Source organism: Branchiostoma belcheri, unplaced genomic scaffold, assembly GCF_001625305.1.
Source record: "Branchiostoma belcheri isolate BF01 breed outbred unplaced genomic scaffold, Haploidv18h27 scaffold48, whole genome shotgun sequence".
NCBI lineage: Eukaryota > Metazoa > Chordata > Leptocardii > Amphioxiformes > Branchiostomatidae > Branchiostoma > Branchiostoma belcheri.
In genome coordinates this window covers 1,552,124-1,620,411 of record NW_017804109.1, presented here as the reverse complement: position 1 = coordinate 1,620,411, position 68,288 = coordinate 1,552,124, and the positions used below count along the sequence as shown (strand labels likewise).

The 68,288-nt window shown below is 44.0% G+C and overlaps 2 protein-coding genes and 1 pseudogene across 2 annotated transcripts in view; 2 read left to right on the top strand and 1 right to left on the bottom strand.

The window, feature by feature from the left end:
- Window positions 1–20,196: 20,196 nt before the first annotated feature.
- Window positions 20,197–23,957, bottom strand: LOC109479410 (zinc finger protein SNAI2-like). The gene is made up of 2 exons (XM_019781376.1): window positions 23,739–23,957; window positions 20,197–22,083 (listed from the first exon to the last, which is right to left on the bottom strand). The coding sequence occupies exons 1-2, from the start codon at window positions 23,806–23,808 to the stop codon at window positions 21,383–21,385; spliced, it is 771 nt and encodes a 256-aa protein (XP_019636935.1). The 5' UTR covers window positions 23,809–23,957; the 3' UTR covers window positions 20,197–21,382.
- Window positions 23,958–24,806: 849 nt separating this feature from the next.
- Window positions 24,807–48,085, top strand: LOC109479326 (annotated as a pseudogene).
- Window positions 48,086–67,613: 19,528 nt separating this feature from the next.
- The window catches only part of LOC109479390 (ATP-dependent DNA helicase Q4-like), a 5,966-nt gene continuing 5,291 nt past the window's right edge, over window positions 67,614–68,288 (top strand). Inside the window, exon 1 of the mRNA XM_019781348.1 lies at window positions 67,614–67,881. Coding sequence (XP_019636907.1) covers window positions 67,699–67,881 — 183 coding nt within the window. The 5' untranslated portion in view covers window positions 67,614–67,698. The remainder of the gene's footprint in view (window positions 67,882–68,288) is intronic.

Genomic DNA, 68,288 nt, shown 5'->3' with positions numbered 1-68,288 from the left:
CATCTCATCTCATAAACACAAGGCTTGTATGATCTAATGCACTCCAGGCGGACAATTCTGTCATCTACATGCACTTCGGTGATAAGATCAAGGCCTAAGCACCACAATACATTAGCTACAATCTCTACATGTCCCTTCATATCAGTCTCTGCTGATATGATCTTATCCTGTTGAATATAAGGTATGCCTGGGGATAGCTGTGCACATTGACTGATCCTACTTTCCACACACAACTGATCTAAATCATCGGCAGAAGTTTAGCCTGCATGAGAGTGGCCACATTATTTCTCACAAAGTCGCCCTGGAATGGCTTAGGGGGATGTCCATTTAGATAGATTTGCGCTGTGCTGTATGAATTGTTCATGACACAGTGAGTCACCCTTGTTAGATCCCGTTCATACCAGACTTTTAAAAACCGGTTGAAACCGCTAAATAATTAGCGGAGGAAAACCCGGCTAAAACCCTTAGCGTTCATACCAGACTTTTCATAACCGGTTTTGTAAAAATCCTGTCCGGTGAATATCCAATTAATCGGGCATGACGCAGTTTGAATAGGGTCTGACCGTTCCTCCCGCTCTTCCGATTGCTGTCGCCTTCTTGTATTCTGTCTTCATGTTCATTACCTTTTACTGCGGCACTGATCTTTGAATAAACCAGGTTCCTCCAACATGTTTGTTTCGGTAGAGCACCCCCCCCCCCAGCTTTGTCAAATTCGGCGAGTCCAGCTCTCCACAAATACATAAATAAGTATCAGGAGCGTCTCGTCTGTCGACGAGGTTGCGTATGCTGATTCCATCGATCTCAAAATTAACAGAAACCGTGGGAAAACAGTGGAAACGAACTCAAATTGGTCAAAAGAACGCCATAAAAAAGCTTTAGGTCGTCCACGGCCAGGATGCTGACCTCGTGACCCCGGAATTATGACGCAAAAAGCGGTTCAATAAACCCTTAGCGTTCAGACCAGGTTTTTCGGTGGAAAAACCCCTCAAAAACCCTTAAAAAACCACCTCCCGAGGTGGTTTTTGAAAATCGGATTTAAACCCCTAAAAAACCGGTTAATTTGCGTTCACACCAGGTTAAATAAAAACCGGTTTTTGAAAAACCGGTTGAAACCGCTAAATATAAGTCTGGTATGAACAGGGTCTATATGTTGTGCTACAAGTGTCCATTCTTGTGCTAATACTGCTACACACCACTTGTCACGTCGTGTCCGCTGTCTCATCAGTCTCCGTGTGATTTGTAAGGACAGATCGGGTTACATCTTGTGTCAGGTAACGGGACGCCTTCCCCCAGGTGTCCCCATCACTCTTCATCTTTCTCCTCTCTCTTTTGTTCTCTCGTTCACACCCCTTTTCATCTGCAAATGCCTCATTCTGCCATTCCTTCACAGTGGTTTTCTGTGTTGAATGTAATTATATGTCATCAAATCTGCAGGGTTTCGCAGTGACAATGGCCGCACCAAGCAAACTAATTAATTGCCGTTCCTGTGACATGCAAAACGATACCGGAGCTATCTGTTATGGGACAACGGTATTGTTTGGGTCATCAATTACGTAAAGCTTCCAGTGGACTTCAGTAACAGTTAGGCAGACACTGGCTCATCCCTATGAAATATAACGGTGGTCAAATTTGGGCCCAAAAGTCGCAACATTCTTTCGAACCGAATCGTGTTCGATCTGACGTAATTCGAACCGAATTCGAACGTTCGATCTGGGGTCACCCGCGCGGTCATTTACAGTAAACCTGCGCATTAATAATTTAATGAGTTTAGAAAACAATCTATTCTTTATATACCAAGGTTCGATAAAACCTCTTTGATATACCAAACCTATTTGTTGTTACATATCATCATTCGGTAAAAAACAGTAAAAAAACTAAATTTGTGTGTTGATGATACGAATATTTGTGTTTTTTCATCATCATCGGCATTCATTCATTCATTCATTCATTCATTCATTCCATTCATATGATAACATTTGGTTTCTCAAGTGGTGGTCAAGTCTCCTCTTGTTAACCATTTGAAAAGCTGCAAAATGATGAACATTGTGGTCAAGTTAATTGCTAACAAGTGGAATCCGCACATAGGACCTTTTTATCGATGAAGTCAGAATGTAGCACATCGTTCTGAGATAGCAGGTCGGTCTATAGACTCTACATTATATCAATATTTTTATTTTCATTTTCTAGTGGCGCCAATGTATGAAAAACACACACGAAGAGACCCAGTAGTAAATTTCTGACTTTACTTTCACGCTGATACTAAAAGTAAACATCGTCAGATAAATCGAACCCAGACAAAACCACACATTCCTACACAAAACCTACCAACGCAAAAGTTGATTTACTCAAGAAGGTTAAATACAAGTTGATTTTAAACCTCCTTGAATTATTAGTAACTTCTTTGCATTGGCCATTCGCTACTTGGGCAATCCTATACGACTTTCACAACCGAACCGGTAAATAAAACGAAAAAAAACTCATTGCTTGAATGCACCTTCAAAGTATACTTCAGTGTTTCTCTCTGTCAGTTGGTATAGTTTAGAATCATCTGTAAAAGAGGAGTGTACTTCATGTTCTGTCGCATCCTGCAAGCAGGCTACATTGTTCAAACAGAGTAGCCTTTATCATGCTCAGTTCGGCAGCGACTTGGAAGAGTAGAAATTGGTCAAATAGACAGATAACATGCCAGCGGAGCCCCGTTATGCTAGCCTCTATCAGAAGATCCTGGCCATAGAAGCTCCAATTTGCGACCCACGGAGCCTATGTGGGTCGCAAATTGGTGCTTCTATGGCCAGGATCTTCTCTGGTATACTATCCCTTTATTTCGGCCAATTTCTACTATTTTTCCAGCGATCCGCGGTGCCTGGTAGAGGCTACCGTTATGCCCTTCTGTACACTGATTTGCAGTTTCACTGCCGGTTTCCCTGTGGAGAAAAGATAAAACATCTTTTGTTGTGCTGATGTCGGTTTTACGTCTCCAAACAGGTGAAAATGGGCACTGCGGTCATACCAACACCACAATGGGGCCGTTCTTTTTTATTGAGCTGGATTGTTGCCGCATTGTTTCCCTTCAATACCTCTGTGTGTAGCGGACAACAGAAAGATTTTATTTGATGACGGCAGGGCCTGGAATGCGTTAATTGCTATAATTGTGATGCTGAAGACGGGATTAACATGTTCCTGTCCTACCGTCTATTCAACCACTTGTTTCGTGCCGAGAAAAGCGCACAACAAAAGGACCGAATCAACTCCGCACGCCGTAATTAAAGAAAAATAGGAGAAAATTTTTCATGTAGAAGAAACTAAATGGTACTTGAATATGCCGTAGCGGACTAAAGCTAACTAAGGCTGGATACCAGGCTAAGATATGGCAGCTCTGAACATTTTATTTCCATTGAGGTAGGTTTGGCAAGCTCCCATTCGTTCTGCATTACTAGTATATTATTACGTAGACTAGTAGTGGACTGGTTTATTCATACATTTCACATATACTGTATGAGGTTGTGACTTTTTTATGAATACGGTAACGCAGACATTCCTTTTCAGAACAAGCAATGTATTTTCTTAGAGCAAATGTACAAAAGCGCGTAAAAGAGACAAAACCGGTGCGTGGGTCTCTGCGATTTGTCCTGCTCGCCTCTTCACGTTGGCCAATTAACGGTGCGACCATCACGGTACAAATCCCTCCATACGTTTGTCCCATTCTGTGTAAAACCTGACAGACTGATGACGTGTTGTGATGAGTAGGTTTTTGCCCCAAGCTGAGGTCTCCTGGGTACCGGAGAAACAGCCGAGCCGAGACAAGTCCCTAGTCTCCACCAGACTCATTTTGCAGGCTGACTAAATCGTAGACATCGAATAAAGGGGATATGAATTTATTATAATTGGCCAGAGGAGTTTCCCGGCCATCGAGGGTCCAATTGGCCTGCGACTAACAAGTCCCGACAAAAGGTTTCATAGTGGTCTTTTTGTGTCAGGAACTTCGTTATTAATTCGCCTATAATTATTCAGATCATGAGTATTAAATCGTCAAATGTTATACTGGACGATCCGTATTGTTGAGTAACGGGATTATTAAAGTCTAAGTTCTTCTTTCTTTGCCAAAAATCAAGATTTTGCGGCTACAGTGATACATCTACTAAAGGACATAATTATCTGTATAATGTCCTTGATGTACTACAAGTTGTATCCAGGCACATCGACCGGTACTGCAGCGACAGAGGGCGCTCGGCCCATCTCCGCAGGGGGGCAGCCATGTTGATATCCGTGATTTCCCAACGGCCCTCTCGGCAGATTTTCCTCTTGACGAAACAAATTGTTACCCTCGAGTTCCCCTCCCCTCGGAGGATTCCCGCCGCTCAGATCGCATTCCAGACGTTCTTACGTCTCGGCTCATGAAACCAAGGCTTCTTGAAGCAGGGTTGCATGGTAGCCTCTACCAGATCCTACCAGGCTTCGGAGGCGACTGGAAAAAGTAGAAATTGACAGCGGACAAACTCCCCTGGCATGTTATCTTTCTATTCATTTGGACAATTTCAGAGGGGTGTCCATTAGCCACCGTACAACTCTCCTCTGGCTAATGGATACTGTCTTGCCACCGAGAGGGATCTGCTTGGAGATTATTTCCAACCACTTCTGAAGCCTGGTAGAGGCTATAATGAAAAAAAAAAAAAACTATGTTGGTCGGGCAGAGGCCTGGTAGAGGCTATACCTATAGTATGTGTCTGGCCTCTAGGTTTATACACATGTACATTGAAACTTGAAATACACGTAATAGGACAAGGACACTCAACATGCTTAGTGAAGGCCGAGGCCGGGGAGCCCGGGGGATCTGGCTAGGGCAGAAAGGGCAGTGGTCAGGGCTTAGTGGTGCTAAATCGTCAGGTTTTGTGGCTGCCCTGTTTTCCCGACAAGGCTAGGACCAAGGAGCATCATCACTTGACTTTAGAACTAGCGAATCACAAGTTTGCTTTGTACGATATTAGCCCGGTTACCAGAACTATTTTAGCTCCCAAGTCTACAACCTCTCCGCAAATAGTTGGCGGGGGTAGCAACAGAAAACAAACGGGGCATATATAGAAAGGTAACTATCTTCCCCACCAACCGTGATTTGCTTGAAGAGTACTACTTGTGCACATGTGGGACGTGACTCTGAGAGAACGAAAGAGACTCGGCAGCTAAAACAGGTTTAGATTAGAGACACAAGGTTAACAAACACATCTGCCTACTAGGGGTTTCCATTACGTCTTTCTCGAACGTTCAGGAAAAGAAACTGGCGGGAACGATATACCGAATCGTGACAGTTTTTAGCCTCCATAGCATGCCAAAAACTGGGGGTTTTGGGGGGTCTTCAGGGTCTTTGGGAGCTTTTATGTGCTATTTTCTGATTGCATATAGACAACATAGCCGGCCTGGTTGAATTATCCCTGAACTGGGCTAATCAGAAAACAGCCGAAGACCACCAAACCCCCAGTTCTATAAGCCTGCTACGGAGGCTGACAGTTTTTCTGGCCCCACATCTGGCCGGAGATTACACACAGACGTTCGCAGGGCGGCCGTGAGCGCGAACTTGCCAAGAAAAATCCAGAAACGGAAAAGTGTTTAATCCCCAGATGCAGACAGATCAACTTGGGAGGCGAGAGCGGGTCGGTGTCCTACCTGTAACCTTTTCACGACTACCGACAACCTGTTATCTAAACCGCACGAAATTTAATATTTCTAACGAATAATTTATTATCTTCAGCCACAGGCACAAGAATATTGGTCGGACGGACGAGAAGTGTCTACTGCCTTGCCTTGCCACTGTATGGTCTGCTTAAAGATTAAAAAAGAGTGAAAATTGGCCAAATAATGACAGGAAAGTTGATTAAGTCCTTCTTTTTGAACCTCCTTGATCAAGTACAGTTTTCTCTGGCATGTTATCCGGCTATTTTTGCCGAATTATCTTGCTATCCATGACCCCCTTAGGAAGGCCTGGTGGAGGCTATAAGCCATGATTCCTTAGAAAGGCCTGGTGTAGGCTACTATTTTGCTGCATCTTACTATCCATAACCCTTTTAGGAAGGCCTGTTGGAGGCTAAACTGATGAGGTTCACTTTGAGTTCATGTCTAAACCTGGCAGGACTTGGCGGGGCAGTCTACCATGCGTGGCGAGTGCGTGCGTGCACTTGTTACCCGGGGAACACACGTGTGCGGGGAGACCTGTTCTGACATATCTGGTTGTCATTAGGAGACTAGCACGTTCGAACAGACGATCCAAGGGACTAGTCTCTACCACAGACTAACTACGCTGGCTATCCTGTGCTGTCTATCTATAGGAAGAATTTTTGCCAGGGGAGTTTGGCCGCCTTGTAGGTTTGACTGGCCGCGCAGTTCGGAGGGAAAGAAACTACCTCCCCGCGGCCGGACTCCATTGGCCAATTTTACTCTCTTTTTTTGCCGAATTCTACGATTCGTATTCCCGTAGAAAGGCCTGGTGGAGGCTACAGTACATGTTATCTGTCTATTTGTCTCTTTCCAACCTCTTGTCTGAAGCCTGGTAGAAGCTAGGCTATTTGTCTGGCTTCCAGGTTTATACGTACATTGAAACTGAAAACAAGAGTTCAACGATCTCATACCTTCGCCAAATGATGTTAACCCTTCTGGTTGACAAATTATACAATATTACTTATTGATTTCACAAATCAGAGCCTCATTTGCATGGATTATATCAGTAGATCACACTGTCCACCCAATGACAGCCTTATCTTAACAAAAAAGGCCATTCTAGCACTTCCTCATAAATTATGCAAATGAGGTCATGATTAGAATAAATTATGTTATATGTAGTTCACCTTCACTTAACTTCCAAATGCGCTAAGCCCAGCAGTTACAACAATGAAATTATAGCAATTTGCCATTAATTATGCAAATTAGGTCTACATTTACATTATTTACATCCTCAGATGTTTTTCTAGTTTTCAATCACATGTCACGTGTTTCATAGTCCTTTTATCAAACTAACTATATTTATAGAATTTCCTCATTAATTATGCAAATTAGCTCCTGATTTGCATACTTGTCATATAATTATGTCAAACATCGCTTTAGCTACCTACACACCAACAATCACGACACTCCGTCAACCAGTTCTTGAGTTATCCTCCTTTGAAAATTTTTCGTCTAACGCTCCTGCAGTTCCAGAACAGGCCGCTAGGGGGCCCAAACTCACGTCACTTCTTCCCTACTGCAAGAGCTATCTACCACCCAAAATTCGTGACCCTAGGATGTTCAGATCACGAGATATCAAAACCGGAAGTTCTGCTGCAGTACCAACAAAAGCCGCCAGGGGGCCCAAAATCTAATCATCTCTATGTCTCATCAAGACCTACCCACCTACCAAGTTTCATGACAAAGCATATAAGGCCATATAAAGCTTCTTGAGTTATCGTGCTAAACCACAAACATACACACACACACACAAACGCTACCGAAAACATAACCTTCTTGGCGAAGGTAATAACTTGTTACTGGGGAAACACACGTGTGCGGGGAGACCTGTTCTGCACAGCCGGTTGTCATCAGGAGTATCGCACGTTCGGACGGACGTTCGAGGGGACACCAGAAGCTGAGAGGGCAGCGTTCTCCACGTGCGTTCTCTTACATCTCATACTACGGGGATACTGATCGTAGAATTCGGTAAAAAGGAGAGTAAAATTGGCCAGGGGAGTCCGGCCGCGGGAAGGTTGGTTCTTTCAAACCCTATGTCGGCCAAACTCCCCTGGCAAATATTCTTCTATATATAGCCAGCATAGTTAGTCTGGTAGAGACTAGAAGCCTCTACCAGGCTTCGGGAGGCGGCTGGAAAGAGTAGAAATTGGCCAAATGGAGAGATAACATGCCGGGGGAGTGCGGTATAGAACGGCCACCTGTTTGTCCGATAATACAAGTATTGCACTCCCAATTCTCTGCGTTTACAGCGCTTACAATACTGTACTTTCAAGCAAAGAAATCAGAAACGTTTCTGGATCTGCATCGCTCATTCCTGACACTTGTTTCATTGCAATCGTTCTATGTCAGTGCCCTCCCAACGGCCAAGTCAGGTCGAGATGTAACAGTGGGGAGTCAAGCACCGCTAAAACCCCAATGTTACAGTACAGAGACACTCGGTAGGTACGTAGGCGTCAGAACTTGAACGTCGGAGTTCATTCACACGTCGCTTGCAGTTGGCGTTAGCCTTAGGACATATAAACTTGAAGTTGATGAAGCTGCACCGAAGTTTACATTGGTCACCCAACAGACAAGACCCCCTAACCACCCACGTGTCTGGCTGGCGTACATGGGCACTATTTACACCTCCGTCTGGGCAACCTGGCAGAACGGAGCGTCTGTACATGTGTGTGTACAGCCGTGGACTGTCTGTTCCTGTTTTAGTCACCGTGTCTGGGAGCATTATAGAAGGTTGTGGTCGGCAGTTAGTCATCACTAGGCTTATTAGCAGGTGGTATGCAGCTAGCTCACTTTGCTGGCGTCCCATCGACGCTACCGTTACTGCTTCGCTTCTTTTATGGTCTACTAGAAATCGGAAAACAGTGTCAAAGTTAGTACAGCGGTGAACTGTCGGTTCCTGTTTAGTCACTAGGCTTATTAGCAGGTGGTATGAGCTTCTACAGCTTCCTATATCCGGTCAATGTTACCGTTTCGCTTCAGTTCAACTACTTTTTAGGCATCGGAGAAGAGTTAAAAAGTTGCGTTCTTCAGCAGAAAAAGTGGGTTTAGAATTTAGATCTTCATTCTTCTGCCTTTATGTATTCGTTTGAGAGTTCAACATCCATTTGCCATGTGTAACAGTTATCTATTTTGACCAATTTCCAATTTCTACTCTTTCCAACCGCCTGTGAAGCCTAACAGAAGCATGTCACGTCTTTTGATATTACTATACGTGTATTTTTTTCGCTCTTTTGATAGTATTTTAAAAGATGACAGAACAGTAAGGTGAAGTTGTGTTGTCAGACGTGAGCTCACCCCGCCCCCTCAGTTTCCCGCCTTCACACCGGTCTGTCACACACACACACGCTCTGACGTCATGTCCGAGTCACAAAGTAGGGAAAATATTTATCTTAGCCAAACGATCCGGCAACAATCGTCACCGGAACTCCAGATTTTAGACTTTAACTCCGAAAAACCAGCAGGTTCCCCGCCTCCTCACGTGGCCACCTGCCAACAGACCCCGGATGTCAGCCGCGTTCGGTGACTCACTCGGACTGTGACCTTGAAAAGTTCGGGGGGAGGGGGGCGCGAACTTGATCTTCTTCTTGGAAATTTTATATGACATTCTATAAGAGTTGTGGGTGAGGCAGAGAATTGTGGGTTAGAGAGGGTATACTGTGGGAAAGCTGTGCACGACCTTTGACAGAGTTCGGGCTGTGACCTTCGAACGTTCGGGGGGAGGGGGGCGCGAACTTGTCCTTCTTACAAATATGCTTGTCATTTTCACGCCAGCCAAGTTCGTCTATCAAAGGTCACAAGGAACACGTCACAATGGCGTGACGGCGCCTTTCGGGAGAGACGTGCCTTCCGATACTAGCCTGGGTACCATCCCCAGTAGTATTCGCACGCTCTATAACTGTAGAGTATAGAGCGTGCGAATACTACTGAGGATGGTACCCAGGCTATTCCGATACACCCGGAGGAAGCGACAAGCACAGAACGTGCAGAAAAACGCAAATTTCTCCCCGACCCTCCCCGAGGTCTGATCGAACTTGTCATATAAACCTGATATCTCCGTGACGTCATTCGGAGGACATTTGATATCTTGGAAAGTCACGGAAAGGGGAAACTGATATCCGGGAGAGACTCCGATACTGTTATAATTCATAACAGTGATTTATCAATTACTGTAAAGATTTGTCACGGTGGTCTGGCGTAATGATGCAATGAAGCTTCTAGATTTTCTGTGTCTATGACTATATGATATATGAGAATATTAGCCTCCGTAGCAGGCTTATAGAACTGGGGGTTTGGTGGTCTTCGGGGTTTTCTGATTAGCCCAGTTCTAAAAACGGGGGTAATTCAACCAGGCCGGCTATGTTGTCTATATGCAATCAGAAAATAGCACATAAAAAGCTCCTGAAGACCCCCAACCCCCCAGTTTTTGGCATGCTATGGAGGCTATGAGAATATAACGGTTCCTTGGTAGCTACCACAAGTATGTGACTTCTCATACCTTTCTATTTTAGATATTGGGTGGCACTAAGACTCTTAGCTATGTTGGGAAACAGTAGTTCTCAACGGATCTTGTTGGTTTGTTTACTCGTCAGAAGAGATGCAATTTTATCTTACAGATTTCGTATGGTTCAGTTTAGATCTAATCTGTTCTTTTCGACGAAGATTCGGAAGTCGAAAGTCCTGGTCACGGTTCGACTTTGTGGTTTCCCCCCGGTTTCCCGGCACAGGCGACTTTTTGGCTTTGAGGTTTGTGTTTTTGGCTGTTCACTGTACCGTTATTTTTAATTACCTGATCTTTAAAGGTTTCCGCCCGTTGTTAGGGATATTCATAAGCCGGAAAGAAGTGATTAAATTTTTGGGCCAGTCCGCGAGCCGCTTATTCTTTCCCTGACCAAGGATAGAACGTTCTTGAGCAGACAAACTCCCTTGGCATGTTATCTCTCTATTTGGCCATTTCTACTCTTACCAGCCGCCTCCCGAAGCCTGGTAGAGGCTAGGCTGCATCAGGGAGGGAGACAAGTGTCATCCGGTCCTGATTCCACCTGCCACTGTCAGACGATATCTTCCGCTCGCTCCGGTTGCCATGGTGACGGGGCTGTGTATGTGGGAGTTCGTGCCAAGTGCGAGGGGGTTAATGGTGTGTTGAAGCTCCTTGACCGGAGTAACGAGGAATCTACGATAAGGTGTGGGATTGTCGGGGACAGGATATTTCCACAAAATCTGAAGGAATACCACAATGGCCCACCCAACGACACGACCCCCTCTTGAAGTAGTACCATCGCTCCCCCATCACCAAGGAGGTACAAGGAGGTTTAAAAAGTTTATTTAACCCCCTTGCTATCACCGCAAAGGCACCCCCCCCCCATACTACAGCAGTGTGTAACAGTTGCTTACTGGAAGTTTTGATTCACTCTGTGTCAAACTGGAGACGACCTCGCGAAAGTGTCCTTTTATCTTATCTATAAACTTTTGTCTTGGCGTCCGTCCCGTTATCGTCAGCAGTCTGCGCGGTTAGTCAACTTTTTATCACCTTTCAAATGTGTGCATCGACTTTTCACCGACTTTTTTACGTGCCCTCGCAGTCACACCATCGGAAGGGTTGCATGGTTACGATCTAAAGGCTTTGAGGGGAACTGTGCGGATTTCGAAGACAGGATTTTCGTGTCTGTTGGTTTCTGAAAGCAGATGTCGGGATGGGGAATCGTTTCCGGTTGCGCGACAGACGCTCGGGGGCACAAAACGTTAACATTTTCCACCAAACATCTGCTTTAAAGATGACAGTGTCAAGTTGGCCGGGCAGTATCCATTGGCCAATGCTGTGTGGCTAATGAATACTGCCTGGCCAATCTGAGGCTTTGCGGCCAAAAGAAACATCTGCTTGGAGATTAGGAGATTATACCAAAAAGCCAGTTTTCCCTTCGCAGGTGGGAGGTGCCCTAAGCTGAAATGCTCCGCGGAGCTGCTAACAGGTGGCAATGGGTCTGCGCCGGAAAACTCCGCGGACATGACAGGGAGATACTGACTCAATGCTGAAATGCTCCGCGGAGCTAACAGTAGCCTCCATAGCATGCCAAAAACTGGGGATTTTGGGGGTCTTCATGGTCTATGGGAGCTTTTATGTGCTATTTTCTGACTGCATATAGACAACATAGCCAGCCTGGTTTTTAGAGCTGGGCTAATCAGAAAACAGCCGAAGACCACCAAACCCCCAGTTCTAGTATAAGCCTGCTACGAAGGCTAGCTAACAGGTGGTAATGGGTCTGTGCCGGAAAACTCCGCGGACCTGACAGGGCTGTTGGACCGGGTTACCCAACTCGTCTGTCTTCGGCACTCGGGAAGCCGGAACTCCCGCCAAACTATCCCGCGAATTCGCACCGCTCTGAGCAGCCACGGAAGCCGGGACTGTGGGAAAGTTCTCGTCTCCAAGCAGGTGTATGGACCTGTTCACTACAGCTTTAAACAATGTTTAGAGTCAGATGTTCAAGGGTTAGGTGTAACAAGTCGTTCGGTGCAATGTAGCCAGCTTGCCTGTTGCGCCGTTGGGCGGTTATTCCGGCTATACAGATACAAAATTTTTGGGTGCCGTTTTGTGGCGTTTTGAACGCGATATTCCTTCCCAACATCTGCTTTGAGATTTGTAGCCCATCTTGCCTTCGTTCTACTAACTTCTAGCACTTGAAAAGTGTAAAAAGACGCCGCAAAACGACATACAAAACCAGCCGGAATCCCGTGAATTTGCACCGCTAGCATTTGCGGAAACCGAGACTGTGGGAAAGTTGACATGTTTTGCTGATCAGCCGGGTACAAAATGACAAACATGTTTACGGAGGTAATCTCCAAGCAATTGTCAGAGATTGGAAAATCGTCAAACGACTTCTGGTTGCCCTATGATGGTTGTTTATCGGAAAGAAAGTGGCTGACAGAACAAATCATGATTTTGCTAGCCTCTACAAGGCTTCGGGAAGAGGCGAGAAAGAGTAGAAATTGGCCGAATAGAGCCTGAGATAACATGCCAGGGGAGTTGGTCCGCTAGAGAGTATAGTTTGCCGTTATGCCAAAAACTGGGGGTTTTGGGGGTCTTCAGGGTCTTTGGGAGCTTTTATGTGCTAATTTCTGATTGCATATAGACAACATAGCCGGCCTGGTTGAATTACCCGTTTTTAGAACTGAGCTAATCAGAAAACAGCCGAAGACCACCAAACCCCCAGTTCTATAAGCCTGCTACAGAGGCTAGTATAAACTAGTGTTTAAAACGCTTCTTGTTTTGTTTTGTTTTGTTTTGTTGTTGTTGCTGCTAGTGTAACACGTGTATGAACTCAGTTCACCTGCGGAAGCTCGGAGAGAGTGACGTGGCTTGCGTGGCTCGACCTTACTTTCACTTCCTTGCGTATTGAGCACTTTCTCTCCTTATAAGGGTATAGGAAAGGCCCTTCTGATTAACATTAATCTAAAGAATGTAAGGCATTGTCAGATGTTACGTAAATGCTATTGTGTACGCTAGATAAGATACCCACAGGAAGGGAACCACATCCTGACGTCATGTGCTGGTAGCCTCCGTAGCAGGCTTATAGAACTGGGGGTTTGGTGATCTTCGGCTGTTTTCTGATTAGCCCAGTTCTAGAAAAAACGGGGGTAATTCAACCAGGCAGACTATGTTGTCCATATGCAATCAGAAAATAGCACATAAAAGCTCCCAAAGACCCTGAAGACCCCCAAAACCCCCAGTTTTTGGCCTGCTATGGAGGCTAATGTGGAGGCTTCCCTTGTACCATGTACACAAAGCCGTGTTGTGATCTCGTGCCGTCAGCGCCAGGTATGCCAACGTCACTTGGCGCCGCGGGGCACACCTGGGCGCTCACCTGTGACGTAAGGCGTGACGCATACAGGTAACCTCGATCCACCTGTCTCAGGTAACAAACCGCGGGGAAAGCCGGGCGGAACAAAAACAAGACGCGCCAAGGGGACGGGCGTGTGCCAAGTTTTGGCTATTTATCCTCGCTTTTTAGGACAAAAATTATTGTCAAGGAGCTTATAGGGAGACTAGCTATGGGCTCTTTGGTATATATTCTTTTGGTAGAAAGGCATTTTAAAAGGCATTTTATAACCAGGAGATAACATTTGATAACATCCCTACTATCCCACCACAAAAAAATTTCATTGCACCAATTCGGCAAAAATAACGTCTAATACTAGTCAGTTTGAACTTCGATTAATGCTAAAATGTACTTGAAAAAAATATCATATTAAACCTAAGCCTTCTATGTACATTTGTATACTTGAGTGCAGAATGTACTAGTACAGGACACTTGTCACGCGTCCTTTCAATGAACGAACATATCTATGTCGGCAATGTTGTATTTCTGTTTGTGTCCCCACCTGTATCCTTACACAGATATTTCACTTTGTACCTGAACTTGATTGTTCCGAGCGTCTGTCCAAGTCCAAAGTCCCGGCGTCTGTCTGTCTGTCGGCATGCTGGGTTTGTTTCCTGTTTGTTTTTCTTCCGTTGTGACTCCTGTTCACCTGTCTGAGCAGGTGGGTGTTTGTGTCTCAAGTCTTCAGACGAACCAAGCCTCTACCAGGCTTCAGGAGATGTTTGAAAGGTAACCTCTATCAGGCTTCGGGAGGCGGCTGGAAGGTAGCCTCTACCAGGCTTCGGGAGACGGCTGGAAGGTAGCCTCTACCAGGCTTCGGGAGGCAGCTGGAAAGAGTAGAAAAAGGGCCAAATACAGAGAGATAACATGCCAGAGGTGCGGCAAAATGTACCAACGGACCAACTCCCTCAGCATGTTATCTGTCTATTTGACCAATTTCTACTCTTTCAAGCCGTCTCCCGAAGCCTGGTAGAGGCTAACTGGAAGGAGTAGAAATTGGCCAAATAGACAGATAGAATGCCAGGGGAGGTGGTCCGCTAAAGGAGTATTTGACGGGCGGCAACCTCCCCGGCATGTTATCTGTCTATTTGGCCAATTTCTACTCTCTCCAGCCGCTCTCGAAGCCTGGTAGAGGCTAGGACAGACCTAAGACACAGACGTGTCGGCTCCGCTGTACAACCTGCGACTTGTTGAGGAAATCTGAAAGTTTGTGTCTGTTTCCGTTTCTTTACCGATTCCTCCACCTGTCTGGCCGGACAGGTGTGTATTTGTCTCAGGTGAGAGAAAAAGGTGTGTACTGGGACATGGCCTCAGGTGTTGAGACAAACCGCGGACGGCTTCCGTTCGTTTGTTCTTGTCTTCTCACCGCCTGTGGCTCTTAAGGACTCACCTCTTACTCATCAAGAAGGGTGTTTATCTCAATGTAAGTCTTTCACCACATCCTGGGCGTTGATATTGCTGCACCTTCCAAGTAAAAGTTTACGTTCCGACTTTTCTCTGACGTGTTTTGGGTGTTTTGTCAGGTTTTCTTTTTTGTACCGGTATCTTTTCTATCGCCTGCCAAACGGTGGCCATATTGGATACTGTCCTGCTATATAAATTTGATATTGACACTGTCTTGCCAATTTGATACTGTTTTCCTAATTTGATACTTTCTTGTCAAGTTGATACTTTTTTGCAAATTTGATACTATCTTGTCAATTTCATACTGCCTTGTCAATTTGTTACAGCTGTCTTGTAGCCATTCTAAAACACATATTGAGCCATTTTCTGTTTGGGTTTAACGTCTTCATTAGAGGCAGTGGAAGACGAATGTACCATTATTTCTATAATATTCTTTGAATTGTTCTTTGAATGACCAAGGACACTATACAGAAGGTCCTTGGAATGATCTAACGTCCTTGGAATGATCTAACGGTGGACACGTTTCACCCATTCTAAAGAGTCGTCATCGGATAGCCTCTACCAGGCTTCGGGAGCGGGCTGAAAGAGTAGAAATGGGCCAAATAGAGAGAGATAACATGCCAGGGGAGTTGGTCTGCTGGGGAGAACAGCAAACTGTGCTCTCTAGCGGGCCATGTTATCTCTCTGTTTGGCCAATTTCTACTATTTCCAGCCTCCTCCCAAAGCCTGGTAGAGGCTAGTCATTGGTGAGTCAATGGTGACCATCGGTATCCACAACATGACACCCCCGGTCTGACACGGCCGCTGTTTAGGCGGTGTCTGGGAAACACAAAGGGCAACTTACGTAATCACAGTGGGCAGGTGTACAACTCACCTGTCGGGCAGACGTGAAAAACACTCGGAACAATGCCAAACTTCTTATAAGGATGTGACTGAAGAAAGAAAACCTGTAGGGGGAGGGTGTATGGGATCAGACCCCCACATACCTGTTGTTTTAACCTACCATCCATAACCCAGCCGAGTTAAACAAGCTAGCTTCTGTCGTTCACTGATTATTTACAAGTTGGGAAGACACACTTGAGAGTTCACATCTGTATCTAACCAAGGATATAACCTCCTTGATCTAACAAACTCAAGAAGCAAAATAGATTTGGATTCGTGTGCGACATTGATGAAGGTGTTTCAGTAAAAAATAACTTAGAGAAGTCTGCTCTTTCAGATAAAATACTGCTACTGTAAATGAGTGTGTCATGCTGAAGTCCAGCCGACGTGTAACTGCTAGGGCGTCGCGCTGCTAGATCTAATACTAGTATGCCATACATCTGGATCTCAGGCGACACTGACATCTGGATGTCAGAAATCTGGCCAATGACTTCCCAATTAAAAAGTGATCAGGCTTCTCTCCGTGACCCCAGATGGTAAACAAACAGACAGACCGGGCGGTTTGTTTGAAGTCTTCCCGGGTCGCTATCAGCAGGAAACCGCCCGTCCGCTGACTGTCCAACCCGGGAAACCGCAGGGCACGTAATACGGAGTCATGTCCCCTCACACAGGACATAACGTTACACATATAGAGTAGAGTAGAGTAGAGTATGTATATATACTGTACTGTACTGCACTGTACTATACTCTGCAAGAGTCATGTCTCTGTCATATATAATACTCTTCAAGCACAGGTTTAGATCACATATACATAAGTCTACTATTTAGGGGGAGCTTTCGTTTTTGTACCGGTATCTTTTTTTCGCCAGAGAAACTATGAACTATGGTACCGTATTGGATACTGCACTGTCAATTTAAGATTAATACTGTCTATCATCAGGCGGCTAATGTGTCTTCTACAGTCATGAAAACAACGCATCACATTTTAACATCATTCAGTAGACTTTCTTTTTAGGCTCCCTGTGTCAGTGTCACCCTGTCAATTGTTGACAAACCAACCGCTGATATTTGTTGCATCAATGTTTGACAATGTGTAACTGCAGTCTAGTACTATATCGCACTCCCTACGTGTTTAGGACAGGTGCACCTTGCTTGAAACTGCGAGACAAACTTTACGATTCAACCCACAGAAATCTCATGAGGACATGTGGCCGTAATGTGGCCGGAAGGGCTTAGATTGATCTTTGGTTTGTAGGTGGGTGTTTATGTTTTGTTGCTGTTGTTCGAAGATTTCCACTGAGATGGAAATCTGATGGGGGAATGTGGCCGGAAAGGCTAGATTGATCTTTGATTTGAAGGTGGGACCTGGTGGGTGTTTTGTTGCTGTTGTTCGAGGAAGAAGGGGAGAGGTCGCAGCGAAATGTCACGGAGTGGGCGTGTGTAGATCTGTGTACGTTCGTGTTACCGCAAAATTCCGGACGGGTGAATCGCGTACACGAGAAGCCTTATGAGATTATGAAGGTGAATTCATCTTTCATGGCCTTTCATTAGATCGACAGCGGTTCAAATTAGGCAGGAGAAAAGAAGTGTGGGGGAGGAGTGAACAAAGAAACGTTGAACTTGAAGGCAAGCGATATACGAGATATACAACCGCAACTTCCCGCATCTGTCATATCCCCTTTGACTGAGTTTTACAAATTTATTTTTTATATACTGAAAACTTTCCTTTGGGGTATGTTGACCATAGCTAAGGAGGTAGGCATTGTAGGCCCTGTCTGGCAACCAGGCTACCCTAACACCTGTTCATGGGGACGATTTTTTACCTTCGCCAAGAAGGTTATGTTTTCAGTAGCGTTTGTCCGTCTGTCTGTCTGTTTGTCTGTGAACAGCATAACTCAAGAAGCTTAGTATGCATTGTCATGAAATTTGGTAGGTGGGTAGGTCTTGATGAGACCTAGAAATGATTAGATTTTGGGCCCCCCGGCGGCCTCTGTTGGTACTGCAGCAGAACTTCCGGTTTTGATATCTAGCGATCTGTACATGCTCGGGTCACAAATTTTGGTTGGTAGATAGCTCTTGGGGTAGGGAAGAAGTGACATGAGTTTGGGCCCCCTAGCGGCTTGTTCTGGAACTGCAGGAGCATTTGTTGAAAAATTTTCGAAGGATGATAACTAAGGAACCGGTTGACGGATTGTCGTGATTTTTGGTATGTAGGTAGCTGAAGTGAAGCTTGACATAATCAAATGATAATTATGCAAATTAGGAGCTAATTTGCATAATTAATGAGGAAATTCTAAAACTCTGCATTGTTCGATAATAGGACTATGAAACACTTGTGACATGTAATTGAGAATGAAAAAAAAATTGAGGATATAGATTATGTAAATGAAGACCTAATTTGCATAATTAATGGGAATTTTTTTGTAATTTCATAGTTGTAACTACTGGGAATTTCATACTTGCCACATTTGGAAGTTAAGTGAAGGCGAACATCAACAAACATAATTTATTCAAATCATGACCTCATTTGCATAATCAATGAGGAAGTGCTATAATAGCCTTTTTGTTAAGATAAGACTGTCATTGGGTGGAGAATATGATCAACTGATATAACCCATGCAAATGAGGGTCTTATTTGCAAAATCAATTATTAAATTTGTATAATTCTTCAACCGCACGGGTTAACATCATTTGGCGAAGGTATGAGATCGTGGAACTCTTGTTGTTCATAAAATCCAAGCAGATGTCGGGAGGGAGATCGTAACATTCTCTACCACGTCCCGTTCTTCTGATCAGCCTGGTTACTAGTACCACAAAACTCTCTTCCGTCCTCCCCGCAAAACAAAAGAGACTCAGTAGCCATGATAAGGTTTTCTTGCGTTTGGAGAGTCAAACGTCAGAATACTAGTATATATTTATTGTAAAGTTCGTTGGCTTTTAGTCTTCGAAAACAACACTCTACTGTTTTGTTTCTCAGTGTTGAAAACACCGTTTGCCCCGGTGTAACCCCAACTTCCGCGGGCGGGCGGACAGGGCGGGTCACCCATGAGTCACTCTTGGCTTCTCTCTCTCGTCTTGTTGACCTTGACAAAGCCGGGATTATAGAGGTCAAGGTCACACGCCCTCACACGTCTTAACAGTTCCTTTAGGTCGTCCTTCTTCAAGTGTGGGCAGGCGGAAACCACAGATTTGTACCGGGGGAAAGCCACCAAGGAGCACCGAGGGGTGTCTGAGGGAAGGAGTGGGGAGTCTGTAGCCTCTACCAGTCTTCAGACAATGTCAGAGGCGACTAGAATGGCCAAAAGACATATAGCCTCCATAGCATGCCAAAAACTGAGGGTTGTGGGGGTCTTCAGGGTCTTTGGGAACTTTTATGTGCTATGATGTGCTATTTTCTGATTGCATATAGACAACATAGCCGGGCTGGTTGAATTACTTAGAACTGGGCTAATCAGAAAGCAGCCGAAGACCACCAAACCCCCAGTTCTATAATATATGCCTGCTACGGAGGCTAGGCAATATCTACTCTTCCTAGCCTCCTCTGAAGACTGGTAGAGGCTAGCTAAGGAGTTCTCTTCTCTACTGGACACGGACATAAAGAAAACATTGTCGTGTTTTCGGTCATTAGTTTTCGGATTAGGCAGGTTTTCGGGTTGTTTTCTTTCTGGTTTCAATAAAGCTAATTTGTAAACAGATACAAGTAGGAGATACGCGTCGCAGGGGGTCTTCCCAGGATCATGCTGCTTCAATTATCAAATCCGCGCCGTGTTTTTCATCAACATTTCCCTTTGAATTGACACATGTGATTATGTAATAATAGAACGTAAGAAGGTTCATGTCTGTGACGGTATTTTAAATAGCATTTGATATGAAGATTTGAAAAGCTTGTTTTGTGCGCAAAAGTGGCTTCGAGTATTGAAGGACTGACCGAAAGCTTGTGTATGGGTTTTCATAACATCATAATAATAAACGTATATTGTATTGCTAGGAAGACTCCAGCAGATCCGAAGATTTCTATTCTTTGTTCCCTGCAGTCTAAACTTGCCCAGAAATAGTGGTAATCTCCCTATTATTCTACCTTTTTCTGCCAGCTTCTGCTAGTATTCCCCCAGCCCACAGAATACTCTTGTTCCCTGCAATTTTTTAGGTGGCAGATACTTGGCTTCGGCACCTTTCTGTGTGTCGTTTAGATTGTATGACGAGGTGTAAAAGTTAAATGTACCTAAACGTGCGAAACGATGGACAATTTATCTGATCTACGTACGTGCTACCACTGCTATGCTACATACGGACAACTGAAAACAGATGGTCTTTCAGACGTAAATATCGTTCGGAACAAGGGCTTTTATTCCATAACAAAAGTTTTGTTACTCAATAATAGAAACATAACATCTCTCTCTGTTTCCTGAACATAGGGCGTTAATCTCTGGTAAAAATCTGTACAGAAATATACAAAGTTATAAATAATAACTCAATGTTGAAATAAACAAGTATTCAACTCAACAACAAGAAAATCGTTTCCGAATGATTCCTCATAGTCTCGATCTCCAGTCTTCTTCACGGGCAACAACAAAGCAGTTAGCCGAATACACACTCTCTTTCAAAAATCCATATCTCGTATAGAAACTACGAGGCTATTTTGTCTGATTGGCTGACTGCTATTAGGGTTTTGTGAAGCCGTACAGGAAGTCTGGAGAGCGAGGCTAGCGTGACCCGCGGGTCGGGTGCCACATCTGGGTCCGGTGTTCTGAATTTCTAAACCGGGCGCGGAAATAATTATTGTCCGATTTCGGCACAGAGCAAGCGGAAATATTTACACTTTCTCACCGCCTCTCGGTAACCTGATCAAAACACGCGCCTACACAACATGGCAACAACAACAACAGAAGTTCAAATCACTTTTGCAGTTCGCAAGTCATAATTATTTCCACAACGTCGTGTGTGTGAAAAGTATAAAGAACGAGCTAGCTGTGTCGGCATGCGGGCCACAGAACGTGAGACCGCACCCCCGTGGTTTTGGCGTTACAAAGCGAATCATACTGGCGTGATGAAAACAACTTTAACAAGTCAAAAAACAGCGGTACAGTTTGGAAATATCCACTAGTTTCCAACTAACAGATGTGGTGTAACTGTGTATGTATGTAATTATCTTTACCGTCTGGGTGGACGTAAAAGCCGGAATCCATTGAATCAAACCGGACCGGAACACATCTGGAAACGGAAACGAGCGACCTTGGCGGTTGGGTAGGGCATATTCCACCCTCGGAAGAACCAAAAACAAGTAGAATACCGTGTTTACGGTACGTCATAAATAATAACAACAACAAGTAAACAAACAAAGTTTTGTCGGTAATCCTGGCACTTTCGTAGCGCGGTTTCTCAACTTAAACATGTAGTTTCCGAACTCGGAATGTCCTGTTTGTTTTCTCACATGAAGTTCACGAAAAAGTCTATGTTCTCTCTCTCTCTGTACACGAGTTTGTTTGTCCATATACACATCAGAAAGTCTCTCTAGACTAGTGGTTGGGAAGACAGCAGCCCGCTTCTTCGTGCTTTGTGAGGAGAGACATTCTCGAGAACGTCTTGGAGCAGTTCTTACAGCTGTACTTCTTGATGTCGGAGTGCGTTTGGAGGTGGGCGCGGAGGTTGGAGCGGTCGGCGAAGGCGCGGGAACAGTGCGGGCACGCGAACGGCTTCTCGCCCGTGTGTGTCCGTACGTGCCCCTGGAGCAGCCACGGTCGGGAGAACGCCTTCCCGCAGATCTTGCACTTGCAGGGCAGCGTGTGGGTGCGGATGTGCATCTTCAGCGCGCCCAGGGAGACGTACACCTTGTCGCAGTACTTGCAGTTGAACGCCTTCTTGCTCTGGGTCACGCAGTGGAACTGCTTGTGCTTGGTGAGTCCGCTGTAGGTAGAGTACGACTTAGCGCACTGCGGGCACTGGTACCGCGACTGGTCGCTACCACCACCGGAGGGTGTGCGCTTCTTCAGCGGCTTGCCGTGCGAGGTCTCCCCGCCGGGGAGCTCGGCCTCCATCGGTAGCGGCGGCGAGGCCCGTGCTGGCGGCTCCGGAGAGAGTGGGAGCGGCGGCAGCCCGCCCAGCTCCATGGCGGCCGCGGCGTCCGACGGGTAGCACAGCGGGACGGGCCAAACGGCGGGCGGGGGCACCACCAACCCCGGCTCCACGGTCGCTGCCAACTCAGGGAACGGTTTGATCACTGCAAAATCACAAATAATTGTACATTAGTATGCTATAGTGGTGGTCAAAGATACAACAATTTTCTGTTTCGTGTCTTTCGTCGAACAAGAGAATTTACAAAATGCAGCAAAGATTCAACAAACGGTTTGATCACTGCAAAATCACAAATAATTGTACATTAGTATTCTATAGTGGTGGTCAAAGATAGAACAGTTATCTGTTTCGTGTCATATTTCGTCGAAAAACGCAGCCAACTACAAAACTGCAAACACACAAATAAATTGTACGTTAGGTCGGTAAAGGTTATACATCCAGGTAGTAAGATACACCAAAAAACAGATACTCAAGCAACTGGATATGATTTTGGAAACGGTCAGACGTTTCAGGTAGTATCCACCTACTTTCGTCAGTGACTGAGAGACCAGAGGAGAAATGCAGACTGTTTTGATCAGGTTAAATTGTACATTAGTATTCTATAGTGGTAGTCAAAGGTATAACAATTATCTGTTTCGTGTCGTTCGTCGAACAAGAGAATTTACAAAACGCGGCAAAGAGCGATCGAAAAGTGATCGAAATTTCTGCACAGGGCTTCCCACAGTAAATTGTCGCCGTGACGTTAGGATGTTGATTTCATTAACAGAAGTAATCTGTTGAGACCTGTAAACTTCGCACGATCGGGTCCCACCCACCCCTTCCGACACCCCCGTAGCACAGTTAGGCAGAAAACAAGCGCCCCTCTGTTATTAAAGAGCGGTAATTATCAAGCGAAAGGTTCTCTGACGAAATTACGGATGAAACGAGATCAAGACTTGCTTCAGGGCGAAAAGTCTCGCTCTGTACAAGGCCGGAGAATGAAGGACTAGAAGAAACACGTGCTTTTCACGACAATCACAATCACAAACAGATATACAAAACACACCCCACAGCCCGGAAATGTGTCGACATCCTGTCAAAAATTCCCTCCACAGCTGGCCTGGCCGCACGGACCAACCAAACAAAAATCAACTTTCACACCAGCTTTTTCAGGGAGAACAAACGTAGAATTCTTTGTGGATAACTTGTAGTTTTAGAACTACTTTCGCGGACTTTCAAGGTACTAAACCTTGCCGGACGGGAGAGTTCTACCCTGCGGGGTAAGTTTTGTTCGAGGCCGCGGACGCCCTTCACAAAAGCGGTATCCTCCACAGCATGCCAAAAACTGGGGGTCTTCAGGGTCTTTGGGAGTTTTTATGTGCAATTTTCTGATTGCATATAGACAACATAGCCGGCCTGGTTGAATTACCCCCGTTTTTTAGAACTGGGCTAGTCAGAAAACAGCCGAAGACCACCAAACCCCCAGTTCTATATTAAAGCCTGCTGCGGAGGCTACCACCGGAAGAACACGTTACGTTATATACAGAGCGGGCAAGAACAACAACAACAACAACACGAGCGGCCACATTACTTCACATGGCGGGGGCTTAGCTTAGAGGCACTCCAAACCCCCGTTTCGCCGTCTTACACTTTGTGTGTTCGTGCCTTCACGGACTCAAGAGGGCGAGGAGTCGTGAGACTGTGCAAAGTTAGACTGCCGAGGACCCTTGTAGCGGGGTCGTGTGGCGGGAAGGCAACCTGCTACACTGGAAGCTAGCTATCACGAAGCGAAGGACAAGTTCTCAAGAACCTTTTCCTTACCTGAGTCGTCGAATCTCGGCTTCTTGGTGGCATGGTGAAGCTTCTTTTTGATCAGGAAAGACCGCGGCATGGTGTCCGAGTGAAGGTGGGTACAGAAAAACCGGGAGAAACAGCAGTGAACGTGAGTAGAAGTTTGTTTTTTTCCTTCCAGCGAGCGGTGAAAACTTGTTCGGCGGCTGGCTGTCAGTTTCTCGCGTGTCTCCGCATGCCAGGAGCAAGTGGCGAACTGACGGCAGGCCGGGGTGTCAGGTGGATTTAAATTAAACACTTGCGGCCAGCCGCAGCCAATCAGCGCCTGGTCACGCCTCCAGTCCACCAATCAGGGCACAGGTAACATGCTGGGAAGCCCCTACTACGTAACGATGTCACTGTAGCCAATCGGGTGGCTTGCACAGGTGTAATGAGGAGTTTTTTTTCTTCCTCAGCTCAGCGGTTCCAGCCGTAACAAGTCTTTTATTTATTTTCCGAACCTCAAGTGGCATCAAGGAGGTCTTTGGCGAAATGAGGGATGGCGGGTTCAAAGTGACGAGGCGGTTTACGGGGTGAGGCCGGGGTAGCCTCTGCAGCAGGCTTTTAGAACTGGGGGTTTGGTGGTCTTCCGCTGTTTTCTGATTAGCCCAGTTCTAAAAAACGGGGGTAATTCAACCAGGCCGGCTATGCTGTCTATATGAATCAGAAAATAGCACATAAAAGCTCCCAAAGACCATGAATCGAAGAAAACCCCCAGTTTTTGGCATGGTATGGAGGCTAGCTTCCCCCGCGCCTCGGCGGCAGGCGGGCCGGGGCTGGCCTCGGGGTGCGCCCGCAGGAATGCACGCAGCATTCCGCACGTGGCGCCGCCCGCCAAATGTACGTAGCCTCCGCCAGGCCTTTCTACGGGAATACGGATCGTAGAATTGGGCAAAAAAGGAGAGTAAAATTGGCCAAGGGAGTCCAGCCGCCAGAAGGTACTAGTAGTTTCTTTCCCTCCGAAGCGGCCAGTCAAACCTACAGCCGAAGACCACCAAACTCCCAGTTCTATAAGCCTGCTACGGAGGCTACAGTACAGGGGATCGAAGCCTGTGCGGGATGTGTCCCACCTGTGTGCCCGAGCAAGCCAGGACAGGTGCCCTCGGGCTGGGAAACGGGACACTCAGGCCCGACAGGTGCAAGTCTTGAGTGCCACTTCTCAAGACACGCTTCAAGACTCCGAGTCTTTACCTGTGAGAGTGGGGGAAAGTTTTCTTGAGACGTGTAGTATTATATAGCCTCTACCAGGCTTCGGGAGGCGGCTGGAAGTTGGCCAAATAGTGAGATATTAAACGTGTCATAGGGGAGTTGGTCCTGACACCTGACAAGTCGCGCTCCAAGACTCCAAGTCTTACCTGTACTGTGGTGTAGCCTCTACCACACTTCGGGAGCCGGCTAGAAAGAGTAGCAATTGGCCAAATAGTGAGATAACATGCCTTTGGTTGCGGCAAACTGTACTCTCTACCGGACCAACTCCCCCGGCATGTTATCTCTCCACTTGACCAATTCCTACTCTTTCCATCCACATCCCGAAGCCTGGTAGAGGCTAGTAGTAGTGGGGAAAGTTTTTGAGACGTGTAATGTTACACACGGAACGACCGTCACATCAAGTTTTAAATTGCTGGATTCAATTATAAAGGCACCAATTACAGGCGGGGAGAGAGAATGATCTCTCCCATGGGACATCAAATCTGACAACCACTATAAACACGAGAAAAGAAAACCTAGCCTCTACCCAGGCTTCAGAGGTGGCTGGAAAGAGTAGAAATTGGCCAAATAGACAGATAAAACATGCCAGGAGAGTTGGTCCGCTAAAGGAGTACAGTTTGCCTCTCTGAGGTTCAGTTTCTACTCATCTGGTCCCCTCTGAAGCCTGGTAAAGGCTAGGAAACCCACACAAACCACCACATAACCCCTTCAATGACCTTCAATGGCCTACATGTACTCTAGATTTTTCGTGGCGGTTCACACACATGTTCAGTTTTAGTCCAAAACCCAAACAAGTTTGGCAAACTTCTGCTCTCAGAGTAGATATCTGTGCTTTTTTTTCAAGCCTGCTTTTTTTTTGTAGTACAGAACGCGGGAACCAGCAGTGACAAACGGACGCCATATGTTCAGGTTGTTCAGTACTCGGTCCGCAGGGGCCCGGACACAATGGGCCACCGCTCGGTTCTCACGGTGTCGGCGGCCAGGCATTCCTACACGCGCCGCAACCGACATAACGCACCGTACCTTCTAATCGCGCTGTGGATTCGTCTTCTTCGCTCTGTTTAGGACCCGTTTTGGCAAGAAGAACGCGTGGGTTTTGTTTTGTTTTGGCTTGTTGTGACATTTAAAGAAGAAGAAAGTGTAGTGACCGCTTTGATGTAAACTTGTACCATGGAGGTAAAAGAGAGAATTTTTCTACCTCCATGCTTGTACCAAGGAAGGAGGTTCAAAAAGCCTTATACTAGTAACTCCATGCTTCAAAACGTAAGGAAAACTGAACATGTGTCACATGCATGTGTGAACAGCCAGCCGTGAAGAACCAGAGGGCTAGGGTGCATGTAGGCAGGGCTTTAGCCAGCTCGAAATTTGATGTAGGCCATAGTAGGGGTTGTGTGGTGGTTTGTGTGGGTTTTCTAGCCTTGAAGATGAACAGAAATTCTCCCTCTACGACTCTGAAGTTTTTTCCCTTCCCAAAACAAAACACACGCGAACTTGACGACTTGTGGCGCCAGAGTTATCACAGAAACTTTTATGACGGATGAATTTGCGGGCGAGGGTGCGCGGGGGGTCGGCAGGTTGACGTACCCCCGACCCTCCCCCGACACAGCTCGCTCCAGATGTTCCAGAAAAATCAGGCTTGAAAAAATGAGAGCCGCAAACTCATTAGAACGCCGAGTTCGGCAGCTTTTCAGTCGCGAACAATAGCTGGGAACAAGGACATTATAATGTCTTTGCTGGGAACAATACCGGGGTGTAGAGATGTAGGTCGAATTCAGTCGTGGGATGTGAACGACCCCAACAGATACTTTGGGGTTACCAGAGGTCAAATCAAGTTCATCGCTGAATGTTGGAAACAAGGAATGCTAGTAATATACTAGTAGTAATAACCTCGACCACATGAAAAAAGCAGATATTACCCCCAGAATTGAGTGAATGACAAGCGACGGGAAAACAGCAGTTGATCGAAAATTTCAATTCTTTTGTCAATTCGCAGTGTTCCACAAATTTCTAATGTTGGACCGCCTGCTTTTATAATAGCTGTTCTACTAAGCCGCAGGTTGGTACATGGTCATGGTGCGATCTTCTAATCTCCAAGCAGGTCCCTTTCGGTGGCAAAAAGACAGTATCAAATTGGCCAGGCAGTATCCATTAGCCAGAGAAGGTCCGCGGCCACCGAAGGGTGGGGGTCAGGACAAGAAAAAACGGCCATCATATAGTATAAAAATGTAACGATCATTCCCCCACAACTTCTGCTTGGAGAGTAGATCTCTCAGGTTGTCGGCAGCTGGAAGTTATAACCGGAGTGATGACGGGCGGCACAGCACGCTGCAAGACCTCGCGTTCCACAGGACAGGTCTAACGGGGCTAGCCTCTACCACAGGCTGCGCCACGGTCTCTCCCAGCACGCGGCAAGACCTCGCGATCCACAGGACAGGTCTAACGGGGCTAGCCTCCACAGCAGGCTGTGTGACGGCCAGTCACAGCACGCGGCAAGACCTCGCGTTCCACAGGACAGGTCTAACGGGGCTAGCCTCTACCACAGGCTGCGCCACGGCCTCTCCCAGCACGCGGCAAGACCTCGCGTTCCACAGGACAGGTCTAACGGGGCTAGCCTCCACCGCAGGCAGTGCCACAGCGGACCTATTACAAGCTGTACCGTATGGTATGGAAAATACCAAGGAGGTTGTATTTAACCTCCTTGAAAATACGTATTTTGCCGAGGGAGTTTGCATTTGCCATGGCACTTGTTGCCTCATTTCAAGAGATTATACAAGCATTGGCCTTGCTAATTTTAAACCTCCTCGGTACTGTGCTATTGACCCTATTTCTGCCGAACTCTACTATCCATATCCGCTTGGAAAAAGGTCTGATGGAGGCTATGTAAAGCCCACCACCGAGCCTGCTGATCCGAGTCTAGAGAGACCTCGCGTTCCGCCCTGACGTCGTGCGCGGATCTGGAGGACATCAGTTCCCGGTCGTGCGACTCAGCACGCCGCGCCAAACGATGTGTGAACGACAATTACGTAGACATGGTAGCCGGGTGTTGGTTAATGGTAGCCACTACCAGGCTTCGGGAGGTGGCTGGAAAGAGTAGAAATTGGCCAAATAGAGAGATAGCATGCCAGGGGTGCAGCAAACTGTTCTCTCCAGCAGACCAACTCTCCTGGCATGTTATCTCTCTATTTTGCCCATTTCTGCTATGTCCAATCGCCTCTTGAAGCCTGGTAGAGGCTATGTGTGAACGACAATCATATGGCCGGGTGTTGGCAAGATGGAGCGGAGATTTATACCGGACGACATGGCTTCACACTGGTGACAAAAATAAACAATTAAAACCACCTTTTCCGTCATCATATCCGCATAAAAATGCATGTACGGTGTGCGGAACAAAAAGTGCAAGGTGCAAGCAAGAAGTTTCTTGGTGCAAGCATTGAGCAATAATTTGAGATTTACAGCTCCATGGTACAAGGAATCTGTGAGAACAAGAAGAAATAATCTATTGGGCGTAATTTTTCGCAAATCCTTTGAATTTTCGAAAGAAAAACGACGTTTCTCCGCTGTCCAAACCACAAGGACAACATGACTTCAACCATGATTTTTTTACCTCCATGCTTCAAGCAAGGAGTCCTTGCTTCAAGGTTAACCCTCAGAACAAACCGCTCGGAACTAAAGAAACGTTTCGACTCCTTGAACGACTAGTTAGCCAATTTTATCTCATGTTGAGTTGTTCCACATGTTGGACGTTAGGATCTAAACGTGCCCCCACGCCAAGTTCCAGATGTGTGTAGGTACTGACAACAGGTTGGGGTAGCCTCCATAGCATGCCAAAAACTGGGGATTTGGGGGGGTCTTCAGGGTCTTTGGGAGCTTTTATGTGCTATTTTCTGATTGCATATGATATAGACAACATATCCGGCCTGGTTGAATTACCCCCGTTTTTAGAACTGGTCAGAAAACAGCCGAAGACCACCAAACCCCCAGTTCTATAAGCCTGCTACGGAGGCTAAGGTTGGGGCGACCGCCAGTCACCTCGGTCTTTCACTCTTTGGCACTGCAAAACTTCTGACAGTTCCCATATACATACATTAATGCCACAGGGTTGGCACGTAATTCTACACTCTAAATAAAGAACTCTATTGAAATTTCTCACACGTATAACCGCGACCTAAGCCTGGTCTAATGACAGGAAGTTTCAGAGAGACGCAAATATTATAATAGTGGTAGATCTATCTCCGATTTTCTCTCACGGAAGAACCTGTAAAGGTACACCTTGCGCTGACCGGGGAGAAAGTACCCCACACTAGCGGTCCGCTTTGTAAACGGAAACTTTCCCTAATGCCGCAACTTCCTACAAATCCGACTTTAGATACACACATTTGAGAGCAGAGTCGTACGGTAAACAGAGAACCCGGGAAAAGCACACACTGCGCGACAGCGAGAGGGTTGACTCGTCCGACACCGCTAGCCTCTACCAGGCTTCGTGAGGCGGCTGAAAAGAATAGAAATCGGTCAAATAGAGATACATTGCCGAGGGAGTTGATCTGCTAGAGAGAACATTTTGCCGCTCTAGATATGGAGGTAGAGCAGACCAACTCCCTCGGCATGTTATCTCTCTATTTGACCGATTTCTACTATTCCCAGCCGCCTCCCGAAGCCTGGTAGAGGCTACGACACCGCCTGTACACGATATCTGTGTGTGATTACAACATAATCAGCCCTGCGAGTTTATTTCCGTGCAGTTTTAAAACGTGCCAAGGTTGGGGCGTGTTTTTGTGATGCTAGTCCGTGGCTCGGTGATCCTATTGTTCTCTCGTCAGGAGCGGCCTTGTACGGCTCCGACAATCTCTGTTTTATCTAGCCTCTACCAGCCTTCGGGAGGCGGCTAAAAGAGCAAAAATCGGTCAAATAGAGAGATAACATGCCAGGGGAGTTGGTATGCTGGAGAAGGTGCGACAAACTGTTCTCTCCAGCAGACCAACTCCCCTGGCATACTATCTCTCTATAGTATTTGGCCGATTTCTACTCTTTCCAGCTGCTTCCGGAAGCCTGGTAGAGGCTATGTTTTACCACAGTGTGTGGGAATTTCGAAAAGATATATTCGGTCACGGTTTCTACTTCGTATGATTCGATAGGTATGCTACAAGGTTGGGTGAAAGGGGAATAAAATCGGGTGCAAGGTTATTATGATTTAGATTTGTTCATTGGTGTGTGTGCATTTTACCTTTTATGTTTATCATTTACAAGCAGGTGTCAGACAGTGAATTTTGTCACGTATTCTTCACCAGTTTCTTTGTTCCGTTTGCTCTTTGTATTTATTGGCTTTCGTTCAGAAAAAGTCAAAATACGGTGCGAAAATATGACCAGATGCCTAACTAGTACCCTGCTGGTAGCCTCTACCAGGCTTCGGGAGGCGGATACAAAGAGAAATTGGCAAAATATAGAGATCAGATGCCAGAGAAGTTGGTCCGCTAGAGAGTACAATTTGCCGCATCGGCCTTTTTCCGTGGGTCACAAAATGTACCCTCTCTGGCGGGCTATTATAAAACTCCCCATGGTATACTATTCCCTTTATTTTGGCCAATTTCTACTATTTTTCTAGCGATCCGCGGTGCCTGGTAGAGGCTAATCCACTGGAGAAGTAAGTGTTTTCATTCAGTACAGCAAAAGGTGGGGCAAAAGGCAGAACAAAAATACCTCTAGATCTATCCAAGGCCAGATTTGGCGCGCGCGTGTGTTTATGTGTGTGTATTATCGCCAGCCCGCTGAACTATAACAAAGGTTGAGAATTCCGACAGAAGCGGCCCGCCGTCCTTTGTTCTACTCTGCCGAACACCTGCCGATACGGCGTGGGAGCATAGCGGGAGAATACTCAAGCAGATGTAGGGTTTCACTATTTCACTATCAAAATTGGATTTGCGGAGAGGATGTAGGACTCGGGAGCTATAATAGGTTTGGTAACCAGGCTACTCTACCAGGCTTCGGGAGACTGTTGAAAAGAGTAGAAATTGGCCACCAAATAGACCGCTTTAGCACATTTTTCACAAAGCTCGCGCGCGATAAAACGCGATAATTATGAGCGGAAACGCTCGGCGATAAGCCAATTTTCACTTCCCTTCTAATCCTGAATGAGGGACATTTGGTTGTCCATTATCAGTAGAGGTCTTCATTCATTCATTTATTATCCCACAGAACTAGCCGCTTCACACCTCTATTCAGGGTTTATACGCAACACGGGGCTCCCAGACGATGCAAATGAACTATTGAAAACCTGTTTCACGTCTGCTTTTGTCTGCAAACGCTTTTGTCGTTTTGAAGCCCCGCGGCAATACACACATAAAATACACAAACTGGGCACATCGACATTGACATTCTTCTTGTTCCCCTTTTCACAATTTCAGTCCTTTAGCTTGATATGGTTAATTGTTAAAAAATCTCTAAATCAGAAGTAACACTACAGGCGAAACCCGCTGTCAGAAAACAGAAGAAAGTGACACGTACACAACAAAAACAGGTATTTAGTATTCCCACACACACCATATGTCATTCCAGTGTTCAATTCATGTGTAATATTATAGAAAGGGCTAGGGAATGGTTTGTGATCACAACCAAGGGTCCCTCATCCAGGATTAGGAGGGAAGTGAAAATTGGCTTAGCACCGAGCGTTTCCGCTCATATCGCGCGAGCTTTGTGAAAAACGTGCTAAATATGTCTGTTTTTCTTTACACCTAGGTGAGAAACGATTTTTCCACGAAATCGCAACTTGTTTTGCTTATTCCACAATCCCCAAGTGTTTATTCTGATAGCCCAAACTTCCAGGTATTCCTTAGAGCCAACTTATATCAAAATGTGCAAGAAATTATAGTTTGAGACGTTAAAAAACTTAAGAAAGCCGTAAAAACGAGAAATTCGTCCTTCCGAGAGGTCACCTGCTGCGAAGGTCAACAGGTGCACGTTCGCGCCTTACCCGTCATGCTCCGCGTCGGGCCTGCGCACTGAGCACGACCAATATGGCTGCGCCCTGCTGATTTGGCGGCAAAAACAAAACTTCGACGCATCGGAAAAAGGTAAACAAAACGTCAAGGACGATACTTCTGTCATTTTATGTATTACAGTACTCCAATCTACGTGGTATGATAGTTTCTACGCCAGAAATTACGGAGAATGTAATATTTTTGGCAGTTTTCGTGGCGAAGCAGAAAAGTGGGAGGGGGGCCTTCCAGTTCTAATCGCGACGTTCCGAAAACACTGGAAGAAACAAGCTCAGACTTTTCTTCACTCTGCTCAAGAACGATACGAATGCTGACTAATTACTTTGTAGGTTTTCTTTGACGAAATGGTAGCGTTTAGAGCACACAGGGCTCTAGCTTTGCCAGAGCTCTCCTTGGCTGCTTACTGCATATTTGGATTTAGCGCTTCTCGGCTTCTGGTTTGGTCGTGGTCTAAAAGCGCCCCCTGTTTTTCTTAGGCAGTATTTCCTTGTTCTAGATACGAGGAAGGTTTGATAGTAGTTCTGATTGTGACACGTTTGTGAGCAAAATTTCTTATGTACACAGTTACGCAAGTCAGCTTCATGTCAGAAGCAGTTCTGTTATTGCTCAAAATATAATTTTATTTCCCTTGAAGTTGTATTCATTACGAGCTCCTAAGCGGTAATTTGTTTGCCAGTTATGGGCTTCTTGGAAATCAGCGAATTCAGCTGACGGAATCTATGTGACAACCTGTATGTAATTGAGATTGATAGATAAATAAAATGAATGTGCTTCTACGGTGGCCCGTAAGCCCTTTTCCGTAAATCGGCCGTTTTAATTCTACATAATTCGTAACATACGATAAAATTAATAATTTTTACACTGATGATATTAATAATTTATTGGTTGATATTGTAAATATTGTTAAGTTCATTTTACTCGCTTAATATTTAGTTGTCTATATGTTAACTGTGAAATACTCACTTGTCTAGTTGTGTATTTGTTAACTGTGCAATATTTGTTTCTTTGTTTTTAAACTAGCATATAATTCAGCACTACTTATTAGTTGCGCTGCAACATGCTAGCGATTGTACTCTTCTATCTTCGATCAATCAATAAACAATTATTATTATAGAGCGTAGATGAACCGCTCTAATATTTTTGCCTTGAACTACTATCAACTTTCTAGCAGTGACTTCAGTTTTCTGATGTGTGGTTCTGTTTCCGTCCAGCCATGGAGCATATCGGCACCCTGAAGCAGAGACTGAAGAGTTGGGAGGCAGAGTTTGTCACAGAAAACAGCCGCAAACCCAACAAGGTAACGAATCCAAAGAAAAAAGGACATGAAATACCTTCAAGTACCAGAATTATCAAGTAGATTTTAAACCTCCTTGAAATTATCAACCAACTATTGAGGCATTCAAAAACTCTATAGCTATCAAAGAGTGAAACTTGCTGACATCAAGTACAGTAGGGGCATCCTCACTAGAAAGCTTTAACAGGTTGCTGTAAAAGGTCGTTCGGTATAATTTACAGCCAGCTGCAAAAGCGCATCATTGACTACTTAATTGATTCATATAAACCTTCCTGAATCCTTTACTTTCACACTTGACATAGCCATGTTATTTCTTCACAGGATGACATTGCTGCTGCCCCTCAGGACATAAAAGGTAAAGCAAAATGTTAAGTCTTGTAATTATGTCACTTTGGTTTTATTGACTTAGCATAAGCTGAAATACGGGCTATGCAACAATATGAATTTTTCTCTTTTCAGACACCTACAAAGAGTACTATAGTTTGAAGAAAAAGCAAGAGAAAGAAAAAGAAAAGGTAGTATGATTTACTTTTAATTTCAGTACAATTGTACAACCTGAAATAAGCTAAATAAAGCAAGACAAACTGCTTAAATCTTCTAGAGTAGTCATTGAAAACTGTAGAGGTCCTTCCCAGTGTGAGTGGATCAAACCTTACAGTCTGGTCTTAGATAGTTAGTTTGTACCTACAGTACAAAACTTGTGTGTTACGACTAAATGTGTTTGTTTTGTGAAACAAAGAACAACAGAAATGACATGTTTTACAGGTGGATGATGTGTGGGGGTCGAGTCTGAACAAACCGGCTGCTACTGACCAGGTGGAGGAGACAAAGAGCCAGGCAAAGGTCTCCCTGGTGGAGTCATACAGCAAGAAACTCAAGCAGAGGTCTGCACTGCTGTCTGTTAAGGTACAGGAGCATCTATCTACTGTCTTAGTCATTCAGTCATTCACTCTCGCTCACCCATGCACACACTCTCTCATTTTCAATCACTCATTCATTCATTCATTCAGCAAGAAACTCAAGCAGAGATTTGCACTGTTGCCTGTCAACAAGGTACGTTCATTCATTCATTCATTCATTCATTCATTCATTCATTCATTCATTCATTCATTCATTCATTCATTCATTCATTCATTCATTCATTCATTCATTCACTCTCTCTCATTATCAGTCACTCACTCCCTCACTCACTCATTAAACAGGAACCTTCAGGTCCACACAGCTATAACTTTATTAAGTTTAATCCATAGCCTTATGTTATGTTGAATTCTTAAAATTCTAAGACTTACCTTGGACATTCTCATGTAAGGCTAAGATCTGTTTTCCCCATATTGCAGAGCATACCCACATCACTCAAGAGTAAGACACCCAAGGATGACTCCAAGACTGGTCATAAAGAAAACCCTTCTAGCCAAGGAAAACTCCCAATACTTCTCACGCCATCTAAGACAACCCAACACGTGACAACACAAAACGGAGACACCTCAGGTGTGGTGGAAGACACCTGCCGAGAAGATGACAGTGGGACAGGTGAAACTGGCTGCTTCCCGAGGACTCCGAAGATGGTCCACACCAAAACGCCGCTGACCACTCGACCGGGGATGTCGTGTAACGTCCCATTCGGCCAGCAAAATGCCAGGCTGAGAAACAGGTTCAACACGGCCTGGTTACAGAGGTGTGGGAATGGTGAGGAGGGCACAGAAATGTTTGAACCAGACATTCCAGAGAGCAAGAACTCAGGGAAAACAACTGTAAACAGTGCTGAGAAGCTAGAAGATATAGAAATTCTCACTAATAGTTTTACCCCCAAAAGGAAAGATGTAGAAAGTCGCTTTGACTGTGATTCTTTCAGTGGTGATGTCAGAGAGACAAGTGAGTCTAGTAAATGTCCACAGTCAAGATTTATCGCAAGTGAAAGTGTTGGTAGCAACTTTGCTTCTCAGAGGACCTCTACACCTTATCCTGCAAGCAAGAAATGGAACAAACCCAGCCTTGTCAGTACCTCATCTGCAAGAAGGGATCATGAAGTCATTGAAGAAACTGATACTGTCAGTGACATGGACACAAATGACTCTGAACCAACAAACTCTTCTAGAAGTCACCAGTCTGACGTGTTTGAATTGACCAAAAAACCAAGGACTAAAAATGTTGGCAACCCAGTCAAAAGTGAAAGCAAGAAAGTTGTTGGAACGCGGAAGAAAAGAAAAGTAGAAGAACTGGAGGAAGACCTGCCAGGAGTACAAGACGAAGACGATTCTCCCGTAAGAAAACCTGGTCCAAGAAAGAGGAGAAAAGTGTCTTCGGGAGCTGAAGAGAAGGAAACATCAACCAGGAGGAAGAAAGACAAGAAAAGTGACCTGTATGAGTTTGATGAGGATGTGGAAGGAGGGAATGAGGGAGGGACAGAGGGAGGGATGAGAGAAGAGTCGGGAGAGAAACAGAAGAGTCTAGATGATCTGATTGAAGAAGACGAAGAGAAAGAAGTGAAGAAAGCAGGGAACATGAAGAAGAAATTCTCTGCCCCAAGGTACCAGATTTGCTGACTAAATAGATATCTTTTTTTGTGTATGAAAATGAGCTAGATGAAACAAGAAAGCATGTTTGTTAACAAAATATTCATATTGTAACTTTCCATCTTTGAAACCTTTGAAAAATTATCATTTGAAAGTATAGAACATGAAATATGTACTTCTTTGAATGAACCTATGGCTATTGTGTGAGTTTAACCTCTAACACACTGAAGTAGCTTTTTGGTTACCATTTCTCTATTGGTTATGGGCTTAAGCAACAGGGAGAGAGTTAAACTATCTTGTCTTCCCCCCAGATCTTCCATCTCCTCTGCCGGGGCTGCGCGGAAGGACAACTTTGTCCGACTGAACATGAAGAGGAAGACGTACAAGCGTAAGGGAGGACAGATGACGGGAGGGAAGTACCGCAGGATGATGTGGAAACAGAGGATGAAGGGGAGGGACCAATCACAGGACGTCTGCTTCAAGTGTGGACAGCAGGGACACTGGGCTACTAAGTGTACTGCTAATGGGAAAGGTGAGTTTTCTGTTTCTCTCTTTTTCTCTCTCTCCCTCTCTCCCTCCCTCTCTCTCTCTCTCCCTCTTTCTCTCTCTGATTCAAGTGTGGTCAGCAGGGACACTGGGCTACAAAGTGCACCGCTAATGGGAAAGGTGAGTTTTCTGGTTTTTTTTTTCAATTTCATTATGTTTACGGAAGGAAAACATAATTGTTTTTGCTCTGTTTCCTCTTCCTCTGTTCCAAACGCAAAAGGTCAATGACAAAAGCAAGAACCAGATGTCTGTCACATGTTGGGGTACATCATGTTGCAATTTTATAGCTGGAGGGATTTAGACTCCTGTTTGACCATATATATGAATGTGTTTGAGTAAGACGTAACAGAGCAGACCATATGCGAAGGTAAACATTCTGCATTTGCATTGCAAATATTACCTTTCTAGTTCATTATTTGAAGTTAGAGCAAGAAACAAGATGTATGTAAGAGATCCTCTCCTCAAAATCATCAACTACCTCAAACACGGGACCTCCTGGGTTATGTTTCATCCAAGAGGACATTCCTAACTGAAGATAGATCCTCATTTTCACCTGATTGGAGTGAGGTGAAAGTAATTGTGTAAAGTGCCTTTCACAAAAGTACAACACAGAGGCCTTTCATGGATTCAAACCCACAATCAGTGGCCAGCATAGTCTGAGTGTCAGCCTTTTTAGCTTTGTTTTCTCCCCACAATCCGCTTTTTGGCCGGTAGTGGATCTTGGGGAGTGGACAAAAGCTAAAAATGCAGACACTCAGGCTATGGCCAGCAGACCAACTTGAGTTTTTCACAAATACTGACGGTAGTACTAGTGAACAAAGGCTCAAACAAGCGCCTATTTTCTGCAGTGAGCCAGCGAGCGCGGGATGACTGGACCAGTGATGGAGAGAAGGAGGGAGGAGAAGAGTCAGAGATGGAGGAGGTGAGCCCGTTCCCGTCGCTGGAGGAGGCAGCCATGATGGCCATGGGGAGGAGACCGGGGTCAGCAGGAGGGAGGACAGGTGGACAGGAGGATCAACGTGAGGGGTTTTTAATAGTTTTATTACTTCCAGAAAAAAGAGGCAGCAGTAGCTCACGATGGATTTGATGGATTTCTTTTTGGTGTATACGTATGATTAGTTATTGGGGTTCAGAATGATGCGGCATGTTTTTTTTTTTTATTCAAGTGGTCAAAAACAGGTGTCAACATCTTTCTCACGTTTTCAGCTCTCAGGATCTATTGACTTCTTCTCTCAGAGCTAGTTTCACTGTGTAATTTATCATTCTGCTGTAATAACCAGAAGAAAACTATGGAAGCAGCATACGTGGCCATCTTTCAGCAGATGTGGCCATCTTTCTTCTTACCAATGAAGACCCAGTGCCCAAGGGAGTTCTATGTAACGTATCTCAGGGTTTATGTCTTCTTTTCTCCTTCTGCTGTCCAGAGTAGAGAGTTTAGCAGTTTTGTCTCCCCATACAGGAGCTGAAGCCTACGGTGTACCAGACAGTCAGACTGCCGAGTCTCCTGCCGACCCCCACCCCTCTGACGACTTTGTGTCCCTCCCTGCCCCTGCCTACGAACCCCCTCCCCCACCTCCCCCCACTGGAACCCCTCTACCCCCCCAGCCAGGAGGGGGAACAACAAGGTATGATTCTTAATTGATTATCTTCATTGTTCTTTCGCATATGGGCTAAATGCAGTACAAAAAAGTGCATATATTTTGTTTATCTATTTTAGAAATTGTATTCACTTTACTCAATGGAGAAAACAAAATGGATAATGTTTGAAAGAAATGCCATCCTCAAAAATTATCCTTAATTGTACTATTGCAACAGAGACTGAAGTTAAAATATTATTACCTTTGATGTTGATAGTGAACATTAGGGGAGGGACAAAGTAGTTACAGTAAGCAAATTAGAAATGTATTCTATCACTAAAAAGGTAAGATTTGAAACTTATGTTTAGCAGGTTAAGGTTAACAATCCATGCTGTTGTTTTAGATATGGTGAAATAAATGATTTTTTTTTTATTCTCACTCCTACAAATAAACAGTTGGTAGAAGACAGGATGTTTTGGAAGCTCCATTGTATCTTTGTCTCCTATGTGTCTCACGTCTGTCTAAGAAACCTGTCTTGATCCCTTAGTCTCGACCAAGGCAGTGCAGAAGGCGCTAGGAGAGCTGGGGTATCAGGAGTTCAGACCAGGTCAGGAGGAGGCCGTCTCAAGGATACTGTCTGGTGAGGGAGTTTCTTATGGGAAACTGAAGTTGCATTAATACAATAATTTATTGGTTGGCGAAATTTTGCAGTACATTACACTGATTTTCAGGCAGCTTGGCTGATTTTGGAAAGTCAACAGTTACAGGGACAAGATACAATACATACATGTAGGTGATCAGATAAAAAAAAATTGCAGAACTACAGTCAAGTTGATAAGTCTATTTAGCAGATGTGCAAGATAAGTGAACTACACAGGCTACAATGGCTGTCCAGGGAAGATACAAGTATGTAATGACCAAAACAGGTTTATGATAACAAGTTATTGTCAATAGGTTTTTTATAGAGCTGAAGGTGTGGCTAAGGTAAATCTCTCAAGTGTTAATGCAAATAAAGCATGTATTCATTCATCCATCCATCTACCAATACATTCTTTCATTCATTCATTCATTCATTCATTCATTTATTAATCCATTCCTTCCTTCCCCCCCTCCCCAGGCATGTCTACCCTGGTAGTCCTGTCCACAGGAGCAGGAAAGTCTCTCTGTTACCAGCTGCCTGCTTACATGTATGCCAAGAGGTCAAAGTGCATCACCTTGGTGATTTCCCCGCTGGTCTCACTTATGGACGATCAGGTAAAGGTTTAAAAAATTGAAAAACATAATTTTTTCTGAAACATTTTAATGAAAAAGTGAAACAGATAACAATAAGACAAAGTTACACTTTGTATGACATCACATCTTTAGAACATTTCCTTACATGATCTAACTCTTACAGTTCAAATGATCCCCTTGTAGTACTTAAGAGCCAACAACAGAAAGGTTTTTTGTCCACTTTTGTTTGGTACATCAGATCATTTCCTTCTACTTCTACACGATACTAAGCAACACCCGTCGCGGGGCCTAGTCCTTCTCTAATTCCATGATGGTAGCAACAGAACAGGTGGTTTAGGGTTCTTATAAATTGAGGAATAGAACAGGTGTCTAAAGGTAAAATTGGGGGTAGGGTGTAGTGAGTAGGTCTGAAAAAGGAACAATACTGTAGGCATTCAACTCAATTTCTCTTGTCAGTGTGTTGAGTCACTACATTTTCCACAGTTCTCTGCTTTTCCAGAACTAACATGACTGATAATTTATAGCTCAGACAATGTACAGACATACTAATGAAGGTCGTCACGTGTGGCTGTGTCCTTGGGCGGGGACACCTCCAGGACTCTGACCTTCATCACACAAAGGGTCCTCCTGATGACCTTGAAATAAGTCCTTTTAGCTTATGTCCTTCTGAATTTTTGTGCCCTGCAGGTCATGTGGATTGTAGGTACATTGTATCTTTTGAACAATGTGTGCTGTCTTCAGTTCATTCAAACCAAGACTTTATCTCTACTAAGAAGAAATTTGTCAAATTCTTCAGTTTTAATTAGACCACAAAACCATTGCACATTTTCATGTTGCCTGAGTGTCAGCCTTCTTAGCTTTCGTCCGCTCCCCAAGATCCGCTCTCTGCTGGGGAGCGGATCTTGGGGAGCGGACGAAAGCTAAGAAGGCTGACACTCAGGCAACATGAAAATGTGCCGTTACAACATAAAAGGGAGAGTTTGGAGACCTCGTATCTCTATTGAATATTTAGAACATGAAAACTGTATTGGTTTATTTTGCCTCATTATCTATGGAAACAAAGTTGTAGTTAGGCCACAGGATAGCCATACCATGACAACAAACAACAAGACTTAGGCAAAACCAGGCCAGTGAACCTGTAACACAAACCACTGAAACAGGTGGCATTACCAGCAGTATAACTAGCAGGCTTATAGAACTGGGGGTTTGGTGGTCTTCGGCTGTTTTCTGATTAGCCCAGTTCTAAAAACGGGGGTAATGAAACCAGGCCGGCTATGTTGTCTATGTGCAATCAGAAAATAGTACATAAAAGCTCCCAAAGACCCTGAAGACCCCCAAAACCCCCAGTTTCTGGCCTGCTATGGAGGCTACACTACATAACCTGATTACAGCACAGCCCACCCTGTGGTCACTAATCTCCTAAACATCGCTCAAAAACCGCTCGCCAGATCAGGTAATTGGCGGGGAAAATCACGTAAGTCTGTCCAGGCGTGCCGCTAATCTAACGAGGAGCCATTAACGGGCGTGCTGATTAAGGGACTGTCCAGAAACTATGGTGGGGGGGTCTGTAACAAAGACTGTTAAAGTTATAACTACACCCAAGAATGGGAAACATTTTAATGTCCTGGATGAAAATTCACTCCACCAATCAAGATGCAGTTCTACATAGCCTTTTTTGGGGGGACCTTCCCACCCCCCCATGACACAAATGGTCGGTCCCCAAAGCACAGGAAGTCTCCAATAAAGGAAACACCTGTTGGTAGGAGGTATAATGTCTCCCCTGTGAGAAAGTTTGCCTGTTGGTAGGAGGAGCAATGTCTCCCCTGTAACAAGGTTTCCCACACAGGTTAAACCCTAGGTTTGGACATGGTGTCCTTCGAATTTGAAAACTTGATTTCATAAATGAAAAGTAGCCAGTGTTGCAGAAAGTTGGAGAGTGGGTTACCTGTGCGGAAGTGGTGTTCTCCCCACTTAACCGTCCTTAACCCCAACACCTGTTGTGGTGTACCTGGTAACCCGATACCCAGGTATTCACACCTGAGCACAGGTGGGCACACTGTGTCCTCCTGTCCCTGTTGTATCTAAGACAGGTGTCCCATGATTTACACGGTTTTCCAAGGCCTGGCTAAGCCAGCCACAAAAGCCCAGTTAGTACAGGACATGCTTCAGTGACAGTAACAGTAACGAACACCCAAAGTACACAAACTTCTCAGCACGTTGGCAGAACGTACTGCACCTGCACAAAACCTGTAATGTGTTGTGGATAGCTCTTCGGCAGAATGTCTCATATAAGGTCGTATTCGCATGTAAAAGGTTAACATCCCGTCTGTAGTTTACAAATGCTATGTCGGAAAATATATCGTCTGCAACAGGCAAAATTCTGATGCAGCGGTGACCAAAAATCCAACGAAAACCGTGAAAAATTGGGGTTTCATGCAGGTGCTGACGTGCTGTAGTTTTGTATGTGGATGGATTTGTTAGGTACTCTGAACACCGGTGTTCACTGCAGGTTAAGCACAGAGGGAGACTTTACCCATGCACTCTATGACGTCAAGTGTAGGAAAAACAAACAAACAAACAACAAAAGAAGACGACCTATCCCTTTTCAAGAAATGCCCACCTGTGGGGGACTGAAGTTTGTTTCTTTGAACTGGAGACTTCCCGAGAAATTTTCAGGTTCCTCAGATTTTCATGACTGTAGTTACTGTAGTTTCTGGGCTTATATTAACATGTCAAGATTTCTTTAAAACTTTTGGAATTTTATTTAAAAACTTTGTTTTTGATTCCTTCATCTCAGGACAGTCTCTACAAAAGTGGAATGTGACATGTTTTTTTTTAGTCCGGAATTGGCTCTTGACTTTTAGGTTTTTATTTTACCTGAACCTAAACGTCTTGACAAGTCCTGGATCGGTCCAGCACACACCGGTACACAGCACTTGTTCAGTGTGTTGTGAAAACCAAAACTGCCTTTATAAATCTCCCCCATCAAAGTAGGAAATCCTTTTACACACACTCCCGGCCTGGGACTAAGTACCACTGAAACTATTAACAAACACCAGGATTATTGGTCATTGCAATTTTCCCACATTCACCTGAAATATGAGAACTATGACTACCAGTAATGATATTTACGTTAACTGGCGCCATTCTGAAGAAAAATTTTCTTCTACTTCATTTCACTAATCTGAAGACCTGAATAAAATGCAGTGCCCGTTTCCGTTTCTTCTATTTCAGAAAATATTACATGTGTGACCATTTTATCTTGAGTGTATCATTGCTAAACTCTTTTTGTAGCATTGAAGAAATGTTGAGAAAAGCCCCTGCCAATTACCTGGTGTAGTGCAGGTAGCAATGACAATAAAGACTTTCACAGGAGTCTGAGGCATGGAAGGACCAGGAAATCATGAGAGAACTTTTCTACCATCTACCATTGAACTTTGGAACATGAAATTGCTATGATCTGGGACAGACAGAGATGAAAATGAGAAGTTAATCTTTCCTCAGTGCAAAACTCTGACAGCGTTCTGTCTAGGCAGTCTAATGCTGAGCTAAAGCTGACATGCTGGTAGATTAAAAAAAAAAGAATCCACAGGTTCATGTTGCTTGTAGTTAGTAGTATATGATCATGAGTTCAATTCTTCTGTATGTGTGGGTCATGTTATTTGTATTTGTCATGACACTTTCTGTGTTTAATGAATCCAGGAAGAACAGATTAGAATTTGTTTAATGTAAAGGATTTTCAATAAAACATCAAACGGGTAAATCTGTGGCTTTTTGAGTCACCTGCTGTGTTTGATCCAGCACACCTGTTCCCCCAAACTTTCTCACGTTCAGACCGGGCGTGGCCCCTTTGTCCGCCAGTCTCTGTACACCTTGTGTAACAGGTGTTTCAACAACAAGTGTTGGTTACCGAGTGTGTTACCAACCTGCACAGGTCTGGAGAGGGCGGCGGTGCCTTTCTTCTCACAAAATCTCCCTCTACAGGTGTTTAGTGTACGAGCTCATTTATACCAAATCCGATTATGCAAGGCTATAATTGCCTCTAAATGGAAACGTTTCTAATTTGTGGGTATGAGTTGTGGCACAGCAATGGTGAAACATAATGCCTTGTTCACAGTAAACTAAAAGAATCTGCTGTATTGTGGACCTGAAACTTACTAAGGAAACTGCAAAGTTTGAAAATCTTTCTAAAAGTTTCTGGAACTGTTGTATAGTGAATGACTACAAAATATCTCTCAAGATGAAGGGATGCCTATACTTCTACAAAATTAAAGATTACATGCAGCATAGCTATAATTCTGAGGTTTAGCACAAGATTAAAACTGTTTCATTAGTTCTAGATATCAGGAGTAATGTAAAAGCTTGAAACTGAAACACCTGTTTTTAAATCTCTTTCCGTTACCATAACAAGCCTGGAGGAGATATGTACCAGTAGCGTACCCCAAACCATACTTGTTGACCATTACATGTAATTCCATTTAACTAATGGTTGCAAATGAAAAGGATGGTTCTGACATATGTATTTAGATGCCATTATTTGAGTAAAAATACTAAACTTAAAAACATGGCATTTTTAAAAGAGCTCTACTCTGCAACAGTTAGAGAAAAAAAAGCCCCATGGTTTCAATGAAAAGTGGTAGCCTGGTTACCAGACCTATTATAGCTCCTGAGTCCTACATCCTCTTCGCAAATGATGTAGGACTCTGGAGCTTAGAGAGTCTGGCAACCAGGCTAGAAAAGTGGGCCAGCAGGCTGATTTGAGTGTTTCACAAATAAACAAACAAACAAACAAACAAACAAATTTCTTCCCCAGGTGACCGGCCTGCCGTCCAAGCTGAAGGCCGCCTGTCTCCACTCCAACATGACACAGAAACAGCGGGAGAACGTCGTCAACTTGATCTTGGAGGGCAAGGTGAGATCAAATCCCACTTTTTTGGCATATCACTTTTTTTCTTCATTCTCAACCATTTTAAGTTCATGGAATAGCAAAGCAATGGAAAAAGATGAAAACAGACGACTGGGAGGAAAACGACAATGAAACTACAGCAACTGTACAATCACTCCCTGAAACTGGAGTTATTGTTAATAAAAGTTCTTCTGTCAAAACTTCTGTACCCTGGTTTTAAGTATTGCTTTTGTGGTACTACAATGTGTCTGTTATAATTTGCCATGCTCTCTTTGTTTTTGAAAATTCATATTAAGAGTTAGTAGTACATTCATCGATCACTGACTGTTTATGAAATAAGCAAACATGTATCTCCAAGTTCTTGACGTCCACTGTAAGCTTTGATCATCGACTCTGATGAACCTCTTCATGAAGTAAAGAGAGATTATAAAAAAAGTTTTACTGGCTCTTCCCCAGGTGCACCTTCTCCTGATTTCTCCCGAGGCTCTTGTAGGGGGAGGCGGTTACGGGACCGGCTGTCTGCCCGCTGTGAACCGCCTGCCGCCGATCGCGTTCGCCTGCATCGATGAGGCTCACTGTGTGTCAGAGTGGTCACACAACTTCAGGCCTTCCTATCTCAGGCTGTGTAAGGTAAGACAATACATGCGCACATGTACACGCGCACATACACACGCGCACGCGCATGCATACATACACACAGACAAGGCTCACTGTGTGTCGGAGTGGTCACATAACTTCAGGCCTTCCTATCTCAGGCTGTGTAAGGTAGGGTGACAAAGTATACACAGTCATGTACAATACATTATATACATACATACACACACACATACACATACACACACACCAGTACATGTATATACGCACATTCATACGCATGTACATGCACACTTACATGCACACACAGACGCACACATACACAGACGCACGCACATGCATGTACAGACACAGAGGCCCACACTCACAGACACATGAGTGGTCAACTTCAACGCTTTGTATCTTAGGTTTGCAAGATGATGCAAAAGTTCGCACACACATACCTACATGCACACATATGCGCATGTACACAGACATACACATACCTACAAACACTTTCCCATACAAAATATTAAGAGTAAAGAGACGATTTTTACACAACCATGTGTTTTATTCACAGCCGATGTTTCGGTGACTGTCTGTCACCTTCCTCAGGGCAATTCTGACTGGTTCACAAAAATTGCACTGCAGCACAGGTGTTGCTGCTATAGATGCATTCCCAAAGTTACGTATGATAGTTACATATCTAGGTATATGTGGTTACAGAGAACTGCGGTACAATGCGGTCCCAAACTTACCAACCTGATGAAACTATTCACAGACTTTCCCATACAGCCTCACGCATGTCGTTCCTTGTTCTACCCCCCTTACAGGTGTTACGAGAGCGGTACGGCGTGCAATGCCTGCTGGGATTGACGGCCACAGCCACCCGCTCGACAGCCGCCAGCGTTGCAGAGCATCTTGGGATACCTGCGGACCAGGGCGCGACAGTTCGCGGGGCGGCCGTCCCCCCCAACCTGCACCTGTCTGTGTCGTGTGACAAGTACAGGGACCAGGTAGGACTCAGAGGTGTTTAAGGCCATACTGACTGAATTTTATGGATGACTTCCTCTGCAGACCCCCAAGTGCTCATGGGCGAATAAAAAAAATCTGGCCGGAAAAAAAATGCTGCAAAACCATATTTAAAAATGTAACATTTGCAAAGAAATGCATACCCTCGCAAGTTTACCCTCGCATGGCCCAGCTTAACAAACTACCGCTTTGTTTATTCTACAGGTAACTCAAACACATTCAATATACGGTGACCATGTAGCCCCTCTTGAACTCAGTTCTGCATGGCACTTGCAACATGATCTAACCCAACACCAGTTACCATGGTGACAGATGTCCGGTCCTGGTCATTGACCTTATTTGTTTGGAGAAGAAGGAGAGGAAGAAGAAGAAATTGAGCAAAAACAATATGTAATTTCTTCTGTGAAGGTAAACATAATTTTTGAGAAAATTTTCCCGATCCAGGCTCTGGTTTCCCTGCTGAAGGGTCGTCGGTTTGCGGAGCTGGACTCCATCATCGTGTACTGCACCCGGCGCGAGGAGACAGAGCGCATCGCCTCGCTTATCAGGACCTGTCTGCCCTTCACTCCTGCACCTGACAACACAGAGACCAAGGGAAGGAAGAAGTCTAAAGGTAGGGTATCTGTATAGCTGGTATAACTGTCTTTTGGCGTAACACACCAGCTTCTCTATCTGTATAGCCGGTATAACCGCCCTTCAGTGTAACACATAAAAGTCTAAAGGTAGGAGGATGGAGACCAGACATACTGTATATGTGAGTGTGTGTGTGTTGAGCAAATTGCCGCACTCATCCAAACCTGCCTGCCCTTCACTCCTGTAACAGACAATGCAGAGACCAAGGGGAGAAAAAAAATCTAAAGGTAGGGTATCTCAGCGGTCTCCCCAGAAATTCTTAGGGGAGAGGTGCTCCACTCACTCACTCACTCACTCACTAATTTGTTTATGAAAAATTAGCAAATTTTCATGACAATACTAAGAGAAAACTCTAAATTTGAGCATTTTGGGGATGGTGCTAGGATTTTGGGGAGAGGGGGAGCACCTTTGCTCATCAGGACCTGTCTGCCCTTCACACCCCCCTCCCGCAACAGACAGTGCTGAGACCAAGGGAAGGAAGAAGGCTAAAGGTAGGAGGATGACTGAACAGGTAATTCAGTGTGATATAGCCAGCTGCCACCGCGCCACGTGCCTGCGAAGCTGGTGTGTTACGCCGGTTATACGGATACAGATACAGATGAGGATACGTGACAGACAAACATGATAGCCTGACTACATCACATTTTATTTGATTGTTGCTTTAGAGTTGTATGGGCACAAGCTCTTGGGTTGAAGACTAAAGCCCTTGACAAGCTAACATTGATGTTTGTTGATGGATATCACTGTAGAATTAACTTGAAGGTTGTCTTGTGGTAGCCTGGTTACCAGACCTATAATTCTAGATGTAGCTTCGAAGTCCTACATCCTCTCAGGAAATAGAGGATGTAGGACTCGGGAGCTAGAATAGGTCTGGTAACTAGACTTAGAATCTGAAAGTTATGACTTCGAATCCCTGGCAGGCTTCAATGTTGTGTCCTTGGGAAAGGCACTTTACACCTATTTCCTCGATTGTGATGTTTCTGAAACGTTTAGTCCTATGTCGTGATTGAGTTCAGTTTGTTGCTTGACCTATTCAATCATTAGCCTATTGTGTTTGCTGTACCTACGCTACAACAGTGCCAGCCTTCCTGTTAAATCTGGCAGTTCTTCCACGAAAGAAGTGAGCGAACTGCGACATCACCTGTAGCTATAATTATGACCACATGAGTCACTCGCACACCCCTCATTAGCCTTGTCCTGCCAACAATGGCAGAACGTTCTAGTGCGAATATTTTTACCCGTCCCTTTCAGACCGTGCCTCGGGCCACTTGTACCTGTTTAACTAACGCCTGGGTGCACTGAGATTTGATAATGACCAGACCTGGTAAAAACAGTCTGCCAAGGACGTTATTGATTTGACGCTGATAGAGGTTTAGTTGAACTTTTGTTCGCCTGCGATAAATTTAGTTATATTTATTCATTCTTTAGGCCACACTGACTTAGTTTTATGGATGACGTCCTCTGTAGACCCCCAAACTAGTGTGCACGGGCGAATAAAAAAAAAATCCGGCCAAAAATAAAAATGCTACTAAACCACAGGAATACAAAGCTGGTATTGTGAATTTGCGGCAGTACTTAGCGACGTATACGACAAGCTGGCACATGCAGGCTTTTTCCGGAATTTATGAATCGGCACTGTACATATATACTGAGTTGTTGAGTTGTGGAGCTTCGGTAGCCTGGGTGCCCAGCTCCGTATTATCACAACTACCATGGACTACCCATGGTGGACGTGATCTTTTTTTTTTTTTGAGAACAGGCGAAAATCAGAGTCAAAAAGAGCACAATTGTCTTTGTAGTATGCCATTGTGGCCTTCCTTTGTCCAGGGGTGAATACTGTAATTCACTTTATGCCCACGGTAGCAAAAGTTCATGGTCTGAGAAAAATGGACATGTTCATGGAACTATATATTTACTGTGGCGACAGGTGCAGGAAAAAGAAAGTCCAGGAATTATTTGTAAATAAGTTCATGGTACAGAAGTGACAGTGAAAACAGTGAACATAACAGTACAGTGAAAAAATCAGGAATTACGGTATTTTCAGATTGGATGCCATCTCTGTCAATGACAGAACTATAAATCATGTTGAGCTATTATAAGGCTTTAAGATGGGGAGGGGAGATATGATTCATGTCAGTTAAGATGAAACTCTGATAAATGTTTAGGTATGGGAAAAATGAACATATCTTAACAGAAATCTACTCCTTTACTAAGGACAGGTGATCAAGCTGTGGTGGCAAGGGTGGTCTTGTGGTCAGGGTAGTTGAATCGGAAGGTTCTGGGTTCAAATCCCTGGCAGACCACATTGTTGTGTCCTTGAAAAAATTTACTTCATCTATATCCTCCCTTGACCCAGGTTGGTACCTAGCTTGGAACAACTTTGGTAGAAGGTTTATAAGTGAGAGTTGAAGATAGGTAGTTGAAAACTTGAATGCGAAGGTTCTGGGTGCAAATCCCTGGCAGGCCCAAGTGTTGGGTCCTTGGAAAATGCACTTTACACCTTTTTCCTCACTCGACTGTGAAAATGAGTACCTAGGTTGAAACAAGAAGAAAGGAACTTTGTAGAAATCACAACCTTGTTTAGCAGAAGGTTTTGGATTAAGAGTTGAAGATAGAAAGATAATGGGAAGTTTAAACTTTACTCCAACACAAAAGAGATCTCTCCATGAATTTTCAGTTGAACTCGTCGACCTTCAACCTAAAATTCATGGTAATTTTTGTGTTGGAACAATATCTTAGAATTTTACCAACACAACTGAGCTTTCATGTGAAGATAGAAACTAAGATATTTATAGTAGATAGGAGTACGTTGACCTTTTCTGAAGCAGGTGTGGCTTGTACAGGTTCTGTGTTCAAATCCTTTGTGGACTTAACTTACACCCATTGCTTTACTTGACAGTGAAAAAATGTGTACCTAGCTTGGAACAAGAAGGAACAATCCTTCTAGAAATCCGTAACATGTTAATCGGAAGGTTTAAAAGTTGAAGATAGAAACTAAGATATTTATAATTGATAGGAGTACGTTGACCTTTCCTTGAAGCAGGTGTGGCTTGTACAGACGTGTCTTACCGAGGACAGGTGTGACCTTCCACCTCAAGACTATAAATCTCACCTGCAGGTCTGTCTTCTCTTCTCTGCTGTAGTACATGTATATAGTAGAGTGGATTCATTCCTCAGCTAACTGACATCTTGCACACACAGTCGTCCCTCAACAAGACATCTGGAGCTGCATAGTTCCCGTTTAGAACTTTTATTCAGCCTGTCACACGACCGGTTTCGCCTATGGGCTTCTTGAAGTGTACACTAGGCTAAATGACACAAGTTCATGAAGTTCTGACTTTTATACCTATCCAGTGCAAGGTGCCCTGGTCACTTCATTTCTCTGCTGTAGTTTTAACAGTTAGAACTTCAAGTTTTCTGGGGGAAATCTTCATATATTATTTTACATTATTATCACAGGTGTCACCAAGTGACAATGAAATAGGTAGTTTGTTAATACCACACATACCTAATTTATATTTACCTGTATGTACTTGACTTAACTTTTGGTCAAGCTCTTGCTTGAACCAACCTTGAAAGCGTGTGTGTGCTGTTTTCAGCTGTGTTCCCCCTTCCACCACACACACACACACACACACACACACACACACACACACACACACACACACACACACACACACACACACACACACACACACACACACACACACACACACACACACACACACACACACACAAAGTCATCCTACAGGTACAAGTAAGCTGTAAATCTTATAAGCTGAGATTAGACATGTTTTTTTGCTGGAATGTCTTTGATCATGATAACAAGTTTGATAAGGACAAGATAAGAAAGTCCCTGCGTCTCGTCTCTGCCCCACCTGTATTATCTACCTGACATACGTACAAGGTGCGCCTAAGGTGTGTAGGTTTTACCAGGTAAAGCTGGGTAATTATGGTAGGTGTGCTCAGAATAGGTGAGTTGTGACGCACGGACATGTCAGGTGGATCAACAGGTAGTCTGTATTGTGCTCACCTGGGCCAGGTAAGGTGCACCGAACAAGAACTCTACACAGGTGTACATTGACCTTTTTCAGACTGCTAAGGTAGCCGTTTGGCACCAAATTTGAATAGATTAGGGGGTCAGGCTGCAGGAAGTTTAAAAATAACAAAAAATATGTCTTTTTACGACATTAAGAATCTTAGAATTCTAACAATCTAAGAAAATCAACGTCACTCCCATCCACAAGCCTTTGATATACCACCTCACCTCAAATCAATTTCCCCTGTATTTTGTCGCCCGCCCTACCCTATGATTATCGCCTTACTGACGAGACCACTTGACGCGGGAGGGTTTATCGTACGTAAGGTTGAACCAGTCCTGAAATGTCAGGTGGAACGAAGGCTGCACCTTGCATTGTCTGGTAATCACCCTGTCCCCACAACTGGGACAAAGAGAGAGACAGGTCCTGTACAGGGCAGGGCAACCATGAGGCATGACAAACAAAACAAAATCAAACCAGACATCAGTAATTATCAAACTTTATCGTTGAAGATCAGTCACATAGAATTATCAGTTAGTAGAATATTCCTCAATCAGTGACTCTTTTTAAAGGTAGAAACACGTACCTCCAAATTTTCGATTTCCACTGTACATCTTGATCACTGGTCTATACTATCAAACTTAAGTATAGACCAGCGACATAGTGTATTCCTCATTGTCTGTCTTACATGTATAATATACTCACTTTGTATTATAAATGTATAACTATGTATTATGATTATTAATATCACTTGTTTACTTGCAATTATCGCTAATTGTACGTGTAGGTTTGACTCTAGTTTTTAATGAAGATTTTTACAAATCTAAAGATGAAAACACCACAGTCATTGCGATTATCAGACAATACAGGTGCAGTACACCTGACATTTGGAGTAAACCTCAGAACAACCAGTGAGTGTCTCGCCGGTACGATCCCGACACAGACAACAGTAAGAGCTTTGTGCCACGTCAACGGGCATTACTAACAAGCCAGTAATTACAGGGTTGGACGGTCAACAAAATGTCACAATACTGTAATTCACTTTTTGTTCACGGTAGCAAAAGTTCACGATCTGAGAAAAATGGACATGATCACGGAACTATATATTCACGGTGGCGACAGGTGCAGGAAAAAGAAAGTCCAGGAATTATTTGATAATGTAATGATAAGTTCACGGTACAGAAGTGACTGTGAAAACAGTGAACGTAACAGTGCCGTGAAAAAACAGGAATTACAGTAATTGGTTAGAGACATGCTGGTATATTACAGGTAACAGCATGGGGGTGGCAGGGTTTTTGTGTTTATAGGAACCAAGTCCAGAATGGGTTTAAATTTGTCCAATGCGTTTGACAGGGGATGGCAACTGCTAGCCTCTACCAGGCTTCGGGAGGCGGCTGGAAAGAGTAAAATCGGCCGAGTAGAGAGATAACATGCCGGGGGAGTTTGTCTGCTGGGAGAGAACATTTTGCTGTACCCGGCATGTTATCTCTCTATTTGGCTGATTTCTACTCTTTCCAGCCGCCTCCCAAAGCCTGGTAGAGGCTAGGCAACTGCCTGTATTTTATGGATCGTCATCATCGGTCCTCCTCTTAATGGATGCTGAATTTTTTTCTTCTACTGAGTGAAATATTACTATCTTTGTGCATGAAAATCTGTACATTCTACATTCAGAACTTTCTCCATTTCACCTCAGTTTTCCATGCTGAAATGACCGAGTCCTCTACAGTATGAGAAGGAATTTTAATATTAGAAGGAACGACGGTTTATGATTTGCGTGACATTTCCAGTGATACTTCTGCAAACGCCACATAAATATAAAGGTCAAACTGATCGTTAATATGCTACATTAATTTTTAAGCAAAACCTCTGCCATGAGCTAAGCTTGTAAATTACGATTGTTTACCAAAATTCAAAACTCTACACTGTACAAAATGTAGGAGACAAAACACACAAAGCATTGTCTTTTACTGACAGGTTGTATTTTAAGTTAAACCTGTGTGCAGTAGTTGATAGTAGTACATGCACTTGTATGATAACTATAAAGCACCCAGAATATTACAAGATGAAAATGTAAAGTTTTAAATAAAGTTCATGGTATGAAAATTGATTTTAGAGACAGTTGATACAAGTTTAGATGTTTAAGTTGAAATCTTAAAATCTCTTCTTCTGAGATCTCAAAAATCACGTAAGATCAGACAGACAGAATCATGGCTACGTGACTGACATGTAACAAAAGGCGTGTGGCGACAGCAGTGTCACCTGTTAGTCACAGTGACAATTGTAGCGAGAGGGCGACAGGTGTGGCGAGGAGACTGTGGCTATTGTTCGGTAGGCAGATGTCTCGACACGAGAACAATAGAGAGAGAGTAGTGCACAGGTGGTAACATAGCCATACTGGTGACAACTCCCTAATACCAGCTGCCTGGGGTCTGTATATAGGTATTTACTGAAGATACTGTAGGTATGTAACTACTTGTACATGAGGTGTGGAATTTATTTTGCAATTCCAACACACCTGTCCATTCTCCAGGACCACACCAACATATTTCTATGGCATTCTCAGACATTTTGAAATGAAAATTTAGCAAGAGTTCTATGTGAAAACAGAGGGCTGGGGTAAAATCTACTCACTGTGTTTACCGAAGTACAGACTTTTCACTTAAACATGGTTTTTATGTCATGAGTCCTGAGTTCAAGTTCCTCTTCCTCTTTAAGAATGATCCTCTTATTTTCTTAAAAAAATATGAGCCCTAGAATCTCAAAATCTTGTTTTTGAAAATTTGAGCCAAGATACACCAGAAATTTATTGATAACTTCTAGAGTTATGATTTTTTTAAGCACACGAATTCAATACCACAGAACACCTAAGGTACATGTGATATACATACTACAGTATAGGGAATAGGACACAACAATTATAATAAAGCAAATGATGACACCAATTTGGTAAAACGACCTGGTAAAAACTGTCAATTTGAAAACATTCCTACTCCAGAAATTTATACAAAACTTCTAGAGTTATGATGCAATTCAAGCACACAATTCAACAACACAGAACACCTAAGGTACATGTGATATACATACAAATTACATTCTACAATATATGGAACAGGAGACACTATCATAAAGCAAATGATGACACCGATTTGGTAAGAACTGTCAGAACAATGTTGATCGTGTGAGTGAGTGATTATTGTGTCTTTGACCCCGGCTTGCTTTTTCAGTTCGTTAGACCCCCTCCCTGCCGTATTTAACGAGCTGCATCTCTAATGACATAACGATAATGAGGAAAATTGGCAGTTATCACGCCACATGTACATGATGGGCCGATCAGCCACCCTGAAGGCCTGTCCTCAAATCTCAGTCTTATGTCAAGGTGAACTTCTTGGGGGAAAATAGCTGAAATGCTGAAAACATTATAGAGAACACTTTTGTCTGTTATTCAATATGTAATCAATCAAATTCTTCAATCAGTGACTGTTTTTGTAAAGTAAAAATCACGTACCTCCAAATTTTCGGTGTCGACTGTACACCTTGATCACAGGTGGTACGTGATTATACCTTACAAAAACCTGTTTGTATGTCTTTGCCAATCTGGGACCCCATAAATAGATATATAATCTCATAAAGACAGAGGTACTGGTGATTATGTGTAAGTACAGAGTTGAAATACCACCTGCATATGCAAGGCAGTGCAGGTATTTCTCATGTCACCTACTGTCCTAACCTGCACTGTCCCACGATGAAACCAGCACCCCACAGTGGTCTGTTTTGGTCTACAGTGGCCCATGAGTGGTGCAGGTAATGATAAATGCCATACTTGCAACTGGTGCAGGTACGAAGAAAAAAAGTACTTTCAAACTTGTAAAAGACTAGTGACTACCTGAGCAAAAGGACCATCTGGCCAATGTGACCAGTTTTTGGTGGTCCCTTAATTTTTTCAAAGCATTTCACACAAGCATTAAGAATCCTATCTATAGTGACCACCTGTCCACATAGACCAAACTTTTACCAGTCCAGAATGGTCTTAAGCTTAGTTTATTTAAGTCTTCATGCCGATTGGGTAGTTTATGTACATGTGTTGACAGCCACTCCACGGAGTAGGGCGAGTCCAAATTTTTTAGTTTATGTACATGTATTTCAAGCCCTGTATCAGAAAGACAACTTCTTGTCCGCAAAATCAATTGACAACACAGTGAGCCCTTCAGCAGCAGGTGCAGAGCATAGGGGCGGAACTCGTCCTAAAGGTCAGGTCATGACCTCACCGCGACAACAGGCTTCCTGCGCTCGTGGCCGCGGGCAGGAGTAGTGCAGTAACTTGTGGGTCGTTCCCCTGAGCTTCAAAGTTGGGTTTTTGTTCGTTTTCTTACTACTCTGGTGCCACCAATCTGGCCTGATAAGTTTTATTTGCAGGTTCTAATTTGACAACTTGTTACTGACTGTAGATGTTTCCTTTTGCTAATCTCACTTGTTGGTTTTCTTCGCTTTCCTCTGTACTGTTAAGTTACATTTCAGGTACTTATTTGGCACCTATGAAAATGTGAGTTGCTTAAGATTAGATAAAGTCACATCAAGACAATAAAAGGCTCACAAACAGACCATACAATGATACTGCCATCTTCAATGCCTATGTGCAAAACCTGACTTGAAATTCATTACAAATTCATGTTGTAAGTTTATGAGTATATGATAAGAATAACAGGAACAAAAGTAAGATGTTGCTAATACTACATTTAACATCTGGTACCAGGCTTGTCTCTCAGATTCAAGCCCTATAACCTTGAGGTTACTGGTAACCCCTCATTGACTTGCTTTGGCCAAGAACACTGCAGTCTATCCTTGGCCAGGGTAAGACTTACCTCATAAACGGCTCGAAACATCTTAAAATGCCATTATTGACAAATTTTTGAGCAAATTATTGTTTGACAGTGTCACAGTGGCTATGCACTGTCATGAGGTGCCCTTGCTCAGACGATATATATACTAGGACTTACTGTTTCTGACACAAGCATCTTGAAATGCCATTCTTGGGGATCTACCCTGTGATTCACACACCTGTTTCACACGAGACCTTCAACTGTCAGGCTGTTTAAGTGTTCACAAGCAGTTGTTATTTTGATTTATGTCCAAACATGACGGTACTTTATGTGTTGTGGCAGCTCAGGATGGTTGAGTGATAGCAGATTTTAGTAGAGAAAAAGCACTTTTCATATAGCAAACCTAGAAGTATGTTAGGCTGTCATACAAGATTGAGCAAATCCCACAACTTTTGTTTAACAGTGTGACAGTGGCAGCCCTGTCATGAGGTGTCCTTGCTCAGACAGTTGCTGACACAAACATCTTGAAATGCCACATGTTACATTCTTGTGCTCGATACAAAAATATAGTACAGTGGCTGCATTAATTTTCAGATTGCTGACAGCACTGCTTAAATATGAGGCTTTTTTTTTCTAAAAATCTGCATTTTAGACCTTTTTGTCTATGTCCTCGCCCAGGGTAAGACTTACTGTCGCTGACACAAACTTGACATCCTGAAGTTGAAATGCGACTTGTTGCTGCGGATTCTTGGGGATCTACCCTGTGATTAACACACCTGTTTCACACAAGACCTTCAACTGTCAGGCAGTTTGAGTGTTCACAAGCAGTTGTTATTTTGATTTATGTTCAAACATAAACTGTTACTCTGTTTTGACAGTTCATGATAGCTCAGTGCAGCTTTAGGTACAAAAGAATGAATTTTCAAATTACTAATATCGGTACCAAAGCTCAAGTGGACACAGAAATTATAAAATACCGCCTTTTAGACAGCATTTATTTGTCCTCGCCCAGGGTAAGACTTATTGTCGCTGACACAAAGCATCTTGAAATGCCACTTGTCGTGTTCTTGGGGCCCACCCTGTGATTAGAGCACCTGTTGGACTTGTCTAAGGCCTTCAGCTTGTTTATAGGTGTTCCCTACACAGGGCTCGAAATTATTTTTTTCTGCAATTTTTCTGTTTTTTATAAGTATCCAGGGCTAGAAATCCTTTTTTTCTGCACACCAGTGCACTGGTACGGGTAACCAGGCAAGTTTTACCCACACCACTCAGAATTTAGGAAGTATGGTTAAGACCGTTCAGAAACCATTGAAATTACTGTACTTCTTTTACTTGTTTTAGGAGGTATCAGCCAATTCAACAAATAAACGTCAACATACACATACATGTATATATTATATTTATAAGCCCAGTACAGATGTAGTGCGGGTTAGGTACGGATAGACATCAGAAATACCTGCACAGCTCCAATTTGCAAGACATGCACATGCACCCAGTATTTTGAGCCCTGTCTACCTGTCATTGCACAATAGGCAGAAGACACAAAGGCAAGGTTCTTGACATATACATGTACACCTGCCATTTCTAAAGCTCGTAGCGGACAAGAACTTGTTGGTTTGGACTTGTAACTGAGGCAACGTAATCTGGGGATTGTAAAAGTGAGTGGGTGAACACAAAGCCGTGTTTGGGACTCCGTAAGCAAGGTTGATCCTGTAGTGCAGGCTTTGTAATTGCTGACATTTATGCCTAAACACACACCGGTAGTTCACGTGTCATTTGGCAGTATACATAGTGTTGTTCTAGCCTCCTCCAGGCCTTTCTACGGGAATACGGATCGTAGAATTCGGCAAAAAGAGAGTAAAATTGACCAAGGGAGTCCGGCCGCGGGGAGGTAGTTTCTTTCCCTCTGCGGCCAGTCAAACCTACAAGGCGGCCAAACTCCCCTGGCAAATATTCTCCTATATATAGCCAGTGTAGTTAGTCTGGTAGAGACTAGTATTGTTCTACTTGAGTACTTGTATCCATCCATGTATGAAAACTGTACATTATAGTAGAGAGAGAATTTAAGATAAGTGAGTGAACACAAAGCTGTGTTGGTGTAAGACTGCCTTACAAGTTTTAGATATAAGTGTTGGCATTTGTATCTCTCACAATGGTCGACAACTTGTCAACAGACATACAGACAACAGCCCTGTTGTACTCTGTTCTATCAGAAAACGTGGCACTGTCTAACAATAGATTTAAAGACAGTCTTTTCTGAGACATACTGAATGTGGATGTCTCTTTGTTGATTATCTAGACACCCTAACAAGTGTCCTCAAAGCTAGCCTCCGTAGCAGGCTTATAGAACTGGGGGTTTGGTGGTCTTCGGCTGCTTTCTGATTAGCCCAGTTCTAAAAAAAACGGGGTAATTCAACCAGGCCGGCTATGTTGTCTATATGCAATCAGAAAATAGCACATAAAAGCTCCCAAAGACCCTGAGGACTCCCCCAAACCCCCAGTTTTTGGCGTGCTGTGGAGGCTACCACAAAGCCCTGTCAGAGTGCGCCTGTCCTAACCTGAAGTTTTCCACCTGACTGCACCCTTAATGATCACGTTAGGCAGGTGACAGGAGTGAAGTGTCCCCGTAAGTAACTACCTGTCACACCTGGATAACTCACCTGGTCACACAGTTAGGCAAAACTCACGCAGGGAAAAGGAAAAAAAAGTGATGAACTTCTAGTTTTAAAAGTCGAATATCTCTGTATTGATTACAAGTACTATTCTTATGATGTATGTATTTTTGTTCTTATGTAATGTTTTGTAACTCTATAGCTGTTTTGATTTTTGTCTAATATCATGCTAATAAAGTTGTTGAAAAAACCTTCCTGATCTTCGTTTGCGAGGACAAGCCAAGAAGAAAGTTCTTGACTTGACTTTTAGCTCACAGAAAAGCTATTCTCCCACTGGTCGTGACAGAGAAGACAGACACTATGTACAGTATTTACAGGTTCATTGTACCGGGGAAATTCCCCTAGCTCTTTTCGACAAGCACAATGAACAGTGGAACACAGTTAACGTCCCGTCCTAGGGACTGCGACACTTTCCAGTAGCGTACATATTGGGTAAGTGACAACAGCCGGGATTCAAACTCCCAACCTCTTAGTCCAGAGGCAGGGTTGCTAACTACCACTACTAGACTTTGCACGCTTTGGGTAAGCAGGTGGTTCTAAGTCAAAAGTAAATAAACCCAGATACCGGTATGATAAAAAAAAAACAGAACCACAAACAAAAAACCACCAAACCACAGCTGCTACTGAAAGCATCTTGGTGAATGCAATAAGCAGTTTATATACTAAATAAATAAACAAAGAACAATTTGTTTCATGTCTGATGTGTTTTGTTATCTTTTTTAAGCATCTTGCGTCACATCCCAATTATAAAATCCAATTTTGGCTGTGGTTTTGTTTCATTACACACTTTCACTGGCACAGCAGGAGTCAAGCAATCTGTTCACCAAAAAAAACGGTATGAAGGAATTTTCCAGTGTGTAGTGCCCTACCTACGGTGAGGGAACAATAGAGAAAGTGGGGTGGAAACAATGGCAAACAGGTGTTTATATACACCTTTGTTTTCCCTTGTGTGGGGGACAATACCCGGCAGACTCCCTACAGTCCACCTGCTGTGACAATGGTGGTATCAGAGACGAGAGCTTTGTTCTCTCTCCCCTGTCTAACGTTTTTACACTGTCTGGGGAGTCTACAGGTATTGTCAGCACCTGTTCTATGTCTTTCTCTCTCACTAATGGGGTTTTGTCGGTTTGGAAGCGATTCCTTTGTCCTCTTATTTTGGCGGGAAAATTGAACAACTCTTCACTCTTCAACTTGTGTGATATCTACACGGGTACGAATAGATCATACAATTCAGAAAGAAAAGGGAAACAAACAAAGAAAGAAACAAATTTAGTTTCAAAGAAAGAAAGAAAGATATCTTTAAAATGTCCTTGTAAACATGACATCATGATAACCTGTTTATTATTTTATTTGGTCATGCTGGTATAATTATGACACATCTGAGCTCCATACTAACACAGAAATAGCCATGCCTTCAAGTACCAGAGTTATCAACCAAGGATTGAGGTGTTCAAGAATTCATTCTTTCCTAGAACTATCGCAGAGTGGAACTCGCTGTCACCAAGTACAGTAGGGGCATTGTCAATAGATAGCTTTAAACAATGTCTAGAGCTAGAAGTTCAAGGGTTAGGTGTAACAAGTCGATCGGTGTAATATAGCCAGCTGCCGCCGCGCCGCGTGCCTGCGAACCTGGTGTGTTACGCCGAAAGGCGGTTATACCGGCTATACAGATACAGATACAGATACAGAAATTTTGTGCAGTCTGGTTAGTTTACATGTAACGTTACAGGTCTTGTGAACACCTGCTATCTCCCACTTCTGGTAATGGGGTTTTGTCGGTTTAGAAGCAATTCCTTTGTCCTCTCCATTTTGGCGGGAAAATTGAACATGTTGACAAATAGATCATACATTTGGAAAGAAAGAAATCAAGAAACACAGTCTGCAGATATCAATAATAATGGTATTAAGCCCTCGTTATACTAACATTATGGTTGAGATTATGGATTTTTTTGTGCAGATGAGCTGTTTCTATTATAAGATCTGAGTTCTATCTGTCCTTGCAGACATTTTGTGCAGTCCGGTTAGTTCACATGAACAGGTATTGTTGACACCTGGTTTCTGTTGCTGTCAATTCATTTCATTTTGATTTTTCAGAGAGATCACTGTAATTCTAGATCTTTTGAGACTGACCACATTTGTGTAGGATTATAAATAAAAACAGGTGACGATCTTAAAAATTACACCACAGCGTCGAAACTTTAAACAAACGACTCGTATGTTCAGAACAGGTGTGTTACACTTACACCACGTGATGGTTCCTAGTTGTACTAAAGGTCGAATCCAAAGATTCAAAATTCAAATTGTGCAGCAGAAATTAAACTAAGCAGAAGGACTGTTGACAATTGGTCTATTAAAGCATATAATCTGCCTCTCCATCGCAGACAAGGATGTCTTTGTTCTTGTTTTGAACGTTAAACACGGCCAGGGTGCACAGAGCTGGAAACAATGGCAGAGTCTGTGGTATTTGACATTTGGAAGTGGACGATTGTCTGAGCCTTGATAGAGATCTTCTTGTTTTGATGTTGTGTTGTGGTTTGAGAGAGGGGCGTGTGTCTAAGTTACACGGTATTGGTAGCCTCCCTTACAAACATATGCCGTGAACTTCGGTAATATCACTGTTGATGATAAAAACCTGCTCATGGTTTTTTATCCTGTGAAAGCAAGGTTGAAAACCTTGTGAATGAATGTGTTTCATATGAGAAATGGGTGTGTGTTGGAGTTACATGTCCTCTTTCACACACATATGCTGTAAACTCAGGTGTAAACTTGGACAATATCACAGTGAATGGTATAGTGTCTCTTGTTCGTTAACCAGCCAACCAGAAGTTGGGAATCACCTGTCTAATGTTTCATTAGTTGAGGACCACCCACAACAATAGTGTTCATAGTTACACTGTTAAAATCAAACTTATGCTCTAATGTAGGACAACTAACAGCTCGTAATGTACCAGGCACAGTCACCTTGCCCTTCTATGCTATCACAATCAGGCTCAGCAAGCTTATTTTGTAGTTACTGTACAGTAGCAAATCAGTTCTTGTTGTTTAAGTTGTTACTCAGTATCTAATGGCTCAAGAATCTTTTAAAAGATTCCTTGATCTTGACTTGAGCATACATGTGTGTCCCCAAATTAGGTCATTTCTGCCAAAGAGTACAACCACAAAAAGGCAAGTGAAAGTCATGCTTGTAATGATATTACTGGTTTGGCTGTTCAACATGCACACCCAGGGCTGCACAAGTAGCCTGTGGCTCATGTATAATTGCAAAGGGGTTGCCCTGCTGACAAGGAGTATCACTATTCCATCACTATGGAATTAGACAACAATGAAATAAATTGGACAACATAAGTCATAATTCAGAAACCCACCAACTTACCAACACACACACAGGTGAAAGCATTCAGTTCCTCACAATTACATCACCTATCGTTAAAACCATTGTCTCACCTGGGGACTACCTGTTCCCCACCACCTGTCCTTCACACCTGAGCGACCCCGCCCATCGCCCCTGGCGACCCGCCAGGTTTCACCTGTCGCCTGCGTGTCAGGCTGCACCTGCGCACGTCACAAGTGCGCACCTTGCCCGTCCACCTTTCGTCATAGCTGTGCTGTTATCAGCTTATCTATTGTTCCAAAACAATACATGAAACCCCGCCAAATTATTGGCGTAACAGCAGAGCATTTGGCTCAGAACCAAGAGGTCCCGGGTTCGAATCCTGCCGTCACCAACCTTGTGCCTTTCCCAAATTGTTGGTGGGGTTGCGTGGCATAACAGCAGAGCATTTGGCTCGGGACCAACTCTTGGTCCCGGGTTCGAATTCTGCCATCACCAACATTTGTGCCCTTGGGAAAGGCACTTTACACGGCTTTCCTCACTTCACTCAGGTGGAAATGCGTAAACCAGAATGAACATTATCATTATATCAGAGGAAAACCAAAAAAGGAGGGGAAAGGAACGATAGCTTCTGCCAAGGATAGCGTCATTGTCGTCAGTAGATATAAACGTCTGTGCTGTGATTTCTGTATCTGATCTCTTATGTTGTTCCGGTATGTGCCCTGAAGGAATGAGTAGATCGACTTTTCTATTGTTCTAAAAAAATGAGGGAAACGAACAGTGGGTTCTGCCAAGGATAGCGTCATTGTCGTCAGTAGATATAAATGTCTGTGCTGTGATTTCTGTATCTGATCTCTTATGTTGTTCCGGTATGTGCCCTGAAGGAATGAGTAGATCGACTTTTCTATTGTTCTAAAAAAATGAGGGAAACGAACAGTGGGTTCTGCCAAGGATAGCGTCATTGTCGTCAGTAGATATAAATGTCTGTGCTGTGATTTCTGTGCTTGTTCCCTTTATGTTGTTGTTGTTTGGTATTTTGCCCTGGAGGGGTGAGTAGATTTACACTAATTAGAGTCATCGTTGTGACAGCTCTATCGTTGGGTGCCTTACAATGAAGGACACATGTGTACCATAAAATGTTCTTTTAAAGGTTGTGAGGATGATGGTGATTTCTTTTTTCTTTTGTGAGTACAAATCTGAGATTGGAAGCAAGTAGTTTTGACATACTAGTACATGTTTGCCACCAAGCTTAAACTATATCAAAGCGATTAGTCATTACGTGGTAACAACATCTACTGGTAAAGACAGGTAGTTGTCAGTACCGTCCACTGTTCGTTGTAGTATACTAGCTATTCAGTTAGGTTTCATTTGTAGACTCTCAGATAGAAACTAAGCTTTAGATATTGTTAGAGTAAGCAGAGTTTTGAGGACATACATTTTCAAGGCCACAGGGTTTGCTGTCTCTCTGGTGCCTTCAGGGTTGGTCATCAGCGTCCTCTATGTATTGAACTGTGTACTGCAGGAATTTTGAATACCGTCTTCTTTTCTTTTCAACTCCAAGCTGGCCCAAAACTTTGGAGTCCTTGTTTGGCACATTGTTCATTCTTGCTACACCCTGAACTTTTACAGCACATAAAATACTGTTCATAATGTGTCCTATGCTTATAATTACCAGCGAAAGATTAGCTTCCAATAAACTTATAAAAAATATAAGCTCAAGAAAGATTCCATTTGCTGAGAGTGGTTTACAAATTAGAAGAAGCCTTACTTCACTGAAATGCAGCATTAGTTGGACTTAAGTAGCTCGTCAGCAGAACGTACTGCACCTGCACAAAACCCCTATTTTTCATGGTTTTCGTTGGATTTTTGGTCAATCCCGCATCAGAATTTTGCCTATAGAACACAATATTTTTTCTTACATAACCTTTGGAAACTACAGACAGGATGTTAACCTTAAATACGCGAATACAACCTTATATGAGACATTCTGCCGAAGTGCTATACACAATACATTACGGGTTTTGCGCAGGTGCAGCACGTTCTGCCGACGTGCTGACTTAAGCTATGATACCTTATTCGCCCCATTATGTGACCCTTACAGGGTATACTTACCACAAAGCTATTGTGCAAAGTAACATTAAAGCATCAATCATTCCTTAGGTTGAACAGGTGGCACAAAAGGTGAGACAAGGGACACACCTGTCCGACATTATCAACCAAGGATTGAGGTGTTCAAGAATTCATTCTTTCCTAGAACTATCGCAGAGTGGAACTCGCTGTCATCAAGTACAGTAGGGGCATTATCATTGGATAGCTTTAAACAGTGTTTAGAGTTAGAAGTTCAAGGTTTAGGTGTAACAACCCGTTCGGTGTAATGTAGCCAGCTGCCGCCGCGCCGTGTGCCTGCGAAGCTGGTGTGTTACACTGAAGGGCGGTTATACCAGCTATACAGATACAGAAGCTGGTGTGTTACGTCGAAGGGCGGTTATACCGGCTATACTGATAGAGGCACAGATACAATGGCTGGATCAGAACAAAGAAATGCAGGTTGCCAGGGATTTGAACACAGGACCTTCAGATTCCAATTCAACAACCCAAACCACAAGACCACCTTACTGTACTCTGTAATTAGTATAGAGAGAAATCTTATTAGCAGCGCTGCACAATTGCGGGTCCCAAACAAACCCTCAGCGACAAAGCAGCCCATTGTAACACCCTTGTGTAACAGTAAATCCCTCAGGTTAGTGATCTGAAGGTATTTTTCTGCTTGAGCGGCGACCGACAGGTGGTCTGAGGGAACAGGTGGATCTGTACTGACCTGGGGTCTGTAGGACATCTGTAGAGAATAGGGCTCTAGCCAGCACCAGTTTTTCCGTCGATCGCCGGAACTTTGCAACGTGTGACAGATCTTTTTTTTAAACCAATCTGTCAACCACAACAGACAAAATTAACAAAGTATGAAAACATCAAAACTACATCAAAACTAAGGCTTGGACATCGAAAATTTCCCCAGACCCTCCTAGATTGTGCCTAAGGCGAACCCGGCCCCAAATCTGATGATAAACCTGTGCTGACGGAAAAAGATTTCAAGCTGGCTAGAGCCCTGTGTGGGACACCTGTAGGGAACCTTTTGTTTGTTCCTAATGTCCCACTTATGGAGTGATCTCTTCTGTCCATCAGATTCAACAATACTAGTCTATTTCTATTAAACACTGGAAAGGAAACTCCATGCCTGGAGGGAGTTCTGATATCAGGTCACATGTTGGGTAAAGATTAACGTCACTGTTTGTTACCTTCAGCAAGGATTCAAAACAATGGGTCAATTCAGGGTAGCAGTGTAGAAATCCACTTTTAACTCCAGGAAGATTAGCTATGTATGTATGTTTTACAATTTCAGACCACATGGTCTTTTGCTACATGCCTAACAGTACAGAGTCATTTTAACTTATTGATTTTAGAGTTCCACATCCGCCTGTTTCCTGCTTGTCTAGCTAACTGATCAAATGGTAAGTGTTCACAATCCATAAGCAGAGATCCCTCAGGAGGGTTGTCTCCTCCGCACACGTAGGCTTCGAGGGTGCGCCTAGCCAGCCTGGAGGGGTCCATGCGAAGAATGTGGCCAAGGTACCGGAGTCTCCTACGACGGATAGTGAGCATCAGGTTGTAGTCAGGGTTTGTTGCTGTGTCCCGAAAATGTTTCTTAGTTATCACTTGTAGGCATCTGCTGTTGAAACCGTTGATCATTCTTGTGACGTCCCGTGTTAAGTCCCATGCTTCACAGCTATGTGTGAGGGTTGAGCAGACGGAAGATTTGTACAGCCGTACTTTCATTGAATGGGGAAGTCTGTGGTCTCTCCAAATATGTTGTAGGGAGCTGAAGCGTGTTTGGGCGATCACCATTCTGTAGTTCACGTCCGCTTCCTGGTCACCGTCACATTGCATGCGGCTTCCGAGGTAGTCGAATGCGTGGACGTTTTCTAGTTGTTCGCCCTGTAGGGTGACATGTGGCCGTTCCTTTTCCTTGGCGAGTCTCTTCTGACGCTGCACTTCTTTGTCAGCAAGGGTACCGGTACGTGACCGGGTGTTTGCAGTGGAGGGATGGTGAAGGCACCAACGACTCCGGTGGATGGCTAGGCCTCTTTTTGTTGGAAATTCTCTGGTGCACTCTGGGCATCTGTGTTTGAGGTTCAAAGCGGCTACCTCGGCCTCGGTCGTCTTTGATACCCGCTCTTTACTGTGTATGTGCATGGCTTTGGTTTTGGGGACTGATATTTCCATGGCAGCATCGTCCTTGGAACCACTGGCTATGCGAGAGATGCGTTGGGAGGCCTCTTGGACACTACCGTCCAGCAGTCCTGCGTCGTCGGCGTATTCCAGACGGCTGATGTTTACTTGGTAAGGTGGACTGCCGACCGTTACCCCGGCGTTGGGGATATCATGTAGTGCGAAGATACGCATAAGTCCAATGATAAACGCCACCGGAGAGAATATGTCTCCTTGCAGGACGCCTCGCGAGATTTCAAACGGTTCCGAGAACTCTTGGTTGCCGTTAGGGCTTGTCACACGCACGCATCCAGTGGCCACGTTAAATATGGCTTGGATGATTCTGCGCAACTTGGGAGATGCACCAGCAGAGCTGAGCGCTTCATCAAGGAAGAGTTGGCTTTCGGTGTCAAACGCAGCAGCATAGTCAATAGCATAGGAAGATTAGCTACATACTTGGTTTTGTATTTTGAAAAAAAAAACATCATTCAGGCAGGAAAGCAAAAGGTATTCTATCCCCTGAAGTCTAATCCTCCTGATCTGGATCAAAATGTCAGAAACACAAAAATAATCCTTGAAATAAACCACAGGAATCCAGACTCAAACCTGCAGGAGGGAAGACAGAAAACAGCCTGGAGGTCAAATGTCTTAATCTTAAAGAAGATGAACGCCTCCTTTCCGGTTCCTTCAGGCACACCTGTCCTATGAACACTTGTTACCTTCTACATTACATACAGGTGATCCATCACTAAGTACCTGTCACTAGTACCTGAAGTATGTCCCTCACCAGCAACCTTTGTATTTCTGTCTTCCCTTGCAGAAAAGGCCCTCCCAAGGTAAAGTGGTTGACAGACTTTAAGTATAACTGTCTTCATGACTAAATCTAGCTTTACTGAACTGTACTGAGCTGTATTTTCATTTGCCCCCACAGAAAAAGGCCCTGTGCAGGTGAAGTGGCCGGCAGACTGCTACTGTCTTCATTATAATTTTAGCAAAAAAAACAAGAAGCCATAGGCGACAATTCTCCGTGAAGTATTATATATTGCAACAAAAAGAAGTAGCCATTGGCGACAATTCTCTGTGAAGTGTGATAAATCGAACAAAGAAAAATTGTTTAAACGCGCGTCGGCTCAGTCATCTTAAGACGCAACAACCAATCAGAGATGCGAGATGCCTACACGTGACGCGGGAAGGGCGCGCGATGCCCGAAATATTTTTGCGTCAATATTCAGCGCCGTGATTCAAGAGATTAATACCCGGAAACAATTTTTTTCTTGTTTTGAACGCATTAACATGCATTTACGCTAATCTAGTATGATTCAGGGTTACTTTTTTTTTAACCTGCCATGGCCAGATTATCTAAAGATGTGTGTATTGTGTGTACAATCTATAGAAAGAGAAATGTACATCAGGTCCGATCATCCGATTTTCACGTTTCGGTTTTTTGGACTCGGTTCATGAACGTATTTTGGTTTGGCTCCTGGAATGTGCAAAAAAATGACTCTCGGGACTGTCTACAGGGAACACTCGCACATTCGCGGTGTATCAGGACAGCGCGACTGGTCGTCATTAGCGCAGTAACAGTTGCATAAACGGACGAAACCATTTCAAAGAAATGGGGATGTTTCGAAAATAAGCATTTACTCCAATATCAAAACAGCTACGGTAAAAATAAAAAGACGTGCATCATCCCGGACATAATGCAACACCACATGCGAAATTACACAGAAATGCGACGTACGGAAGAATGCGTTTTGGCTGCGAACATCTTCCAAAAAACTTGGCATCTCTTAACCATGGGCAAAAACATCTGGAACCACTTATAAAAACCACCCCGTATCTGCATGAACTTTTTTGAACCCCACTGCTATTCCAAACAACGCGTTTTTCTGGACCATTCCAATTCGCCTCGTAATTGTAGGGGTGCGTCTGCGATATTACATTGACCGCGAAAGCAGCAACGGCAAAAATACACATTCGTGCATCAACACGGGCATGCCCGCAGACGGCGTATAAAATTGCGTGCCGATTACACAAAGAGAACCCAGTGTTTTGACTGCGAACATGAAAAATCAGCCGATTACAACACTCCGTCCGGAGGTCCTGACCTCCTTCACGGAGTAATTAGTCATGGAACCTGCTATACCCGTACCCGGGAGCTAGTAGAGTAACTTTTTAACTAGTTTTAGTGTACTGTACTGTACTTAGATGTATTTCCATTTGCCTCCCCACAGAAAAAGGCCCTGTGCAGGTGAAGTGGCTGGCAGACTGCTACCACGCTGGGAAGTCCGCGGCACAGCGCCGACAGATCCAGAAACGCTTCATGTCCGGAGAGCTCCGAGTCGTCGTGGCAACGGTCGCTTTCGGCATGGGTCTGGACAAGTCGGACGTGCGAGCCATCATCCACTACAACATGCCGAAGAGCTTCGAGAACTATGTTCAGGAGATCGGCAGGGCTGGAAGGGACGGGAAGCCTTCGCACTGTCATCTCTTCCTCAATGCTGATGTAAGGGAGACCCCTAGCAATTTGTGCTAGAACTGCACCTGCAGGCACTTTTTAGTTCCTCAAGTTTTGAGAATTACGTACAGGAGATCGGCAGGGCTGGAAGAGATGGCAAACCTTCACATTGTCACCTGTTTCTCAATGCTGATGTAAGGGAGACCCCTGGCAATTCGTACTAGAACTGCAGATACTTTTTATTTCATCAAAGGTGTTAGAATAAGAAATACATACAGGAGATTAGGCGAGCTTTGCACTGCCACCTGTTCCTCAATGCTGATGTAAGGGAGACACCTAGCAATTTGTACTAGAACTACAGGGATTTTTTATTCTGTAGTTTTGAGAATTACGTACAGGAGATAGGGAGGGCTGGCAGAGACGGCAAACCTTCGCACTGTTACCTGTTCCTCAAT

Bases quoted from the DNA above. Each gene is read 5' to 3' on its own strand.
- LOC109479410 (XM_019781376.1), bottom strand. From the start codon at position 23,808: ATGCCGCGGTCTTTCCTGATCAAAAAGAAGCTTCACCATGCCACCAAG. The intron at 22,084-23,738 runs GTAAGGAAAAGG...GTGATTTTGCAG, and splicing joins GCCGAGATTCGACGACTCAG to TGATCAAACCGTTCCCTGAG.